Source organism: Lepus europaeus, chromosome X (assembly GCF_033115175.1).
Source record: "Lepus europaeus isolate LE1 chromosome X, mLepTim1.pri, whole genome shotgun sequence".
In the NCBI taxonomy this organism is placed as follows: domain Eukaryota; kingdom Metazoa; phylum Chordata; class Mammalia; order Lagomorpha; family Leporidae; genus Lepus; species Lepus europaeus.
In genome coordinates this window covers 132,533,701-132,605,789 of record NC_084850.1, presented here as the reverse complement: position 1 = coordinate 132,605,789, position 72,089 = coordinate 132,533,701, and the positions used below count along the sequence as shown (strand labels likewise).

General features: G+C 42.1%; 1 protein-coding gene across 1 annotated transcript; it reads left to right on the top strand.

Moving 5' to 3' along the window:
* Positions 1 to 12,343: 12,343 nt before the first annotated feature.
* On the top strand, positions 12,344 to 47,845 carry GRPR (gastrin releasing peptide receptor). The gene is made up of 3 exons (XM_062184296.1): positions 12,344 to 12,756; positions 45,443 to 45,794; positions 47,456 to 47,845. The coding sequence occupies exons 1-3, from the start codon at positions 12,344 to 12,346 to the stop codon at positions 47,843 to 47,845; spliced, it is 1,155 nt and encodes a 384-aa protein (XP_062040280.1).
* The last annotated feature ends 24,244 nt before the right edge of the window (positions 47,846 to 72,089 follow it).

Sequence of the window (72,089 nt, the reverse complement as noted above, 5' to 3'; positions counted from 1 at the left end):
TATGCAGAAATAGACAGATGCATACATGAATCCCCACATAGCCTGCAAGTGTCTTCACCAATGATCAACTCCTGTTTCATTTTTGCCCCTGCCCACTTCTCCACTTTCCATGTAGGTTTTGGAGCATAGCTTGCCTCCCATACCATTTCACCCAGAAGTATTTCAGTTAAGCTTCTCTGAAACAAACTTAGCAAACTCTGGCCTGTGGGCTAACATCCTGTTTTTGTTTTTGTTTTTGTTTTTGACAGGCAGAGTTAGACAGCAAGAGAGAGACAGAGAGAAAGGTCTTCCTTCTGTTGGTTCACTCCCCTAATGGCCACTACGGCCAGCGCATTGCGCAGATCCGAAGCCAGGAGCCAGGTGCTTCTCCTGGTCTCCCATGCGGGTGCAGGGCCCAAGTACTTCGCCATCCTCCCCTGCCTTCCCGGACACAGCAGAGAGCTGGACTGGAAGAGGAGCATCCGGGACAGAATCTGGCACCCCAACTGAGACTAGAACCCAGGGTGCCGGCACCGCAGGCGGAGGATTAGCCTAGTGAGCCGCAGCGGCCAACATCCTGTTTTTTAAATAAAGCTTTTTGGAACAAAGCACCCATTCATCTACCTACTGTTTGTTGGCTGTTTTCCCAGACAGGGACCCTAGGGTTCACAAAGCCTAATATAGCTAATATTTGGTCATTTAAGAAAAAGTAGGCTGACCTTTGCTTTAAAAGATAAGAATTTGGGGGCCAGCACTGTGGTGTAGCGGGTAAAGCTGCGGCCTGCAGTGCTGGCATCCCATATGGGTACCAGTTCCTGATCTGGCTGCTCCACTTCCAATCCAGCTCTCTGCTATGGCCTGGGAAAGCAGTGGGAGATGGCCCAAGTCCTTGGGGCCCTGCACCCATGTGGGAGACCTGGAGGAAACTGCAGGCTCCTGGCTTCGGATCGGCACAGCTCCAGCCGTTGTGGCCAACTGGGCAGTGAACCAGCAGATGGAAGACTTTCTCTCTCTCTCTCTGTCTCTGTCTCTCCTCTCTCCTCTCTCTGTGTAACTGACTTTCAAGTAAATAAATAAATCTTCAAAAAAAGATAAGAATTTTATATAATCATTATATAATCATGCTTTTGTTTATATTTATTTGAAAGGCAGGGACACATAGAGACAGACAGCGATATTCCACCAGGAGATTCAACTCCTTAAATGCCTACAACAGCCATGGCTGGACCATGCTGAAGCCAAGATCCTGGGACTTGGTCCAGGACTCCCACATGAGTGGCAGGGACCCAAGTACTTGAGCCATCACCACTGTGCTTCCCAGGGTGTGCATTAGCAGGAAGCTGGAATAGGAAGCAGAGCTGGGATTGGAATCTAAGCACTCCAGTATGGGATGTAGGCATTCCAAGAGGCATCTTAACCACTGTGCCAAACGCTTGTCCCAAAAGATAAGAATTTTTTCTAAAAAAGTTACAATACCATTATTATATATGAAAAATAATAATTTTCTATATACTCATTTAAAATTGCTTAGGGCCTTACATCTTTAAAATGCCTTCATATTTATCTCTCATTTGAATATTGCAACAACTTACTGTGGCAGGGCAAGGGGAAGCTTGAATTCTATAGTATGTGAGTGATAAATTCTCTGTGTATTTCTCAGCTATTCCATTTCTAGGGTATCTGTCTTGAAGAAGCTGGTATGGGATAAATATTTCAGACATGACTCTGAGTTAATTTAAGGTAAGCCTCCTTCAAGCAGTAAAAATAACAGAGTTCTTACATCGAGTGAGAGTTCCCATGGAACCACTCTGAGTCTGAAGTGCCGTAGTGCCATTTGGAGAAAAATCTATGGGTACACCTGTTTTCTGGCATCTTCCTTACAAAAGAATATGGTGTGCTATTTTATAGGCCAAAGAAAAAATGGTGAAATGTGAGGTTTGGATTCATATTAGTTACATGAACACCAAGAGTCTGGAGATGCATCCCAGCTATTTTGCCCTGTAAACCTGGCTGGAAACAAAATTAAAATCAAATGGTCTTATAAGAAATGGGATGGCATTTTTATTGGTTTTCCCATGAGGTAATACTCTACCTCTGAGAAGAGAATCCAAGAGAGCATATAAAAGAGGAAAAAGTCACAGAAAGTCCAGTCATACTTCAGAAACTGTAAGAACATTCGTTTCCATGTTTATATGACCTGGAACTCTCTATATAATCAAAAGTCAAACATCTAGGTTTTTAAAAAAGAATTTTTTATGTTTATAAAACACTTTCTTTAAAGAAATTTAAAATGTTGTCCTAATTAGGCAACTAGCTCCTTAAAAGCAGGGGCCATTGTTTGCAATATTTTTGTATTTCCAGGACCTAGAACTGGGTCTCACAGGGAGCAGAACTTAATATAAATGGTGCTGAATGGCTACATAATGTCATCAGTATTGTTTATTTAGGTATGAGTAAACGCATATTTCTAGTAATCAAAAGGAACCTATCAGCCCAAATATAAGTTCACAGGACAGAATTCTAGCAGATATCACCTTAAAGAAGTGGTCCAGGCTAATATAACCACGGATAAATCATAATGTTATCATGCACACATTGGAAGGTTGTATAATGGCTTGCAAAGATATCCAAGTCCTAATCCCTGGATGCCTGTGGATATGTTCCCTTACATGGCAAAAAGGATTTATAGGCACAGTTAAATGAATGATCACAGGATGGGCAGATTATTTTGGATTATCCAGGTGGGTCCAGTGTATCTCAAGGATCCTCATACAGGAAGGCAGAGGGAGACTGGACTAAAGAAGAAGAGAAGGCAATGTCATGGCAGAAGCAGCAACTGGAGTGATATGGCCACCAGCCAAGGAATGCTGGAAACTACCAGCTCCTCCAGAAGGATTCTGTCCTGTAAGGCTCATTTCAGACTTCTGGTCTATGGGACTGTAAAAGAATACATTTCTGTTATCTGAAGCCCTAAATTTGTAATAAGTGGTTGTAGTAGCAAGTAACCCACATTTCCTGATAAGATGTGATGAGAACGGCACTTCACCTCTGTGGTTTTTTTCTCCCCAAAACCTGTTATCTCCAGTCGATAATGTAAAGATATCAGGCAGACCCACATTGAGGGACATTCTATAAAACATCTAACCAGTACTCTTCAAAAGTGTCAAGGTCATAAAAATAGAGAAGTCTGAGAACCTATCACAGATGGGAGGAATCTAAGGAATCATGATGAGTAAACTCAGGTTAGCATCTTGGATTGGACCTGGAGCAGAAAATGAGAGCAGTGTTGAAGACTAATAAAGTCTGAATAGAGTCCATGCTCCAGATGACAGTATCGCACCAACGCTAACTTCTTAGTTTTGTTAAAATGTTAACAATAATGGAAGTTGGGTGAAGCATATGTGGAAACTGTTTGCAACTCTTCTGTAAATCTAAAGGTATTTCAAAATACAGTGATTAAAGAAGAATCCATCCTAGCAACATACTACCTTGTCAGAGATCTTTTCATCGCAGGTAGAAATACTATAGAGGTGTGTTTTGTGGTGCCTAGGGCTGTGCTGATTGGATTCTCCCAGGAGAGAGGAAGAGAGCTGGAAAGAGATGGCTGAAGGCACAGGGACAGTGCACTCTCAGTTGCCTTCAGAGCTACTGGGTGGTACTGATACCTCAAGTTGTCCTGGGTCATAGGCAAGGGCAAAATGTCCCTGTGTAGATGTCCCTGTGCTTCCTGGGTGGAGAGTTCACAGCATATCAGACATCAGTAACAAATAATGCTCATTGAATTGATTTGGCTGAGCAGATGCAGAAATGGAATATAAATTGTCTAATTTCTGGGTGTATGGTAGTTGAGCAAGAAACTTCAGCTTATTTATATTTAAAAATACATATATTTTATCCAGATAAGAAACTTATTTGGTGCTATTGGATGACAAATGCATTTCAGTCTGCATAACTTTTCTAGATTTCACCATGTTTTCATTTCCCTCACACTGTGCCTGGCCACTCAAGGTCAATTCAGGTTCAGAGCACCTTTCTGTGCTGGATTTCTCTATTTTCTTTTGACTTTTGGGTGGTTTTCCTTTCTTTCTCTTCTGTATCCATTCTACTGACCAGGTTTGAGCTATTGCTGCAGAATAAATTACCATAAAACAGCGGGTTAAAAATAGCAAACATCTATTAAAACCACAATGAGGTATCATTTCATCCCAGTTAGAATGGTTACTATCAAAAAGACAAAAAATAACAAATGCCAGTGAGGATGTGGAGAAGAAGATGACTCTTATACACTGCTGGTAGGAATGCAAATGAGTATAGTCATTATGGAGAACAGTATGGAGTTTCCTCATAAAATTAAAAATAGATTTACCAAATAACCCAGCTATCCCACTTCTGGGTACGTATCTATGAAATTGAAATCAGCTTATAAAAGAGATACTTGCATTCCCATGTTTATTGTAGCACTGTTCACAATAGTCAATATATGGAATCAACCTAGATGTCCATTGATAGGTGTATGGATAAAAAAAATGTGGTATATACCCACAATGGAATATTACTCATCTATTGAAAAAAGAATAAAATTCTTACATTCACAGCAACATGAATGGAACTGGAGGTTTATTACTTTAGGTGAAATAAGTCAGACGTAGAAAGACAAATACCATATGTTCTGTCTCATATGTTGCAGTTTTTAAAAAAGTTGATCTGAACTTGGAATGGTGATTTCCAGAGGGCTGGGAAAGGTGAGAGGGAGGGAGGGATAGAGACAGAATGGATAATGGGTATCAAAACACAGGCAGGCAGACAGAAGTGGTAGGTTCTAGTGCTCCACAGCACAGTGGGGTGACCGCAGTTCACCATGATGCTTTCTGTACTGTGGGAAGAACTGAAAGAGAGGGAGGGACTGGTAGGCTCCAAACACAAAGGCAGGATAAGGACACGAAAATAAGGACACACTGCCTGATTTGATCACTTGGGTTGAGATATTGTACAGCACTGCGTAAAAATGTGTAAGTATTACATATTAATGAAAATTTAAATAAAAAGAATGTATAAAGTACTTTAAAATGACATTTCTTAACTCACAGTGTCTGTGGGCTAAGGATCTGAGGGTGGTGTAGCAGGGTAGTTCTGGCACAGGGTCTCTCATGGAGCTGCAGTCAGGATGTCAGCGGTGGCTGTGGTTATCCAAAGGCTTGACTGTGGCTGGAGGATCTACTTCCAAAAGGACTCACTCACATAGCTGTGGACAGAGCTCAGGGCTTTACCACGTGGATTTGCCCACAGCATCACTTGAGTGTCCTTGCAACACGACAGCTGACTTCCTTCAGAGCCAAAGTGTGCAAGGAGGCGGTGGCAATACCCTTTACACCTAGCCTTGGAAGTTATGCACTGTCTCTGCTGCCTCATTTTATTTGTTAGAAGCTAGTTACTATGCACAGCTCACACGCAGGGGGAGGGAAATTAATTTCCACCTCTTGAAGGGAAGAACACCAAGAACTGGTGAATATATGTTATACCACCACACCAGATGTTCTCTTAGCCTTAGGTCTGAGAACTCGCTCTTCTTCTCTCTCTGTTCTAGAAGGGGGCTTCCAAAAGTTCATGGAAAATTCATGTATCTTTTAAGTCCATTTGTCCATGAACATTTTTTTCATTTAAAAAGCACACACACAGAGAGAAAGATCTTTCATCTGCTAGTTCACTCCACAAATGCCTGAAATAGCTGGCATTGGGCCAGGCTGAAATCAGGAGCCCAGAACTCCATCTGGGTCTCCTATCTCCCCTGTGGGTGGCAGGGACCCAAGTATTTGAGCCATCACTTGAAAGTGTGCATTAACAAGAAGCTGGATGAGAAACAGAGCCAGGATCTGAACCCTGAACACTGATAAGGGATGCAAGCATCCCAGGTAGTATCTCAACCAAAGGCTCTGCTAAACACTCAGCCCAGCCCATTGTTGTGGAAGCCCTCTTGTACATTTACTCTTGTAGTTTCATGGATTCAAAACGTAACCCGACACTTCCAGGAGACTCTTCATATTTCTCCTGAGTTTCCAAATCCCACGAAAAGGCACAGAATGTTAAGAAAAGAGAAAAGAACTTGAAGTGATCCCAGCATCGCAGAATCTGGATATAAACATCTGCCTCCTTTGTTCTTGCTGCAGCACTAAAATTTGACATCTCTGATTCTTCTCAAGCAAAGGCTGCTGCAGTCTTTTTAGCAGCTTCTTCACGGCGCTGTCACAAAGTGAATACTGAGATCATGCGCAGTACCCACTGACTTTCACCTCATGTCCTTCGCCTCAAAGCCTAACCTCACTCAACTCTCTGAATGTCTCACTATCCATTTAAACAGTGTGGCCTTCAGGGCTTAGTTCTAGGCCAGTCCCTTTAATTATTTACCTCCTTGCCTGCAGACTTCATCTCTCATTTTTGTTAACCTCCTTACTTTCCCTTGTTCCCATGTTGAACTCTATATACCTAAAACCAGATTCAGTGTTTCCTTCTAGAATGGCTTCCCTCTTGTCCTTGCTCTTTATTTTCTAAACCATGAGTCTAAAAGAAAAAAACAACTCCCTGTCCTTGAATTCTTCATCACTTGTATTCTTTATAATTTTGATGGGGTTATTCTCCTTACATTGTGGCATAAACAGCTTACCCGTCATGTAGTCTGGGACAATTCTCAGCCTTGGTCAGGGATATCAAGAAGTCCCAACTCAGTGCTATTTAGTGGAGCTCCAAGCCTGTCTAGTCACTGCTTCCATCCTGAGCTTGAGATGCCAATCTCACATCTGTTCCCCACCCCTGTCCTGGTATCTTAACTTTTTCTACCAGATTTCCCTAGTGCCTAGATGGGCACACTCTAGACTTTAATGTACACATGAATACCCCAGGGATCTTGTTAAATCACTTGCATTTCTAACAAACTCTTGGGTCATGTCCATGCTGCTGGCCCAAGGGCTGCATTTTGGATAGCAGGGGCCCACACCAACAACCTCCTAAATGCGTTTCCTTGCTTGCTGTCTCCCTCAGCAGAAGGGAAAGAACAATCACTGACATATTGCAATGATCTCTGGTGAGGAAACTCCCTGTGTCATTGGTCTCCAACATAGCAGAGTGCTGGAATGTCTTGGGGATTTCATGGATAACATTGATTTTTTGGGGTTCTCTCCCTGAAGATTTCAACTCAGCAGGCCTGGGATAAGGACTCAGAATATGTGCTTTTAACAAGCACCCCAAGAATTGTTGATGATTTGTTTAAAAAATCAGTGTCTTGTAAAGTCAAACCTGAAATCTTAAATGCAAAATTCTCCCCAGCAGATCTAATCTCTTATATGTCTCCCTTTCCCTCCCCTCCAAACCTTTGTTCCAGGTAGACTGTCTCTCAAATAGATTCAGAGAATCCCTTTCTGTTTACCCTGGCTCCACCTACAAATTCTCCCATTCTATAATTGATTTATATGCATTATTGCTCCACTAAGAATGCCAGCTCCTCGAAGACACAGTACCATGCACATAGCTGGAAGGAAGAGATTTTTTTTCTCTTCCTTTCTTTGGTCCCATCAAATCTTCCCACCCTCCCAAATCCTACTAAGTTCCGGTCCCCCTCATACTAAAATCCTATGGAAAATCCACTTAACCTACTTAAATAAAGTCACCCCTGCCCCACCACATAAGAAAGGATGCTAAGGACAGCGACTCTGTTCTATTTTTCCATGTCATTTTCCTAAGTCAAAGGCATCTTGTGCTTACCACTAATAAAAAGCTAGGCAAGGCCAGTGCCGCGGCTCAATAGGCTAATCCTCCGCCTTGCGGCGCCGGCACACCGGGTTCTAGTCCTGGTCGGGGCACCGGATTCTGTCCCGGTTGCCCCTCTTCCAGGCCAGCTCTCTGCTATGGCCAGGGAGTGCAGTGGAGGATGGCCCAAGTGCTTGGGCCCTGCACCCCATGGGAGACCAGGATAAACACCTGGCTCCTGCCATCGGATCAGCGCGGTGCGCCGGCCGCAGCGCGCCAGCCGTGGTGGCCATTGGAGGGTGAACCAACGGCGAAAAGGAAGACCTTTCTCTCTGTCTCTCTCTCTCACTGTCCACTCTGCCTGTCAAACACTAAAAAAAAAAAAAAAAGCTAGGCAAACATCTGGGGATGTTTGGTGTTCTGCTGGTAGGTGACCAAATGGTAGGAATGGGAAGAGTTGTTAATAGCTAATTAGTTGAGATGACATCAAAATCCTCTAATTAGCCTTTTAAAACATCCTTGATCCCAGAAAATGGTGGTTGTCAAACGTCCATATACCTTCACTACTAAAACACCACTGGAACATTTGATAGCCCTGTGCAATGCATAAGGGTAACTCCTGCTGGGGGAAATCAACATGTATCACTTCTCAGTGAACTTACATGAGAAGAAATACATGGCGTCCAATTGGATTTAAGAAGTGAGGCTGTCTCGGCATACGGAAGTGTCTAAAGGAATAAAGAGAAGCAATAACCAGAAGTCCTCTCTGGAACCCAAGTGCTAGACTAAACTTCCCAGCAAGAATATAAGCCCCATCACAATCTCAGCCAAGCCGGCCTCAGGGCATTTCACACTGCCCTTTCCCCATCTCCCCTCTTCCAATCTGGGTCATGTTTCTAGACTTGGCACGGCCCTCTGCTCTTTCCTCGGTGCCACTATTGTAGGTATGTATGGGGGCACTTTGAAAAGGTCATGGATCATGGAATTAAAAGACATTTATTTTGGTACAACAATTTCTTGAAGTCTATGTATACACATAGTCTTCAAAAAGGCCATGGGAAATGAGCATTATGAAAAAACTACACATGGATTTCAACACTTTTGTGTCAAAAATAAACATCTTTTAATTCCATTTTTTTCCAAAAACTTTTGAAGTGCTATCGCACCATTTTCTCTGTTTTAAGGCCTTTCTAAACACTTACTCAACCTTTAAGATCAAATATCACCTTTTCTTGAGAAAAAGTAGTTGCTTCATTATAGAAAGGGCATGGGGTCTGAAGATCTGAGAGCCCATGTGTTTTCATGTCATTTCCCTCAGCCTCTTAGGCAGTGCCTGACAACTCGTAGATGTTCTTTCTATAAATTGCTTTCAAGCCAAGAGAGGAGCTACTGATTCATTTGTATGAATGGAACCCTTTGCCTACTGATCAGAGGTCAATCATTCTTTAATCTTTTGGGACTTTTCCAAAGTTAGTCTTTTCCCCTTAATCCCAAAATAATAACAACAGTAATGACAGCTAATATTAATCAAGCCCTTCCAATGGGCCAAATACTATTTAATCTTAACAGGGATAATTTAACTTCACAAATTATCCCTGTTCTACAGATCAGGAACCTGAAGCTAAGGACACTCACTAACTTGCCTAAGTAAGCTGCTAAGCTAATAAATGAGGGAGCCAGGATTGAAATATGGAGCCCATACCTTATCATTAAGCTCTACTCTTAGCAACTAATCAACACCACTAAGGTCCTGTGGCGAGGCCAAGGCAACTTCAGCTGACTGACAAGGTCACAGCAGAAGGCCTGTCTCAGCAAGGCGTGAGAACGACAGCTGAGGTCCTCGTGGTGGTTTTAGGTTTGTTGGGAACTACACTCTGCATAAGAAAGCCAGAGCTTCCTGGTGGTTCCACTAATGATTGCTGTATTCCTAATTTTAGGGAAGAATGCTTAGTCTCATAATCCCCAAAATGCCAACTGCTTTGTAGAATTTTAATCAAGCCAAATGCTAGTATAGAAGAAGTGGTTAATGCTTTATGCAAGGTTGAACTGTTTGTGGAAAAGAATTAAAAGGCAACAGGCTCCCTGGTATAGACTTCCCACTAGAATAAAGATAAATGTTATTAAAGGTTTAATTCAATATATGCTACAAATATAACAATGGTTAGGATATCAAAACTGTAGAATAGATCTCAGTGAACCTTTAAATGAGTACAATAAAGAAATTATAGAAAGAACTGCAAAGAGGGGATACATTTGAAAAAGGGCCTGCTTTAAACATTGGGGCTCCTAGTAAATATTAGATTAGGAAGGTAATATTCTAGCTTGTGTAGCCAATTTCTGCATAGCTCGGCAGTACCGTGGGCCTTGACTTTTGTGGGCAGCCTGTTATCTTGCACCTGTCTGATTGCAACCCATGCTCTAAATATGCCCTTGAAAATCAGAGAAATTGTAATTAGAAAAAAATGGACAACAGACTTGTTATTGTGAGAAAAAAGAATCATTATTTGACTTGTGATATAAAAATAAAGTCTGGTGCTCGAGAGCCAGAGCCATGCCATCAGCCTTGCTGGGAGTGTCTCTCATTTCTTCGAGTGCCAACACCTCTCACACCTTGGGGCCCCTGGACTGGCTGGAGCTGGTCTCTGGCAGTCCTGGCTGTTTACTTGTCACTGATACTGATCTCCACTGAGAAGCTCTTCCCGCTCCAGACATGTGGCCTGAAGTCTCCCTACAACTGGCAGCAAGGAATATGGCAGCCTGGAAGTGTCCTTAACTACACACTTGGAGGCTTCCTTGGTGGGCCCTGGAATGCTGGTAAGCGGACATTTCTTTATTCCTTACAGTCCTGAACTGCCTATGTCTCCTACCTGGAAGAGCTGACTCTAACTCTTGAAGATATGCTCTTACAACATGTTTTTAAGTTGTTGGCTAAAAGGTCTAAGCCTAATTCTAGTAGTAGTTCCAAAATGAAGACTCTCCTAGCATTCCTTCAACTATAACTTATCTCTTTCCACCCCACCCCAGTTCCTTGGTATTCTATCTGTAACTCTGTTATAGTTCTTTATTTCCCACTCAGGGCTTAAGAGGAAACTTGCTTACAAAATGCAACAAACACTTGATTAAAACATTGCAAATAGCTGCATCAAAGTGCCAATTCATATCATTTTTTAGACCAGATGAGAAAAGACCCATTTTCTAGAAAAAATTATTGATCTTTGAGAGATGAGAATAACAACTGGGGGTGGGGGGAGGGCAGCACTGTGGCGTAGCAGGTAAAGCATCCCATATGGGTGCTGTTTCAAGTCCCAGCTGCTCCACTTCCCATCCAGCTCTCTGCTATGGCCTGGGAAAGCAGTAGAAGTTGGCTCGGGTCCTGGGGCCCCTGCATCCGTGTGGGAGACCCAGAACAAGCTCCTGGCTCCTGGCTTTGGATCAGCGCAGCTCCGGCTGTTTTGCAGCCATCTGGGGAGTGAACCAGCGAATGGAAGACCTCTTCCTTCCTCCCTCCCTCTCTCTCTGCTTCTTATTCTGTAACTCTTTCGTATAAATAAATAAACAAATAAATCTTAAAAAAAAAAAAACAAGGAATAACAGCTGGCTTGTGATTCAATTTCTCTCTGGTAAAGGGGAAAGGAAGGGCTTGGTAAATACACCGGACAAAACACATGAGCACTGTGCTTCTGCTTTTTCCAGATAGTTGTAAAGTTATAAGGTGAGAGTCCTGTGCATGTGCTTCTCAGTAGTAGTCCCCGTTCAAAGGAACATCTCACTTAGGGATGTTGTGTGCACCTGGGTGCATTTACCAAAGATGTGATTTTACAGCAACCCTAACATGTCATTCTAATGTGTTAGAAAAGACGAGAAAATGGAATTATGAGCCCCATCTGGGTTCATGAGGATGGTATCAGAAATACCTGCACTGCCTTTGCAGAGCACTAGCAACATTTAGTAAATATGTACCATAGTGCTGCGTGCAGAAATGAGAAGCCAAAGATAATGTTAAGCCACGTAGGAACTGCAGTCCGCGGGCTGAGTCTGATTTGGAGCAAGCAGGCGACCAGGCAGTGATTGAAGTGTCCAGCAGGGGGCTGGCATTCTCTGTCTATACGTAGCCCGATTCCTCTTCAGAGCCTCAGCTCAGCTGAGCAGCAGTTCGCTGGTGAAGCCGGTGACGTACAAAGCATCCTGCCTATAGGATTTGAGGCTTTCTCAGTGCAATTTTTTTTCTACCCACTTTAAACCTTCAGGTTAAAAATATCAGGAAAGTCAGGAAATGCTGGGTGAAAACAGCAGACCAAAAGTTCTTAGTAAACTGCAGCCAGGGAGACTCAGCCTCGGATGGAGGTGAAAAGAGCTGCTAGAGTCTGCTTACCTCTAAGTCTTTTGGGAGACTGAGTTTTCATTGCTAGTGTATCGAATTCAGAGATGGATTGCACTGGTCACGCAAAGGCCAGAGAAACCCCAGCATCAAAATAGTGACAGACAGTTCTGAAAAAAAAAGTGTTAATATACTCAGAGTACTTTTAATAAAGAAGGGAGAGTCCAGCATAGATCTCATCCTCATCTTCACCTAACTGCAAAATCAAAAGTTAAGAAATAGCATCTAAGGGCACTTTTAGACCCAGAGATGGCTCTAAATGACTGTTTCGCTCTGAACTTGGAAGTGGACTATTGCATACACTACAACGTCTCCAACCACAGTACGGATCTCCCCATGAATGAAGACCGGTTCTACCCTGGGATCCTCTATGTCATCCCTGCAATTTATGGGGTGATCATTCTGATAGGCCTCATTGGCAACATTACTCTGATCAAGATCTTCTGCACAGTCAAGTCCATGCGAAACGTGCCGAACCTGTTCATCTCCAGTCTGGCTTTGGGAGACCTGCTCCTCCTCGTAACGTGTGCTCCCGTGGATGCCAGCAGGTACCTGGCTGACCGATGGTTGTTTGGCAGGATTGGCTGCAAGCTGATCCCCTTCATACAGCTTACCTCGGTGGGGGTGTCTGTCTTCACACTCACAGCGCTCTCGGCCGACAGGTGAGTACTGGATGAAGTTATATGCTGTCTGAAGGTGCCAGATGCCTTGTAAATAAGCCACCTTGTCGTAGCAGACAGAGCTATTTGCACAGGGGCAAGTTTTTCTCAAACTCAGCTTCCTTTACAGGCATGGTTTTTTTTTTTTTGTTCTGGGGCTTACTTCTTGAGTTTAATATATTGATTTATAGTGGGGAAAGTGAGTGAATGCTGAGGACAGGAGAAGACAAATGAGAAAAAAAATCTCTTAGCATAAGACTGAGCTGCATTTTCTGGAGGTGAAATGGATTTAGTGATGCCTTTTCCTAACTTCTCCCTCCTTGTAAAATGAATTGCCTTGTGAGAAAGACAATCACACCCAATAGAGCTTAAGTCTGAGGCAAAGGTTTCTTAGAAGCAGCCCCAAACCTTCAGATATCAGAAAAGTCCCGTTGCATTTCCACAAAATATTCTTTCAGAAACAGCCAAGAGCAGAAAAGAAGGCCCTTTTCTTTGAAATTCATTTTCCTCTGTTTAACTTTTTCTCTCTGTGCCTGAACAGTTATAAGCTGGTTTTCTAAGCCTCCCTTAAATGAAATCAGACATTGTCTGGATTTTTTTTTTCCAGGAGAAAGTTCCATTCAAGATTAACTTTTAATTTCCCTCTCTTTGTTAATGTGCTTTCATACATAATGCCTTTGGGAGTTTTGGGAGTTTTCATATATAATGCCTTTGGGAGGTAGGGGAGAAGGGAATCCCCTACAGGATTTTATTCTGGGAGATACACACATATGTGAATTGCATTTTCTGTATGAATATGTTGTATAGTTCATTAATTCTTATTAATCATTCATATTACTCCTTTGAACATTTATCAAACATCTATCATATAAAAAACACTTGTTTGACTTAACGAGCAAGGAAGTAGTTGGTGGTTGTTCACACAAATTGCTGAGCATATTCTATGTGCTCCTCGTTCTGAAAACTGGACACAATAACGATCCGACTCGGACACAGCACAGACCAAAGTAAGGAAAACTGGCAGAGCGACTCTAGCTTTCTGTCTTAAAAGCAACTGATGTCATGTGCTACAGGTGCCTAGGGCTTGAGAGTGTTTTGGAAAGGGCACCGAAGCAGCTCTTTAAAGTTTAGACTGAAGAAAATGTCCCACGTTTTAATATATGTGGTGGATTCCCATTTTCTAGAGGAACAAACAGTTCTCAGGTGATCTGGCTTTGTTGAGTAATGGGCAAATAAAGATAGTGTTATCAGTACTGGTAGACATGTGTTTATACTTAGCTGCCTGAGTACACTGTGTGGCACACATGTTATTGTCAAAGGTGGAAAAGTAATGGCGCAGAGAGGAGCTATGCCACGAAGGGTCAGGGTCTCTCCATTCCCTCTCCTCCACTTCGGCTTGCTCTTACTGCTCACATCTGCCCACGAGGTCCTAATGACCACAGGCAGTTACAGAGTTGAGTCACGGCCAGCGCCCTCTGGAGCTGGCAGAACCCTCTGGCTCGTTTCCAACGGCCGAAGGCACTTCAGGATGGGATCCTTTTTTCTTGATGGGAAGAGGAGAGATTGGCTTCTGGTGTGATGAGTGCAGTCAGTGGTCCAGATGGTGTTGGCTGTCTTCTTGGGGAGGGAAACTGAGAGGGCAGTGAGGGCACACGATGTAAAGATGCAGCTGCAGGGAACTCTCCTCTGAAGTTTCAAAAACGACCATGTTTGAAAGCTCTTTCCAAATGCAGGCTGCACCCTTTTACAGCTCAGTGTGCCTTCAGTAAGTTTTGCCAAGGCTTCAACAAGCTGATGGGTCCCTCAATCACAGGTAGCATCTAACCCATTCCAATGAGAAAAAATAGGTATCAAGCCAGTTAGATGATGTAAGGTGGTACTCTTCTATTTACCTCAGTTTTTAAAAGCTATGGAATTTTTGTAACAATCCCATGAGGTTGGCAGTGCAAATACTTATATTTTTTTCTCAACAAGATATAATCTATTTTTACAGGAAACTGAAAAAGTACCAGCTCCATGTATTCCCACATGTCTATATAGCCACATAAGCATTACTCAGATGGAGATCTAGAACAACTCCCAGAGTTTCTTATGCTCCTTCCTAGCAAACATCCTCCCTCAGAGAGGCTATCACTGGTCTGATGTCAACCATCAGATTATTTGTCAATGATTTGATTGCCTATAGATGTAATCATAGTACACACTCCTTTGTGTCCGTCTTCTTACGCTTATCATTACTTTTGTGATATTCATCCATGTTAGTGCACATAACAATGATTTGTTCTTTTAAATTGCGTGTAGCCTTCCATTTTTATGAATATGCCTCAGCCAATGCTTATGCACACTGGCTTGTTTCTAGTGTGGGGTTGACAGCCTGCTCTGGACATCCTTATTTATGCCCACAACATAAAGAAGTGTTTTTTCTTCCAAGTGCATATTGGGGATGGAATTACTGGGTCGTTGGGGGCATATATTTAGTAAATATTGTCAAACGGTTATATATTAGATCGATCGGTAAAAGGATGAAGCAGAAGGCCCTCTAAATTGGATAATCATCAGAATCACAGAGTGAACTTTAAAAACATACAGATTCAAAGGCCCCTTCCTAACTCTACTGAATCAGGGTTTCTGAGATGTGAGTTGACTCCATCCCTGCCCCCTTAGGTTGACCAGCAATGCCATTACTCCTCCCAGCATCCTTTCTGCAGTCTTCCCCTTCCCCAGGTAGACTTGAGTCTTTGTCAACACGAAAAAACAATAACATTTCCCCAGAAAAGTTTATATCACTGCCATTATGTCAAATGCAGACTTCAAGGTAGCCCCAGAAACCAGCATTCTGGATTCACATGACTGGCCGATTGCAGGTTTGTATCAAGCCCCTTGCCCTCCCTCGCCTCCCCTCATTTCTACCCATGCACACATTGGTGTCCTCACATGCAGTGGTTATGCTGAGCTGTTCCTGGCTCTTCTTCCTTGCTTATGCTAAGTCTGACCCACTCTCTAGAGCACTTGTTCTTTTTCTAGGGATAAGAATCCTCATCCCTGGTGGTGCACGGGCTTGGAAAGGGCATCAACAGACCTGCATTTTAGACAAATTTTCTGCCATTACTGCCCATATGAGGGAGTTGAATCAAGTCACGTAACTCTGACCTTAATCATCTATAAAATGATGGAATTGAGCTAGATTATTCCTGTGATATCCCCAATTCTTAAAATCTTATTTTTATCTGCCATCTCACTTATTCAGAATATGGCTCAAGCCTCTTCCCTAAATCCCTAAGTCAGGGTCATTCTATCCCTAATATCCTGATGCTCTTCTAAAAATGAGAATTATCTTGTATCACAGGGCTTTGAAGTATTTCACTTGTTTGTCTTTTTTCTAGCCTGTCATACATTCATTGCTTTACAGTTTTAGATAGCTTAGGGTGAATGTTGAGGGCAGAGATTTCTTACTATTTCATTAGAAAATCCCACTGCTTGGTCACACTAGCCACATGTCAAGTGCTCAGGAGCCACAGGAGACTAGTGGCTACTCTGTCGGACAGTGCAGATGCACAATATTTCCATTGCAGAAAATTCTGTTGGACAGTGCAGGAAAGACTGCTCTGTGCCTTGGGGATGCAAGTTTGCTATTCACATAGAGAATATCAGAAATTCCTCAAATATCAGATGCCTCCCAGCTGCACAGGCTCTTCCTGTCTGTGAAATTCCTTCCATTGGAAGACACTCGCTCTTGAAGAGGGGAAAAATCAGTAAGTGCAGCACAATCTCTAGTCACATGGGGAATTTAGGCATCCCACTGGTGAGGCTTTCTTTCCAGATCTGCATTAAGAACTTCCGTCTGGTCTTTCCATTCTCTTTTACAAGCCCTCTTCCATCTGCAAATCAGTCTTCATATCCTCCTGTCCCAAGATGTTCCAGAACAAATACTGCACTACTCAAATTCTTATCATTGATTCCCACAGGCACCACCAGACTTCTTGCCTCCGCAACTTCATTTGCCCTCCCTGATGGCTGGGCCCCAATCTCTACATCTACTCAAATCCTATGCATCCCTCCAGGCACAGTTCAAATCCTTTCTCTTCTATGAAGCAATTACTTTTGCTTTCGCTGATTTTTTATTCCTTCCCTAAAGGATGTTTTTTAAATGCTGAATTAATTACTAAATTAATTCATTACATACTGAACTATCCTGCCTTGTAGTACTAAGTCCTTTTACAGGTGCGTTTTCTACTTCCTTAATCACATGGGAAGCACCATGGGGTCCATGTCTTCTATGACACCGAGGCCCATCCTATTTCTAGTAAGAAGACACTCACTATTTGATTTTTGAGCAGTGGGAAAAAATGATAAAGTCCAATAGCCAGAGACAGAAGTCATCTTAAAGTTCAAACCCTGTTTGACACAGAAACCAAAAGAGGTGGTGGGATATAACCTATTACAACAGAGTACAGTCAGACTGGAGCCCTGCTCACTCCACCTCCCAGTTCCTACAGGGAAACTGGAAAGTTTTCTTCAGAAACCATCGAAACACAGAAAAACCCGGAGTCTGAGTCTATTTCCCTTCTCTGCACAGTGGTTACGACTGCCTCCCAAACAGGAGTCCACGGTGGGCCCCTTGAAAGGAGTCATGCCAGTGCAATCTAAAGCCTTCTCGACTGCTTCACTGGACCCAAGGAGACTGGCCCCTTTGTCACAAGAGAAGACGTGGGTTGATTTCTCGTCAAGTATCCTTCCAGAAAGTTTCTGTTGCAGCAGTTTCCGTGAGCTGCCAGTTCATAACTTCACTCTGGCTTGGCTTTTCGGAAGTCTCTGCTGTCTCTCTGAAATGAAACTCAACGTGTGGCTCCCATGGCAGAGGAGCCACCCCAGCTGCCTGTAGGCTCTGGGAGTGATCAGAGGACAGGTGGTGTGGAACTGGGCCTTCCCAGAAAGGCGCTCTCAACTGGAGCGAGATGCAAGAGAAGGGCGGCAAAGAACTTTGCCCTTGTGTCTCACACATTATCTTTGAAAGTGTCAGGCTCTTATGTGATTAACTGAGCATATTTTCTGGCAACTTAGTGTGCATGGCAGCAAGGAAAGCACAGCCTTGATCATGAAATAAACAGCACAGGCTGAAAGGGCTCCCCAGTGAGGTTTTCCGAACTGTGCCTGTCAATACTATCCTTTGCAAATAGACTTCAATTTGCATTTTGCACCGATAAATCCTAGTGTGTAGAGTTGCATAAATTCTGTCTTAATTAAAACACATGTTTTTCAGAATAAAGTAAAAAACATTTTCTCCATTCTCCTTTTTAACCTCCAAGTAACAGAACAGGGGATTGTGAAGAGGTTCATTTTACATACTAAATATCACCTCCTGTAAGAGGTCTTCTTTGACCACTCAGTCTAATGGAATGACTAAACTATCCTATTGTCCAGTTTGTTTTTTCATATTTATTGAAGTGTAATTTACTCGTAGTACATTTTTAAGTATACGTTTTTTGACTTTTGAAAAACTCATACAGTCATACTAGCCATCACCATCACAACCAGCACTTACCAAAACTCTCTCATGTCCCCTTGTAGTCTCTCTCTTTCCTCCACTCCCAGCTCCTGGCAACCACTGATCTTTTCCAGAATGCCACAAGGATGCTATCATACAGTATGCAGTTGTTCGAGTCTGACATAAACGATATCATACATTACATAGTTGTTTGAATCTGGCTTCTTTCAACTCATGTTGTTGCACATATAAATAATTTGCTCTTTTTTTTGCTGAGTAGTGTTCCATAACATGGATATACTATGATTTGTTTATGAATTCTCTAGTTAATGAACATTAGGGTTGTTTTCACTTTGAGATGATTATAAATAAGCCTGCCACACATTCATGTGCAATTTTACAAGGATATATGTCTTTATTTCTCTTGGGTAAATACTACCCAGTATTACTTTCTTGATAAATATTTCATTCATTTGTTTATTTGTTCACTGTTTCCATTTCTAGAAATTCCAAAAGAATTGGAGGCCATCTCATTCACTGGTGTATTTTCTGATTCTAGAACAGTTCTTAATCTGTAGGAAGTGCTCAATAAAAGCCTGTTTAATAGATAAGTGGATGGATGCATGAAGGCAGGAATAAATAAATGAATGCATTCCGATAGGCCCTATTGGGTGAACCTGGAATACAGGATTATGACCTTTGAATCATGCTGGTAACTTCCTTTGATGGTTCACTGAGTGACTGAAGTAGAACAGTGGTTCCAACTCTACATGACAAAAGCTTATCCAGAACGTATGGGGACTATTTGGGGGCCTTTTAAAGAAAAAACAAATGAAATTATAAATACAAAATTAGGCAGAGAGAGGGATGTTTAAAACATTTCTAAGTCATACATGAAATTTAGAAACTATAACAGCAAACTTAAATAAACTGATAAATCCCACAAGCATCACAAAATCTGGACACTTAACACAATCTGTTAAATAACTGCCTTACATTGCTCTATCATATTTCTTCTCCTGAATATTTTGCCATCATCTTCACTTGTCTCCTCTTAAGATGACGACCATGGTTTGGTAATACTCATTTCCATAGAGAAATTGGAAGGATAAGTCACTACTTTTCCATGACTGATTAAAATTGTTTTTTTTTTTCTTAATGAGAAGTTAGAAAAGATTCTTTCAGCCTCAAATTCCATTATTGGTACTGTCATTTTAATATCTAGGATTACCATCAAACTTGAGGGAGCCACTGTTTTAGTCTGTTTTCTGCTGCTATAACAGAATACCACAGACTGGGTAAATTACAAAGAACGAAAGTTTATTTGGCTCCTGGTTCTGGAGGCTGGGAAATACAAGAGCATGTCATGGCATCTGGAGAGGGTCTTCATGCTGCATGATAACACGGCAGAAGGGCAAGTGAGTATGCATGAGAGAGAGAAACAGAACAACCTGCTTTTACGGTCACTAACCCACTGCTCAGATAAGAGCATTAATCCATTCATGAGGGCAGAGCCCTCATAACCTAGTCACTTCTTTTTTTTTTTTTTTTTTTTTTTTTTTTTTTTTTACAGGCAGAGTGGACAGTGAGAGAGAGACAGAGAGAAAGGTCTTCCTTTGCCGTTGGTTCACCCTCTAATGGCCGCCGCGGTAGCGCGCTGCGGCCGGCTGTTCCGATGGCAGGAGCCAGGTGCTTCTCCTGGTCTCCCATGGGGTGCAGAGCCCAAACACTTGGGCCATCCTCCACTGCACTCCCTGGCCACAGCAGAGAGCTGGCCTGGAAGAGGGGCAACCGGGACAGGATCGGTGCCCCGACCGGGACTAGAACCCGGTGTGCCGGCGCCGCAAGGCGGAGGATTAGCCTGTTGAGCCACGGCGCCGGCCTCTAGTCACTTCTTAAAGGTCTCACTTTTTCAAAATGTAATTACAATGGCATTACATTTCAACATCAGTTTTGGAGGGGACATTCCAACCTCAGCAATAACTATCAAGTATCTTTCCTACATGAACTGTAAAAATTCATAGCATTTCAAGTTTTCTTGTGCTTCAAGTAATCTTAAATATTCAATTAATAACACCTATTAACCTGTTTGCCATAGAATGTGTTCACATCGAGTTTTGTTCTACCTTCATCACTGTTGGTATTTTGTGGTGATCCATGAGTGCTTTTATACAAAAATGTTTGCTGTTTGTAATTGGCCTACAGGTTTCTGCCCTATAAACACAGACATTGATACATTCAATTCAACTCCCATATTTTTATTTATCTCACCTGTTTCATGATTGTTTCCTTCCTTGCTTACCTTCATTTAAATTATCTTAAAATTATTTATATGATCCCTTTAACATTTAATCCTATCTATATGCTCATTTTAACACTTAAAAAGATCACTTTAACACTTAAGATGGCATTTTTACCACCCAGCTTAATGGGATTTGGGGTCCCATGACAAGTTTTTAAACTGTACCCTTAGAAGTAAGTCTGTAGGAATGTATGCAGAACTAAGTGTTTGGCAATAATAATAGATAGAATTAAAAAAGAGAGAATGTTCCAACATGGGAAGCAGTCAACAAAGCAGACTCAGAGAATGACAAGTGCTTTAAATAGCACTCTGAGCTCAGAATCAGCCCTTAAAGCATTCTGGTCTGGCTGAAAAGCACACAAGAGCATTTCAGGCATGGAAGCCAAGACACTGTGACAAAAAATGTTCTATATGAAGGATCTCTGTGAGACCCCAGTGGAAAGCAGTAGCTATCAAAGGAGGATGTACTTTTCTCTGAAGGGAGGAGAGAACTTCCACTTTGCTTATGGCCTTGTCTAAATACTAACAGAGATTGTGGATTCAAAAGGCTTCCATGGCCTAGACAGCTCATGTCAAGAGCCTGGGGTGATCACTGACATCATACATAAGAGTGTTAATTGTTAAATTAACAACAGGAGTCACTGTGCACTTCCCATGCACAGTGACTAAATGAGTTGTATTATGAGAATTAACTGTAAAACTTTTCCTCAGTTTTTTTGTATCTGTGTGTGCACACATGCACACACAAAATGTTGAAATCTTTACTTAGTATAGAAAAGTTGGTATTCTGTGTATAAAGTTCATTGAAAATGAATCTTAATGAAGAATGGGACTGGGAATGGGAGAGGGAAGAGGAGGTGGGGTGGGAGGGTGGGTATGGTGGGAAGAATCACTATATTCCTGAAGTTGTACTTACAAAATTTGTACTCCTTAAATTTCTTTGGGAAAAAATTTTTAAATGTATTTATATGAAAAAAGTAAAAGAAAAAATTATGCTATAAGAAAAGTTCAAAGATTTTACAAATGGATTTGAAAGATAAGCTTAAGGATTGGCGCTATGGCATAGCAAGTAAAGCTGCCACCTGCAGAGCTGGCGTCCCATATGGGCGCCGGTTTGAGTCCTGGCTGCTCCACTTCTGATCCAGCTCTCTGCTCTGTCCTGGGAAAGCAGAAGATGGCCCAGGTCCTTGGGCCTCTGCACCCATGTGGAGGACCCACAGGAAGCTCCGGGCTCCTGGCTTCAGATAGGCACAGCTCTGGCCATTGCAGACATTTGGGGAATGAACCAGCAAATGAAAGACCTCTCTCTCTCTTTCTCTGCTTCTGCCTATCTGTAACTCTGTCTTTCAAATAAATAAATCTTTTATTTATTTATTTATTTTATTTTTTTTGACAGGCAGAGTGGACAGTGAGAGAGAGAGAGAGTCAGAGAGAAAGGTCTTCCTTTTCCGTTGGTTCGCTCCCCAATGGCCGCTGTGGCTGGCGCGCTGCGGCCAGCACACCACGCTGATCCAAAGCCAGGAGCCAGGTGCTTCTCCTGGTCTCCCATGCGGGTGCAGGGCCCAAGCACTTGGGCCATCCTCCACTGCACTCCCGGGCCATATCAGAGAGCTGGATAGGAAGAGGAGCAACCAAGACAGAATCCGGTGCTCCAACCAGAACTAGAACCCGGTGTGCCGGCGCCGCAGGCGGAGGATTAGCCTATTGAGCCATGGCGCCGGCCAAATAAATCTTTCTTTAAAAAAATAAAGATAAGCTTATTTTGTGTAAAAACTCATGCATTTTTCCCCAGAATGAAGAATCCTATAGTCCAGCTTCTCCATGAGTTTGTTAATTACATAAACTCTTCTTAATATTATTTTAGAGGTTACTCCAGAATTTCCCACATTTATCCTTGACTTATTAGAATCTACTATAATTTAGAAACTCTCATTCTACCTGGACAAGGGGAGGATAACAGGACACTTCCACCTTCATTTTGTTGATTCTTGCTTTGAGTTATTATGATTCTATATCGTAATTTTCTCTGTATTTTAAAATCCACATACTTTCATTGCTTGTATAGACTTTACATTTACTCATGTATTTGCCTTTAGATTTAGATTTAGAGTCGCTCACTTATATTTTCTGTTTTTCTTCATTCCATCCTGCATCTCTCTGGCTTCATCTGAGACCACTGTACTTCTGCCCAAAGAACTTGCTTCAATATTTCAGTTAGTGTAAATCAAATAGTGATACATTTTTCTGTTCTTGTTGGTCTGAAAATGTCTTTATTTTATGTAATTTTTGGAGGATATTTTCAGTGGAATTTTAGAGTTCTAGGCTGGCGAATGCTTATCTTTCAACACTTTGAAGTCTCCATTCGTTGTCCATGCTGTGACGTCAGATGTCAGTTTTATTGCTCTTTTAACAATATTGATTTTTTTTCCTCTAGGATGGATTTTAAAATTTTTCTCTTTGGTTTTCAGTGGTATTACTATGATGCACCTAGTTGTACAGATGCAGTTTTCTTTTTATTTTTCCTGTTTTGGATTCATAGCATTTCTTAAATGTGTGACCTGAAGATTTTAGTCAGTTTTGGAATGTTCTCAACCATTACAACATCAAATATTGCTTTCATTCTATTCTTTCGTCTCCTTCTTTATGCTATCTACACAAATAACTACAGGTTAACTTTAAGCTCGTTAAGTTTTTTCCCCCTTTAGTTGTTTTTGCTTTTATTAAGGCAGGCAATTTTACACTAAGGTCAGACTCATGTTACTGAGAACATTTTTTCTCAAATTAATATTTTTAATTTAAAGTCAAAGGCTTAGCTTCTCTACTAAATAAAGAGCTGAAAATTATGTTAAACACAATTTCATTTTGCCATTTCACCATGTTCTATAAATTTCCAACTTCCATTTCTGTATTTTCCATCCTTTTTTTCTTGCTATACTTCAGTCTGGCTATTTTATGTTCATTAATCTTCTCTTCAGCTTTATCTAAACTTCTGAACCTTCCATTTACAAATACTTAATTTTAGTTATTGTACATTCTAATTCTAGAATTTCCATTTGGTTCCATATTATAATCTAATTTCAAAAATTAGTCCTCATGTGTTTTGTTTAATCTATAAATTTTAAATTTATTTTCTTTCTATTTGAAAGGCAGAGAGGTGGGAGGAGAGAGAGAGTTTTAACCATGCAGTGACTGATGAGTTGAAATTTTAGTGGGCAGGTATATTTCTTTCAAATTCATTTCTTTATTACTTTTCCTTTCTTTCTTACTTGCCTTCCTTTCTTCTTATTCTCCTTCCCTTCCTTTTCCTCCTCCCCAGCCTCCTCCTCCTCCTTCTTTTGTATGGTACTCAGGTCAGTTAGAGAGAGAGAGAGAGGGAGAGGGGGAAGGAGTGAGGGATCGAGAGAGAGAGAGAGAGACCTCCCCCATCCACTTATTCACTCCCCAAATGAATACAACTGGCAGTGCTGGGTCTGGCTGAGCCAAGACTCAAATTAGGTCTCCTACATGGATAACAGAGACCCAACTAGTTGAGCCAACTATGTCTGCCTTCCAGGGTAAGCATTAGCAGGAAGCTGGAATTGGGACTGGAGCCAGGACTCAAACCCAGGCACTCCAATACAGGATGTAGTCATCCCAAGTGGCACTTAACCACCAGACCAAATACCTACCCCTCCCAAGATATGTTAAAATTCCTTTCTGGTAACTCTAGCATGTAGAATGGATTCAAATCTATTATATCCTTTTTTTCTGTTGTATTTTGGCCATTTTATTTAGTTTCCTGGTATACAAAATATATTTGAATACCTGATTTTATATATGAAGAATTACAGATAATTTGAGATTCTTAATGATATGATCTTTCAGACAAGATTAGCATTGTTTCTTACGGGCAGTTGGGAGGGGGTAATATATTGGACCCTATCAGAGAGCAGGTTGGAAGCTGGGGTTGGGGCTCTGTGAGAGCAGATCTATTTCTAGTTCTCTATCACCAGGGCTTGCCCCTTTGGGCATCTCAAAAGCCTGGGGTGTTAACCTGGGGAACTCCTTTATGTGGGCCCTGAACCCCACTTATTGTTCCCCCTCATCCTAAAACTGCTAGAAGCTCTGCCCAGGTCTGGGTTTCTCTGCTGCTTCTTGAAATTTGGTAAATGCCTTAAAGGGAAAATGAGACTGAATAACAGCTTTGCCTCTTTGCACTTCCTTTCTCTCCAGGGTTTTGGCTCCTCAAATCCTGATAGCTTGGGTATTTCCCTGATGTTTTCAAAGAGAGTTTTTCTAACTTTTCATTTCTAGAGAGTTGGTCAGCCACAAGCAAGTTTGCCATTATTAGGACAGGAAAATCCTATACCACTTCTCTTAAAGACCTGATCTGTTGCCCTCAAAACTACACAAACACTAGTTCTTTTGAAGAGGAGTTCAGAACTACCTGTGCGGGACACTGGGATCAGCATTCACAGCCTCAAAGTATCTCAGCAATTCAGAGGTGGACAGTGAGCTCTGGCTAACCTCAAAGTGAGAAAGTCAGGACTCTCAGCTGATGCCTGCAGCTGTAGCCACCGCCAAGCACGTAGGTACATCAAAGCCTCTGGGATCTGCAGCCATTAAGCAAGAGCTGGAGCTGGCATTTAATTATGCAGTGATTGATAAGAGTTGAAATTTCATGGTCAGGAAAGAAGCAAAATGTTCCTAAGGTACATTTCTTTCAAATTCATTCCTTTATTACTTTTCCTTTCTTTCCTTCCTTCCTATTCTCCTCCTCCTCCCCCTTCCCCCTTCCTTTTCCTTTTCCCCACCCCCTCTTCCTCCTCCTTTTGTATGGTACTCAAGCCAGTTGGCCAGTGCTGATAACCAATGGTTACCTAGGAAAGAAGGGGAAAATGCAAAATTTAGCACATGAAGAAATTTATTTTGTGGTGTGAGTAGAATTTACTGTGACAATAATATGTCTCTGTGACTTACTTTGTGCTGTCCATATATAAACAGAATAACTAAGTCAACTTTAAGCTTCTCAAGGTTTCTTATTTCCCTGTGGTGGTTGCTTTGTTTTTTTTTTTTTTCTTTGACAGGTAGAGTTAGTGAGAGAGAGAGATGGAGAGAAAGGTCTTCCTTCCACTGGTTCACCTCCCAAATGGCTGCTACAGCCGGCACACTGTGCCAATCCAAAGCCAGGAGCCAGGTGCTTCCTCCTGGTCTCCCATGCGGGTGCAGGGCCCAAGCACTTGGGCCATCCTCCACTGCCCTCCCAGGCCACAGCAGAGAGCTGGACTGGAAGAGGAGCAACCCGGACAGAAACCGGCACCCCGAACAGGACTAGAACCCGGGGTGCTGGCGCCACAGGCGGAGGATTAGCCTAGTTAGCCGCAGCACCAGCCGGTTGCTTTGTTTTTAATTGAGTTGGGCAATTTCATACCAAGACCAGGCCTCTGTTATTAGAACAACTTCAAACACAACTTTAAAAACACTAGAAAATAATTATGAAAAAAACACAATAGTTTCCCCAGAACACATAAGAAATGCTTATTTCATTTTCAGTAAATGATAACCAGAACAGGCCTTCTTTTTGCAAATTTCATTATTTTCTTTTCTCCTCCCCTTCTACTTTAAATCATAGGTAGCACCACAGCAGAGCAGAAAAATCAGAATTGTGCATAATTTCTTTCCTAGCTTGTTAACAGGGGTGGAACTGAAAGTTAAAACAATGGCCTAAAAATACATGCACTACAAGGTAAAGACAGTGTACTCAATACTTAAATATTCTTTATTTGTACTTTCAAAGACCCGCGAATCTAAAATGTCATAGTCAAATGCAAAAACGACTGCTCATTTGGGGCTCCAGAGACCTGGGCTCCAGTCCTGGTTCTCAGCTAACCAGATGTGGACCTCTCTGCCCTCCAGTTTCTTCTTTAAGTTAAAGAAACGGTGCTTGATGACCTCTTTTATATTCCGTGGTTCCATGTCCATCAGGTCTGTAATTAAATGTGTACTCATTTGGCTGGACCATGATAGCAGCACTGCACACACTGACCTGGCATCGTCTGTGCCAGGAATTCTTCACAAAGGCATGGAAAATATCCGAATTATTCATTAAGGGCTTTTCCTGTGCATGTTCTTGCTTCTCCCACCAGATTTTAAATCCTCAGTGGCCAGGGACTTGTATATCCCTAGTGCCAAGCAGAGTCTGAAATACCAACTTGTCCTTAGATGTGCTAATAAACTGATGAAGCCTGCTGAGCAGTGAGTGCTTAGCACTAAAAGACCAATGGCAGGGTTCACCGACCTGTCTTCATTATCCCAGTAAGTGCAATAGGCCATGCTGGGTGAGGTGGAAGATGAGTTGGCCTCCATTCAAAGAAGGCACCAATGGTTTTGGTGGGGACAGGTGTAGAACAACAGAAACATTAGCCGTGTCCACACATTCTGTACGCATGGGCCAGGGTGTGACAAACTTTTTCTGCAAAAGCCCACAAAGTAAACATTTTAGGCTTTGTGGCCCATAAGGTCCCTTTTGCAACCACTTATTTCTGTCCTGGCAGCATGAAAGCAGTCACCAACAACATGTGAACAAATGAATATGGCTGGCCGGCGCCGCGGCTCACTAGGCTAATCCTCCGACTGTGGCACCGGCACCCTGGGTTCTAGTCCCGGTTGGGGTGCCAGATTCTGTCCCGGATGCTCCTCTTCCAGTCCTGCTCTCTGCTGTGGCCCGGGAGTGCAGTGGAGGAGGGCCCAAGTCCTTGGGCCCTGCACCTGCATGGGAGACCAGGAGGAAGTACCTGGCTCCCGGCTTGGGTCGGCGCAGTGCGCGGGCCGTAGCGGCCATCTGGGAGGTGAACCAACGGAAGGAAGAACTTTCTCTAACTCTGCCTGTCCAAAAAAAAAATGAATATGGCTGTGTTCCCATAAAGTTTATATATGGACACTGAACTTTGAATTTCATGTAATTTTGACATGTTACAAAGTATCATTCTTGATTTTTTTCCCCTGATCACTTGAAATGTGAAAGCCATTCATTGCTCCTAGCCCTACAGACACGGGCAGAGGACCAGATTTGGTCAGTGGGTCTTAGTTTGCTGCTACCTGATATGGAGTTGAGTGCAGGATTTCTGGGGTGGTCATTGAGCAGTGAGCGTTTCCTTTCTAAACGGCATGGACCTGTGGGAATCCATGACCCTTTTCTAGTTAGCCAGAACAGACTTCCTAGCAGATATCATAAATAAGAATCCCACAGCTGTTGTGATGCCTTTGGGTTACAGGGCCCTCTCATATCACACAATCAGCTGTCTGGGTCATCAGGAATCCATCGCATTTTCCCTGTTTTCAGATGATGAAACGAAGGTTCTGTATCATATGATTGGAAAACAGTGAAACTAGAATCAAAACCTTTAAGCCAAGTGCCTTTTACAGCATGCTCTGGGCCCTCTGTAAGAATAGCAATTGTTTAAGTGCAGAAAGTGAGATGCTTTTAAATCAAGGCCTAGCTGGAGTCCAACTTCCACGGGTGGTGGACATGAAGGCAGGACCTGCTCTATCGTTCACTGGGAAAATAAAGATGGAAACAGACACTGCACATCTTCCCATCTCCTTCAATGAGCCACCATCATGCATCATGTTGCTTCCTGTAAGGTCTTTTCATACTAGGTTCATTGAGCAAGCTGCCTTCAAACTGTTTAAAAGAGGAATTGGGCCCAAAGAGAATCGCTTCCTTAGTTACCCGAGTGATCCTTCTAGAGTTGAAATGGTTACAAATAGGAAATGTTTCAGCTGGAGAAGATCTCTTGGAAAAAGGCTGATAAGATGGTGTACAGAGTGACTTGGGTTAAGAGGGATACAGAAAAGTGTTTGCCAAAAAAGCAGAGTGGATTGGTCATATTGAGCATCCTTACTGTTTCCTTACAGGCCAAACTGGATGAAGAGTTCTAGATTTTTAATCCAAGTTTTTGAAAATTTATTCAATAAATAAAGCAGGCATAAAGTGATTAAGACATAGACCCTAACCTTAAGAAGCTCCTACTCCTGTGAACCAGGGTACATCAATCTTAATTTCCAGAATGGAATGAATGAAAATGTCACTGAGTATCCACAGCATACATTTTTTGCCCTCTTTAGTATCTGGTACAGGACCATGCAGAAGTAAATGTTTAGGATATGCTTTGTATTGCTAGATGTATTATTTTGGGGTTGGGGAGTAGGAGGAGCTTCACGCATGATATGTTGCCCTGGAGCCAATTGTAGGAAGAATCTGTGAAAGCGTGGACTTTGCCCTCTAGTGACCACCAGGTGCCAGAGTCATGCTGGCTTGCTGGCACCTGTAGAGCACCACCTGCTGGCTAAAGGGGTCACGAGTATATGTGTGTGTGTGGGGGGGAGGGGGTGCTTATGTACAGACTGTGAAACAATGAAACAAAATTATATGTTCTCAATTTTGTACAAAAGACTAAGGAAAAATGAAAACATGATGTGCAAGACTTACAGGTGATTTTTTTAAGAATTCTTGCCTACATTTTTACAACCAGCTCTTGAGATTTCTATAATAACTTTTTTTAACTGAAAAAATCCTTCAAATTAGCCAATGACTTCTCAACTACCTTCTCTTCGTTGACTCAAAGCAACTCTTGCAGTTGCTTCTTAACATATCCCCAGAATTGCACAGTGACACACTTATAAACTATTTCTTCTTTCTTCCTTCTTTCCTCCCTCTTCTTCATCCCCCTCTCTCTCTTCCCCCTTTCTTCCTTCTTAAATGTTATTGAGGTGAAAGACACATAACTAAATTTATTATTGTAACCATTTCTAAGTTTATAGTCCAGCAGCAGTAAGTATATCCACAGTCTGTGCACTATCACCACCATCCATCTCCAGGAGGTTTTTCGTTTTTCTAAACTGAAGGTCTATGGCCATTACATTGTACTTCTACTTCTTTCTTTCATTTTATTTTTTTCTCTTAGGTTTGCTTTCTTTTATTTGTTATGGTGGGGGGCAGGTCACAGTTAGTAGAGCATTATTCACAGTGGGATAAAATCAAAAGCTTTGAAGACATGCCTGAGTTTGAGCCCTGGGTTTTCTGATCGTCCACAACGTAACTTTGGGCAAGTCACTCTACAAGCCTCAGGTTTATTATCTTTAAAGTGGGCATAAGTGGGGCTGGCGATGTGGTGCACCAGATTAAGCTACAGCCTGCTGCACTAGCATCCCATATGGGCATGGGTTTGAGTCCTGGCTGCTCCACTTCTGATTCAACTCCTTCCTAATGTGCCTGGGAAAGCAGTGGAAGATGGCCCAAGTCCCAGGGCCTCTGTACCCACATGGGAGAACTGAAAGCAGCTCCTGGCTCTTGGCTTCAGCCTGGCCCAGCCCCAGCTGTTGTGGCCATTTGAGGAGTGAACCAGTGGATGGAAGATATCTCTCTCTCTCTCTCTAGCTCTGCCTTTCAAATAACTAAATAAATCTAAAAAATGTGAGCATAAGAGTATTTTTAATATATCACAGGACAGTTGCAATTGTTGTAATGATGAAATGAAATAATACATACTGACTTTTTGTGAAGTGTCAGAATTCCTAGTCAAAAGAGTAAGTGCACCATTAGCATGACTGCTTTTTATGCTCATTAGGGAGCCAAAGGCTGTTGTCAAGACCTCCACCAGCTGACACTACAGTGGACAGTTTTTTCGTTTCAGAAAATATAATCATAATGCTTCCTATTTTTCAAATTGTTTTAGAAGCATCTCATCACAGCAAGTAAGCTTGGTATTATTCGTTCCATTCCACAGATGAAGACAATGGAGACATTAAAATCTGATTTGAGGCCTAGACTCAGAGCCAAATGGTCTTTGTTTAAACCTTACCTCTGCCTCCTGCTAGTTATGTGACCTTGGGCAAGTTATTTAGCCTCTCTGTGCCTCAGTTTCATAATCTATAAACAAACAAACAAACCAAAAAATTAAAATAGCAATATCTATCTTCTAGTATTAAGGATTCCAAGTTAATTCTTAAAAAGTATTGAGTACTGTGCCAGGAAGGCAATAAGTACTGTATAAGCTTTCTTTTTAAATTAAAAAATATTTTCTGGTTTGGGACCTGATTGCTCCACTTCTGACTCAGTTCTCTGCTAATGCGCCTGGGAAAGAAGTAGATCATGGCCCAAGGGCTTGGGTTCCTGCCCTGGTGTGGGAAACCTGGAAGAAGCTCTTGGTTCCTGGCTTCGGATTGGCCCAGCTCTGACCATTGTGGCCATTTGGGGAGTGAATCAGCAGAAGGAAGATATCTCTGTCTCTTCCCTCTAACTCTGCCTTTCAAATAAATAAAAAATCTTAATTTTTTTTAAATTGACAGTTATAGGTTTATATGGATATATGCAGTATCATGTGATTTTTGTTTTAATACATTTATACTATATGTATTGTACAATGTTCAGATCAGGGTAAGTGTATCTAGCTCCTCACAGTTTTATTTAAGTTTTTGCTAAATAATAATAATAACAACAACAACAACAACAAAAAACCCTGAGACAACGTGCTTTCACAAGAAGATCTGATTACAGCAGAAGCAGAATGCTGGGCTCCCAGTCTTCATCCAGTCCCTCTCTCTTCCTGTCTTGGGCTCTTTCACCACATGGCAGTGCCTCCCAGGATGGCCAGGGTCAGCATTTTGGGCCAGTGCACCCAATCAGCTACAAAGTTGGGTTACCATTTCACCATTTATAAAACCTCTCACAAAAGTTTACTGAAATATAGTGCTGTTAAATTTTCATAGTTAGATACCATGATAGGGGGAAAAATGATAATGCATTTTATTAAGGTAGTTTAGAAATTCTATTTTTATCCCCAATAATTTGAAATATATTTGAAGGTAAAAATAGTTTCTGTTAGATTTTATATATATATATATATATATACACACACACACACACATATACTTATATTCATACACACACGTGCACACCCACACACAACTATATATTTGATAAAATAATTGGAGCAGAAGACTTTAGGTCATGGGTGGTGTCACTGTCCCCTGAAGGCATACCCTGAAGGTCACCTACTGACCCAGCCTTCCCATGTCTCTCTGGCTAAGGGAAGGCTTGGAGTAGGCTGGAGTGCCCCTAAACTAACACACCAGCACAATTCCCAACCAAAGAGGGATGAGAGTTGCTGGATAATAGCCCAACCTCCTTATCTCTTGGTGGCACAGTTTCTGGAATGTGCTCACAACAGTTTGTCCAGGTTTCCCAGCCTGGGTGTGCCTCAGTTGCCCAGAGTGGCGCCCTTCACTGGTTTCCATTCTTTCCCTATCTTACTTCCTAGCTCCCTTCCCATGCTTCACCTCCCAGATAAACTACTTGCACCTAAATCCTTGCCTCAGGGCCTGTTTGGAGATGACCAATAATTTCTGAAGGTAATTTGGACTCAGAATCTGTGATATCTTTTACCCTAGAGCATAAGTCATTTTCCTCTTGGTGCTATTTTCTCATTCTATGGGTAATCTACGCTATGCAGTAGGGTAACTGCAGATCATGTCTAACTACAAACTGGAAATGGAATTTACAAATGTTTTTGAATTTTTTTGACTCATAAATTGCTGAAAAGGTCTACTAAAATATAAATATATATATTTCCCTCTATAACATTTTTGAAGAATGACTTACACAAAACTTGTTCCAGGATGTTTGCATACCTACCAAAATGCAGCCAGGGTACTGCTTTCTTTAGTCATTTGAAACATATCTGCTGGCAACTGTAATATTTCATCCTGCTTAAACCCATTTCTGACAGCCTCCCTTACAGGATTAGCATTGAGTTTTGGAATAAGATCATCCTGTTGAAACTCATTTTGGGCACAAGAGTCAGTAGTTGCTCAACTCCTCATGTGAAAGTACCAGAAAATGTCCAACAATTGATTGCATCTCTCTTTCCCCTAAGCTTTTACATCCCTCAGATATCAGAATCAGTAGCTTCACTTCTGAAACCTTTCCAATGTTAGTGACTCTTTCTCTAGCCTCATTCCAGCCTGTGGTCCCTAGTTCTTCCTTGATGCCACTTTTCACCTTCACTCCAAATGTCTCCCTCTGATGGCCCTGAGACCTCTCAGATCACACTCTAAGCCACAGGATATAGGGAACTACAGTGTGTGTGTACCTGGGGAAGCAAAGTATAGTATGTTCAGTGTAACAGTTTCAAGAACAGGAATTTAGGTCTGCCTTGGAATAAAATTTTTTATTGTGGCTGGAACAAGTGGAGACAGACATTCTGATAAATTTTTTTGTTTTCTTCCTTAATTCCAATACCAGGAAGCCAAGGTTGCCTGGTTAATTATGAGACTCTCATGCTAGGAAGCTATATGGCCATGGACTCAAGCCTGATAGCCTTAGATAAGTTACTTAGCCTCAGTTCCCTTATCTGTAAAAGAGCAATACTAACAGCACCATGTAAGATTGCTGTGAGTATACAAAGTGATCATTTAAACAAAGCCCATTATCATGTCAAATGGGGAGAAATTTGGTTTTGGGCTACAGACTGCACATGAAATTGCAAGCTCCAGAGAACAATACGAATATAATATCCCTCACTCCTGGTACAGGCAACAATCAGATATGACACATTGGTATTATGTAGAAGAGTATCCTCGTTCTTAGAAATACACACTGAGGGGCCAGCGCTGTGGCATAGTGGGTAAAGCCACCACCTGCAGTGTCAGCATCCCATATGGGTGCCAGTTCAAGTCCCAGCTGCTCCACTTCTGATGTAGCTCTCAGCTATTGCCTGGGAAAGCAGTAGAAGATGGCCCAAGTGCTTGGGCCCCTGCACCCGTGTGGGAGACCCGGAAGAAGCTCCAGGTTCCTAGCTTCGGATTGGCCCAGCTCTGGCCATCGCAGCCATTTGTGGAGTGAACCAGCGGATGGAAAATCTCTCCATCTGCCTCTGCCTCTCTGTAACTCTGCCTTTCAAATAATATGTATATATATTTTTTAAAAAAGAAATATACACTGAAATACTTAGAGGGCAAAAGATCAGGCTGTTTGGCATCTGTTTCCACCACAGAGAAGACTCAACAATGGCTGTTGAAGGCTCTTTACTACATTTGCAGCTTCCAGAAAGGTTTTGTAGACCAATGTGTGTTTGCGCACAATCTACTTTTAATTAAATGACCTCCACAAATTGAAGTGGCTTAAAAATTTTCCTGCTGAAACAAAACAAACTCTACAGATTGTAGAATATGTTGAAATTGGCCAGCGCTGTGGCTTAACAGGCTAATCCTCCGCCTTGTGGCACCGGCACACTGGGTTCTAGTCCCGGTTGGGGCGCCAGATTGTATCCCGGTTGCCCCTCTTCCAGGCCAGCTCTCTGCTATGGCCCAGGAAGGCAGTGGAGGATGGCCCAAGTGCTTGGGCCCTACACCCGCATGGGAGACCAGGAGAAGCACCTGGCTCCTGGCTTCGGATCGGCGAGATGCGCCGGCCGCAGCGGCCATTGGAGGGTGAACCAACGGCAAAAAGGAAGACCTTTCTCTTTGTCTCTCTCTCTCACTATCCACTCTGCCTGTCAAAAAAAAAATAATAATATGTTGAAATTGCAAGCTCAAGAGAACCACATGAATATAACAGAAGACACAAGCCTCATTCCTGGCACATGCACCAATCACATTAAATCACATTAACATTATAGAATTTTTCTAGTGACAAAAGTGTTTACTATTAATAGAGAAACGTATAAAATTATTTAAAATGCTTATTTTCCTGTTAACTTATCTTTTAAAATGCTACATTTTAGAAACTCACCCACATTCAACAGTTACCATTTCCTGTATTTTGTTGTATGTGTGTGGGTGTGCCATGTTTTGTTTTGATGAACTTTGGAAAGCAAGGTGTCAATATCCTGACCTTTAACCCTAAGTAGTTCAATGTATATCTCTAAGAACAAGGATATTCTTCTGCATAACCCCAATGTATCACAGCAAATGATATTAATAATTCTTCAGTATCATTTAATATGTAATCCACAAATTTCTCCCATTACCCCACTAACGTCTTTTGTAGATTCTTTTCAAAAATTCAGGATCGTATCAAGACATACATATTGCGTGTGGTTGTCATAGCGCTTAAATCTTCAAAGCAGAACAGTAGTTCCTCTACATTTTTTTTAAAGATTTTATTCGTTTACTTGAAAGAGTTACAGAGAAGCAGAGGCAGAGAGAGAGAGAGGTCTTCCATCCACTGGGTCACTCCCCAGATGGCTGCAATGGCCGGAGCTGTGCCGATCTGAAGCCAGGAGCTTCTCCTGGGTCTCCCACGTGGGTGCAGGGGCCCAAGGACCTGGGCCATCTTCCATTGCTTTCCCAGGCCATAGCAGGGAGCTGGATTGGAAGTGAGGCAGCCAGGACCCAAACTGGCGCCCATCTGGGACGCTGGCACGGCAGGCGGCGGCTCTATCCGCTACACCACAGCGCCAGTCCCTACATTTTTCTTTAAAAGAATAACATTGATGTTTTTGATGAATCTCAGCCAGTCATCTTTCAGAATGTGTCAGATTCCAGGTATGTCTGATTGTTTGCTCATGTTTAGTTCCAGATTAAATGCGTTTGACAAGAATATTGCACTGTATCAGGAGGCACAAGATGTCAGATTGCTCCCATATTGGTGATGCTAAATTTGACCAGGTTGGGTGGCGTGGTGTGGGAATGCATTATGGCTTAGTCGGTAAAGCCATTGCCTGCAGTGCTGGCATCCCATATGGGCACCATTTCATCCTGGCTGCTCTACTTGTGATCCAGCTCCCTGCTAATGTACCTGGGAAAGCAGTGGAGGATGGTCAAAGTGCTTGGACACCTGCACCCATGTGGGAGACTCAAAAGAAGCCCCTGGCTCTTGGCTTCAACCTGGCCCAGCCCCTGCTGTTGTGACCATTTGGGGAATGAACCAGCAGATGGAAGATCTTTCTCTCCCTCCCTCTCAACCTCCCCCCCGCCCCATCTCTCTGTCTCTCTCTCTCTCTAGTTCTGCCTTTCAAATAAATAAAAACAGATAAAAGAACATACAGTTTAAAAATAATTTGTTGGGGGGGGGCATAAATTTCCTGAGCCCTTGTCACTTAAAAGCATCACAGGACCCTTTATCCATTAAAAAGTATACTAAGAATTATATTTTAAGATTGTGTTGGTGTAAAGACAAATGTAATATGAATTACATTATTTTTGCTCTGACTTTAAAAGAAAATATTTTTCCTGGGTTCCTAAAAATATTGTATGTCTCAGGCCTTGTGCTTAGTTTGCCCAATGAAGAACCCTGGGTTTGATCATTTAATTAAGGGGTAACCTCCAGAGGTTCCCACTACAAATATGTATTTTCCCTTTTGCACTTAAATAGTAATTTGTGATAAGGCTCTTGTGTGATTATCCTATTTGCCAAAACTTCTCATCCAATGATTTTATCACTTTTACCTGAATCAATAATCACATTGAAGGTTACAAACCGAGTTTTTATAATTTTATGATTTCTGTATTTATTAGCTGGCTCTTTTCTTTTTTTAAAAAAATCAATATGGTTGTATGGATTATTTTAAAGTCAGTGAGTTACCCATTACAACTATTATAATGTAGATGCTTAACTGTCCTAAGTTTTATAAGGAAGTTCCTTCAATATAGTTCCTATATTTTGTGCTATGAACTTTATACTATAAGCATATCATTTCGGCCAGCGCCATGGCTTAACAGGCTAATCCTCCACCTTGCGGCGCCGGCACACTGGGTTCTAGTCCTGGTTGGGGCGTCAGATTGTATCCCGGTTGCCCCTCTTCCAGGCCAGCTCTCTGCTATGGCCCGGGAAGGCAGTGGAGGATGGCCCAAGTGCTTGGGCCCTGCACCCGCATGGGAGACCAGGAGAAGCACCTGGATCCTGCCATAGGATCAGCACAATGCGCTGGCCGCAGCGGCCATTGGAGGGTGAACCAACGGCAAAAAGGAAGACCTTTCTCTCTGTCTCTCTCTCTCACTGTCCACTCTGCCTGTCAAAAAAAAAAGCATATAATTTCCATATGGCACAATAAGATGTTTGAGGCTCGTCATGTACATTTTCTTCTCCAGATGCAAGATCAACTATTTTTACAAAGACCGTTGTCTTCTTCTTTTTTCCATTTTATTTTAAATGGCATGGGGTGTGGGTTAGAGTCTGGTCTTCCATCTTCACTTCCAGAACAGCCAGGGATAGGGCAGGCCAAAGCCAGGAGCCTGGAACTCCATCTGGGTCTCCCGTATGTGTGGTAGGGACCAAGTACTTAAACTGTCATCTGCTGGATTGTAAGTAGAGGAGCTGAGGCTCAAACTAGGCATTCCGATATGGGATGCACACATCCCAAGCAGTGATTTAACTGTTGCAAATACCAACTTCCTTGTTTTCTTATAGTGAGTAATAAATTTAGGATGCTTTTTAATGTACATAATATATTAGTATACTAGTACATGTATATAATTTATTCATTGATGTACAGACTCTGTAGGTATATGTTCATTTTCATTTTATTGAGTGGTGTGCCCTTGGTGAAGGGGGACCACCAATTTAGTGCAACGTGTACCAAAGGAGTGCAACTGGGGAGGAGGGTCTCTGCCCTGAACTTGAGGCTGATAGGTAGCTTCCTGGATCATTTTGCTCATCTTATTTTTTTCGCTGTTGTTTTTCAATAGCAAGGAAGACTTTATTCAAGACTGTTGCAATAGGGATCAAGACATTTGCAATAGAGGATAGACATTGAATTAAACGCCTTGAGCATTGACTTTACCAAGTTTAACATGGATATATACTTGTCCTTGTTCACAACAGTTTCACTGAACTCTGGATAGGGAAACGAGGGCTACAGTGGTGTCAACTCTGCAAGCCTCCAAGGGTCTGTGTCCAACCACTGTTCATGTCTGTTCTGCTCCCCACACCTGAGAAGCATGCTTATTGCATGGGGAGCTCATCCTTCTCTAAGATAGTCAGTCCTCTCTTAGCTAAAGCTCTGATTATTCCTAAAGGATTCTTAAAGAAAAGGTGACAAAACACTTCCTTAAATGCACTACTCCCCTACCCCACCTGGAAACCACCTATCACCCTTACTCCAGCTTCCTCCCCTTGGACACGGAAAAGGTGCAGATGAATATGTTGGCTGGGAAATGGCCCATTTACAATACAGCTACACTGCTATATGAGACATAACTTTTCGTTCTTTCTTTTCTTCCGTCCTCCTGTCCTCTTTCCTCTCCTCCCATCTCCTCTTCTCTCCGTCTCCTCTCTCCTCCCCTCACCTCTCCTCTCCTCCTATTTTCTTTCTCTTTCTCTTCTTCCTTTTCTTTTTTTCTCCTCCCCTCCTTCCATCCCACTGTCTCCCCAGGGATTATGTTCTCTTCCATTCAATTCCCCCTTAGGAATCTCCCTGACCCCAAGATTACATTAGAGCCCAAAGGAAACTCGAGTATATTTAAGAAGAAGTAAAAGAGAGCATTGGGGGGCCGGTGCTGTGGCACAGCGGGTTAACGCCCTGACCTGAAGCGCCAGCATCCCATATGGGCGCTGGTTCGAGACCCGACTGCTCCACTTCTGATCCAACTCTCTGCTATGGCATGGGAATGCAGTAGAGGATGGCCCAAGTCCTTGGGCCCCTGCACCCACGTGGGAGACCTGGAGGAAGCTCCTGGCTCCTGGCTTCAGATCAGCGCAGCTTCGGCCGTTGTGGCTAATTGGGGAGTGAAGCAGCAGATGGAAGACCTCTCTCTCTCTGCCTCTCCTCTCTCTGTAACTCTGACTTTCAAATAAATAAATAAATCTTTTTTAAAAAAAACAGAGCATTGGAGTTATTTAGCCTAGAGAAAACAGCAAAAGATGACTGTAATCTGTAATATGCTTAAAGATAATGGTTGGATGTGCACTGAATGCCATAAGTTCTCCATTTTCAGAGCAATAGCTCAAAGAGAGATAAGATTCCATTGCTCTGGATTATATTCATATTATAAGCCAGCTAATAGCTGCCTCACATTTCTTCAGAAAAATTCATAGTGTTATTCTCAGGAGAAAATAAATCTGATGTCTAATATTATGGTCAAATCTTATTAGGTAGGATTCTAATTTAAATGCAGACAATGTGCCAGGTACCCTAGAGACCATTTAGTTCACTTAGTTTTCTGGTTCACCTCACTCTTATTCCTTTAATGCACATTCAGATTTTAATGGAGGTTTAAAAATATTGTTTTTCAACAATTCCTGTGGACTTCAGTAGAGGATTATGGACAAATAAAAGCTGAAATGTTGAACCCTTAAAAATAAACAAAGTGCCTATATTTTAATAAAAGACATATATTTTTGTGGGCAAAGACTTCCCATTGAGTGTTGCAGCTAGCTCCTTCTACTTACCAATGGTCTCTTTGACATACTAATATTGTTACGGGGAATGTCTTTTGACCTTTCCAATATTTACATAAGAAAAATGAAGTACATATGCTTTTCAAAGAAGTGGGAAATAACTGTCTTGAGTCCAGTATTATCAGAGGAGTGAATTTGTTGGTCTATGGAAGGATGATTCGTACTAAGTATATAAAAGGGAATCTTCCCTCTCTCATTCATGAGAAATTGGAAATAAGAGACACATATGCAAGTAACTTATTAATAATCAATTAGCACTAACTGATAGAAATAAAAAGGAGAGAACGATCCAACATGGGAAGTGGGATACACAGCAGACTCATAGAATGGCAGATGTCCTAAACAGCACTCTGGCCTCTGAATCAGCCCTTAAGGCATTTGGATCTGGCTGAAGAGCCCATGAGAGTACTTCAGGAATGGAAAGCCAAGACACTCTGGCAAAAAAAAAAAAAAAAAAAATGACCTAAATGAAAGATCTCTGTGAGATCCCAGCAGAAAGAATGGGCCATCAAGGAAGGAGGTACCTTTCTCTGAAGGGAGGAGAGAACTTCCACTTTGATTATGGCCTTGTCTAAATAAGATCGGAGTTGGCGAACTCAAAAGGCTTCCATAGCCTTGGCAACTCATGACAAGAGCCTCGGGTGATTACTGATGCCATAAACAAGAGTGTCAATTGTAAAATCAACAACAGGAGTCACTGTGCACTTACTCCCCATGTAGGATCTCTGTCCTTAATGTGTTGTACTATGTGAATTAACAGTATAACTGGTACTCAAACAGTACTTTATACTTTGTGTCTGTGTGGGTGAAAACTGTTGAAATCTTTGCTTAGTATATACTACATTGATCTTCTGTATATAAAGATAATTGAAAATGAATCTTGATGTGAATGGAATGGGAGAGGGAGTGGGAGATGGGATGGTTTTGGGGGAGGGAGGTTAAGGGGGGAAAAGGCCACTGTAATCCAAAAGTTGTACTTTGGAAATTTATATTTATTAAATAAAAGTTTAAAAAATAATCAATTAGCAAGTATTTGCTGAGCCTCTCCTTTAAAATAAAGGGTATGCAGAACAAGGGACTTGGGGCAGTTTTAGTGATACCAAAAGAAAAGACAAGGATATAAGTGTCTGACCTCAGAAAACTTATGAAAAATGCAGATAGAAAAGATATACCCATACAAAGCTAGCAAAGAATTCAAGATAGTAAGCATAAAATGAGAAGAGTTGCTAACTGCCATAAAAGTCAGGTTGGAAGAAAGAACAGGAATATCCAAAACCTAGTAGATTGGTCAGCAAAAGCTTTGCCAAGGTGATAATTCAGTTGGAATTTGGAAGGACTGGATTCAGACGAATGGAGATTCTGGCATTAGGCACGAAGAAAGGAGGAAAATAGGAAAGGAATGGAAAATTTAGGAATGGAGCGCAGATGAGTCTATCTCTTGAGTACAACTGAGAGTCGACAGCTTGTTCTTCCAGAAGGCAGTAAGTGGGGCTGATCTATGCAAAATGAGCCTGACAATAAATCTGGTGATAGCTTCAAATGGTCATCATATGTAATGTTCTAGATAATGTTCTTTTGTGGGCAAAGAACAGTAGCCACTTAGACTAACTAAAGTGAAAAGGGGATGAGAGAACTTCAGATTTTTATAACAGGAGATCTCTTGTACATTTAAATGTAGTTCCTGGGCCAGAAGCCAAGGACTTTCTTAGGATCTGAGGCTGCCTCATCTCAGCTTTTCCTCTCTCGGTTGCCTCATTCTCTTTCTCTCAATTCATCTACTCTGCTTTTTCATCTCAGACATGATTAAAATGTGGCCTCCTTGATCACTTCCTTGACATCCAAATCTTTTATTTCCAACATAAGTTATTGAATAACTACACTCGCTCTGTTTCCAGGCTAAACGCTGAAGAGGATTATTTAGTAGCTTGCAGGCCATTCATTTAAATGGTTTATGTTGCATACTGACTCCTGTCCAATCAACCATCACTCCTAAACAGGAACCACCTAGTGCTGGCTGCCTGCATTGGGAGCTTTTGGCAGAGCACTGTAAGTCAAAAGAAGAAACAGGCTAGGGAGCCAGTGCTGCTGTAGCAGAAAAAGCCACCACCTGCGGTGCCAGCATCCCATATGAGCACCAGTTTGAGTCCCAGATGCTCTACTTCCAGTTCAGCCCCATGCTAATAAGCAGTGGAACATGGCCCAAGTACTTGAGCCCCTGCACCCATATGGGAGACCTGGAAGAAGCTTCCGGTTCCTGGCTCCTGGTTTCAGATTGGCCCAGCTCTGGTCATTGCAGCCATTTGGAGAGTGAACCAGTGGATGGAAGATCTCCCTCCCTCCCTCCCTCCCTCTCTCTCTCTCTCTCTCCACCCCCCCCTCCAATTCTGCATTCCAAATAAATAAATCCTTACAAAAAGAAGGAAGAAGGGAGAAGAAGAAGAAAGGAAGGGACGGAGGGAGGGAGGGAGGGAGGGAAGAAAGTAGGAAGGAAGAGAGGGAGGGAGCAAGAGGCTAATATGTTTCATGCTCTATAAAACCATTAGACTGGTGGCAAGGAACATCTGATATGTTCTAAATATGTCTAAAAATCCTCTTGGAAAGATTTATACAAACTTTATTTTAAAAAGAGACAAAGAGAGAGCTGTGCTATCCTGAAAAGCATTGGTTGTAAACTTATTTTTTTACTCTATCACCTCTTAAAATCTCTGAGCTTCAGTTTTTTACTTATAGAACAAAGATGATCATGTCTACCTGTTGGGGTTGTTTGGAACATAAATGATATCATCTAGATATCGATTCTCTGCCTGGCACAAAAAAAAGAGCTTAGTACACAGGATTTCTTTGATTTGTAATGAATAGTTCATATCAGAAAATTATTTGTAATGTAATTTTAATTGTGCAAATGATATATGAATATATCAATATTTCAATGCAAATCCTAGATGTATTATTTCACTGGCAAATATTTTAGCATGTCTTTAATAAAGTATCTTAAGGAACACATAACCACAATATCATTATCATAGACAATACATTAATTCCTGGATATTACCAATTTTCTTCAACAGTCTTGAAAATTTTTTTATGGTTGTTGGAGTTAGATTAAAAATTCTAAAGGGGTCCACATATTGCATTGGGTTTATATGTCTTATACATCTCAGACTGTAACTATTCTTCCTTGTTATTCTGTGAGTATTTGTTGAAAAAAATGGAGTCATAATTCCTGTAGAATTTTCTAATTTAGAATATGGCAGGTTGCGTCCTTAAAGTATCATATAACTGGTTCCTCTATCCTCACATTTTCTGAAAACTGGTACATAAATCTAGAAGCTTAATTAGATTTACATTCAAATAATTTTTTAGTGAAACTAAAGAAGAAATGTTCCTATACTATTTCCTATGTTTTAAAAGCTATGAATTTGGAATAGTTCCCACAGCATTTTGCACACAGGAACACAAGATTCCCTAAAGGGGTGGAGGTAAGCATTCACTCCAGTTTTTGACTCATACATGAGGGAATCATCTTTATTCGGAGACTCTGTGGTACTTATAACTGTTATCTGCCAAAAAATACAGATAGAAGTTATAATTACTATTTTTTTTTTGACAGGCAGAGTGGACAGTGAGAGAGAGAGAGAAAGGTCTTCCTTTTGCCATTGGTTCACCCTCCATTATCTCTAATAAATTTATTAGCAGTACGTTTAGCTATATGCATCCTTTGTGGAGGGTGTTCACATATATCAATTAAGAATATAAATTTGTTGCCTTCATTCTAAGCTAGTAATAAAAATGTTTGAAATGGCTAATGAATAGAGAAAAAACTAGAGGAAAATAGAACTTTCTTTAAAATTTTTGTTTTTTATAATTGCTTAAAATGAAAGCAAACCTGAGTACATTGAAGCAGGACTGTGGTGTTTTTCAGGAGTGTTAGGGTTTGGGTGTGTTCAATAAACTATAGCTTCTCTTCCTTACCTGAGTTGAGAACAGAGAGTATGTGACAAAAATCAGATAATAGCAAAAACAATCGCTCTCGGGGTCCACTTCCGCTTTTAAGCTGTGGTCGTGCTCTCTCCTGTGCAGTTCCTGCCCATTGAGTGAGCCAGGTAAGAACTGAAGTCACACTACTCTTGGGGCAGCCCTGGCCAATAACTAAGCAAGGCGGCGGGACAAGTGGCTGATTATGTCCATCTCTCCCACTGGTCAATCTTTGATCCCAGGCTTCCCGTTGGGCTGGTGTAAAGTGACCAGCCGTCCTGCTTTGCTGAGAGTGAGGGTTTTCCTGAGATATAGGACTTTCAGTGCTAAAACTAGACAATTTCTAGGCAAACTAGGGTGGTTGGTAACCCAAGCTATTGTATAGCTCGGCAAGTCTGCGTGGAGGCCAGAGCGCTTCCTCTGGCTTATCCTGCTTCCTTGCCCTTTTTCCTTTCACAAGCATTACCTCTGACTGCATCTCAGTGCCTGCTTCCCAGAGCCTGCAACCCAAGACAGGGGCATGAATAGTTCATAAACCAAGAAAGACCCTAAGTCTTCAGGAGAAGACAAGACTGAACGAATGTTGCAGGGTAAGGGAAAGATTAATTTGACAACTATAGGGAACCTCCTGGGTATAACTTTTCAGTGGACCTCTCATTTTGCATTCTTTGAAAGAGAGAAGAGGCATATTTAAAATACTCAATGACTTAGGATCCTTATACTATATTTTTTTTAAAAAAATTTTTAAATTTTTGGATTAATATGAACTATTTTTCTATATATTTTTCTGGGTTGCAGTACAATATTTCAACAAAGATATAGGACATTAACCAATCATATCAGGCAGTTAGCCCTTCCATTTCCTTGACTGTGGGCCCTGGTTACCCTGCTATTCTGTGGAACACCAGAACCCATTACCTTCACCCAGCTGTTTTGGCTCCCACTACCCAACGTCCCTCATCTCCTCACCCTTCCCAGCCTCTAGTAATCATTATTCTAGCTTCATATTGACTACACACACACACACAAACTTCCACATATGAGAAAAATCATGTGTTTTTTTAATATGTGACATTTATCTTCCTGTATCTGGCTTATTTCATTTAACACAGTGGTCTCCTCAATGTTATTCAGTCATTAAAAAGAGAATTAAACCTTGACATCTGCAGCAAAATGAATGGAATTGAACTATATTTGAATGCTCAAAATGAAGATTTTGCCTCAAAATAGCACGTTTTCATGTCCCTCTTTAAACAGCAACATGCTTTGTTATTAATTTCTATAATTTAAGAAGAAAAATTAAAGGAGCTTTAGCTTTTCTGAGAAATATTCTTTTTTTTTTTTGCCAGGCAGAGTTAGACAGTAAGAGAGAGAGAGAGAGAGAGAAAGGTCTTCCTTCCGTTGGTTCACTCCCCTAATGGCTGCTACAGCCGGCGCTGCGCCGATCCAAAGCCAGGAGCCAGGTGCTTCTTCCTGGTCTCCCGTGCAGGTGCAGGGGCCCAAGCACTTGGGCCATCCTCCACTGCGCTCCCGGGCTACAGCAGAGAGCTAGACTGGAAGAGGAGCAACTGGGACTAGTACTTGGTGCCCCAACTGGGACTAGAACCCGGGGTGCCGGTGCCGCAGGCGGAGGATTAGCCAAGTGAGCCACGGTGCCGGCCCTCTGAGATATATTCTTAAAAGCAGGGGCCGGTGCTGTAGCATAGCAGGTAAAACCACCTCCTGCAATGCCAGCATCCCACATGGACGTCAGTTTGAGTCCCGGCTGCTCCACTTCCAATCCAGCTCTCTGCTATGGCCTGGGTAAGCAGTAGAAGATGGCTCAAGTCCTTGGGCCCCTGCACCCACATGGGAAACCTGGAGGAAGGTGCTGGCTCCTGGCTTCGGATGGGTGCAGCTCCAGCTGTTGCGGCCAATTGGGGAGTGAACCATCGGATGGAAGACCTCTATCTCTCTCTGTCTCTCTCTCTCTGCCTCTCAAATAAATAAATTTTAAAGAAAAATAATGAGATTTTGAATTGTACAACATGGTGACTATGGCTAATAACAATGTTTTATACTGTTGAAAATGACTAGGAGGGTAGATTAAGATTTTTATTTATAAGATTGATTTTTTAAGTGTTCTCACCGCCCCCAAAAATAGCAGGTTCATATGTGAGATAATACATATGCTAATTAACCCAATACATATCTATTTGAAAACATCATGCTATATGCAATAAATATAATTTTGTTGATTTAAAAAATAAATTTCTTTAAAAATGCATCTGAATTGATGAACATGAGCAGAATGTTATTGCTGGAGAGAAGGGAAGGCATCCTTGAGAGTCCAGCTGGGGGAAGGCTAGCAACATGGTTGGGGTGTGAAATTTAAGGAGGCATTCACTGTCACGATAGTGAGTTCAGAGTCTGCTTACATGACCTGAGAGTGAGCACCTCTTTAAATATTGCACTCCAGTTGCTTGACTCGCCTCACTCCAGTCCTGGCCCTGGCATCCATAATAAAATTAGGCAACTGACGTAGAATATTCTCTCTTTCCTGTCCCAGGTACAAAGCCATTGTCCGGCCGATGGATATCCAGGCATCTCACGCCTTGATGAAGATCTGCCTCAAAGCCGCCTTGATATGGGTGGTGTCTATGCTGCTGGCCATCCCAGAGGCTGTGTTTTCCGACCTCCATCCCTTCCATGAGGAAAGCACCAACCAGACCTTCATTAGCTGTGCCCCATATCCACACTCGAATGAGCTGCACCCCAAAATCCACTCCATGGCCTCTTTCTTGGTATTCTACATCATCCCACTGTCAATCATCTCTGTCTATTACTACTTCATTGCCAAAAATTTGATCCAGAGTGCGTACAATCTTCCTGTGGAAGGGAATATCCATGTCAGGAAGCAGGTAGGTGCTTAGGGTTGAATTAATTTCCTCGCTCAGGGTTTGGTCTCTTGCATTTCTGTTGGATTCCACTGACGAGTACAGTATTTAGGTGCCCATGTTACTTGATTCTGCAAGTAAAGGAGGTAGGTGAACCGTGGCCAGGTACTAAATGCAAACTCCTACCCATGGCAGCCTGAGAATTCAGATGTTCTTTATAATTTTATTCCCTTGTTAAAGGCCTATGCTAGGAAGGTATTGAAAACCCAAAGGTTTGCAGTGTGGGTTTCTTTCTGAGAAATATCTCAGAGAGTATGGTTGCTATTTTAATTTAAAAAAATTAAGCACTGATGCTCATAGGGATGTGACTTCTTTAAATTCCAAACAGATTGGTTAGCAAAAAGAGGGTTACCACATGGAGACAATGCAGAAGGGGTGGAAAAACAATGCCAGATGAAGAAAAAGAAGCAGTTTGACTAAGAGGCTTACACTAATCGGAGCTCAAGTCCAGGCTTCATGACTTATTCACTTGCCCTCTCTGAGCCCCCATTTTCTATGATATAAGTTAAAAGCCCCCACGTTGTAAGGCTAGTAGAGGATTACAGGAGAGAGAGCAGGAGAGGAGAGGAGAGGAAAGAGTGAGCGAGCGAGTGAGCGAAACACACATATGTAAAGTTTGGACTTCCCGGCATGTAAAATGCCCTCTACAGATGTTAGACTCCCTCTCCCACCTTCGATAAGCCCCCATAATTGCATCCTGGAGGTACAAATGGTAGAAACTGGCAGCTCTGGCATTCCCATCTTTGCCAGTTCTTCTTGCTTTCTAGCCTAGATGTAGATCGAGTGGTATTTATGATGAGAAAGGCAGAAAGACTCCCCCCCCATCTCATTTAAACTCATCCTTTAAAGTTGTCCCTTCCTGCCTTAATCATTGGGGAAGAATGGCAGTCCTCAGTGAAACTGTCTTCATACTTGGAAGAATTCTCAGTGCCAAACATCTACAGCACTCCAAATTCTTTAATGAAAAACATGTTTCCCCTTAGGGTAGCAGAAGAAATTGGGAGCCAAAGGAGATGCTTATCCTACGCTTATCCTATTTCATCAAAGAACCTTAGATTCTATTTGTACAATACAGTCAAGAAATAACTTTTGATTAACACAAAATAATCATAACTATAATAAGTTGTCCCGGTTTGGCCAATGAAGAAAAACCAAGCTGGCTGCTTTGTTGAGTATCAGAAGGAATCAGCCATTCTTAACGTGGTGCAGAGAAAGCCATGAAGTTGCCTGGCTGATAAACTGCACCGATGCTCTCCTGAGGAAAAAGAGGGCACTTACTAGAATTTCATTGTGCAATCCATTCAAGCATGTAATCAACTTTGTTTAAAGATCTATTCTCAGCAGCATTTTCTAACTCTATTCTACCCCGTGGGTTTCTGCTTCCTGGCTCGTCCATCTCTATGTTTCTCACTCTTCTTTCTCTCCTTTCCTGTGTTTCTGTTGCTCCTCGCTCATTTTATTGCAATCTCTCTTATCCTCTCTTACTTTCTTTTTCTGTGCTGTTGTGAACTCATCTATTTCCCTAATTGTTTTCCCCTGCCTCTTGCTGTCTGACTCTGTCTCTCTCTCTGTCTTCTGTGACACCGACCCTTGGTCTGTCTGTCTCCGTGTGACTCTCTCCTTAGATCGAATCCCGGAAACGACTTGCCAAGACGGTCCTGGTGTTTGTGGGCCTCTTTGCCTTCTGCTGGCTTCCCAACCATGTCATCTACCTGTACCGCTCCTACCACTACTCTAAGGTGGATACCTCCATGCTCCACTTTGTCACCAGCATCTGTGCCCGCCTCTTGGCCTTCACCAACTCCTGTGTGAACCCCTTTGCCCTCTACCTGCTGAGCAAGAGTTTCAGGAAACAGTTCAACACCCAGCTCCTCTGTTGCCGGCCTGGCCTGATGACCCGATCCCACAGCACGGGCAGAAGTACCACTTGCATGACCTCCTTCAAGAGCACCAACCCCTCCGTGGCCACCTTCAGCCTTATCAATGGGAACATCTGCCATGAGGGGTATGTTTAGACTGACCCTTGACCTTGACCCCTTTGGGACTCCTGGTTTTGCCTTATTGCTGGTCAGGACCCCTCAAGTCTGTTTAAGTGTACCTTCCAAAGATGCTTAGGGAGGCTTATGAGTGGTGTAGGTAGCTGGGGGAGAGGCCCAAATGGATTGTTATTAGTTTCGAACTAAAGCCATTGAGGTTTAGTTTTCCATTTCAACCTGTGACTGTTTCTTCTGATGTAAAGAAAACCTTTTGTTTTCTAGAAAAGGTAAGAAACAGGAAACTATTATTTTAAGTATCAAGCCCTGATATACAGGTAAGACCAATTAAATCACAGAAACTATATGAAGCGCCAGATTTAGATAGCAGAGAAATCATACACTGAGTGTCCACCTTGTGAAACACTTGACCTTGTCCTTTGCCTTCTTTAAGCAGAAGCTAGTACTTTAAATATATGCCTTGACTCCTTTTCTCGAGAACATCTATAAAACACATGCCAAGGAGCAAGTTTTCTTGACACTCTTAACATGAAAACTTAATCCTCCATGTATGAGGGACAGTCTCCAAACTGATAAGGCTGAAAGCCAGTTTAAAATAAAACAAATGCCTCAAATTACTTTTTTTTTGACAGGCAGAGTGTATAGTGAGAGAGAGAGAGAGAGAGAGAGAGAGAGAAAGGTCTTCCTTTTTGCCGTTGGTTCACCCTCCAATGGCCGCTGCGGCCGGCGCATCATGCTGATCCGAAGCCAGGAGCCAGGTGCTTCTCCTGGTCTCCCATGCGGGTGCAGGGCCCAAGCACTTGGGCCATCCTCCACTGCCTTCCCGGGCCATAGCAGAGAGCTGGCCTGGAAGAGGGGCAACAGGGATAGAATCCGGCACCCTAACCGGGACTAGAACCCGGTGTGCCGGCGCCACAAGGTGGAGGATTAGCCTGTTAAGCCACGGCGCCGGCCCTCAAATTACTTTTTAGAAGATGTTACTGAGGGCATAGGGGGAACACTCAATACATACTTTTAAGGTCAAATACAAGCAAAAATTAAGATCCTTGTGTGGCTATGGAATAGTATCTCTCCCTTTGAACTCTCACTGGATGGAAATCCTGATTGCTGTTATACAATTTTAATTGTCCATGGTGCAATTTTACCATAGAGAACTCTTGGGGAGAAAAAAAATCATACTATCAATTTGTGAAATGTTTATACATGCTCAATATGAGTATACCATACATAAGTATTTATACATGCTCAATACTCATTGAGTATTCAATAGTTTCAATAATTTCAATAGTATTCATAGCTTCAATACTCATTGAGCAGGTATAAATATTTCTATATGTATGGTAGTTGTTTTGGTATACAGATTTTGCACCAAGTGCTTTTACTTTAACTTGGCTGTCTTTGTCTCAACATTCCTGCAGTTGTTTCAGTATAAGAAGGAATCATATCTGTTTACATTTAACATGTGTTTCCCCGAAAGTTTGTGGGAGGGAATGAATACAATTTCAGTAACACATATTTCTGTCCCAATTACTCAGAGAATTTGCAAAGGGCTTAACGTTATGAACTGATAGAAAAACACCCACACAGAATTTAAAAAATATCCCACAGAGCGAAAGAGACTGTACTGAAATCATTTCCTTACTTCAAGTGAGTAAAATTGGCTTTGAAAAGATTTGACCATCTTATTTTAAAAACCTTGAACCCGGTTTTTCTTTTTTCTTTTTTTTTTTTGACAGGTAGAGTTAGACAGTGAGAGAGAGAGAGAGAGAGAGAGAGAGACAGAAAGGTCTTCCTTTTTCCATTGGTTCACCCCCCAAATGGCCGCTACGGCCCGGCGTGCTGCGCCAATCCGAAGCCAGGAGCCAGGAGCTTCCTCCTGGTCTCCCATGCGGGTGTAGGGCCCAAGCACTTGGGCCATCCTCCACTGCCTTCCTGGGCCACAGCAGAGAGCTGGACTGGAAGAGGAGCAACCGGGACAGAATCCGGTGCCCCAGCTGGGACTAGAACCTGGTGTGCCGGCGCCACAGGCTGAGGATTAGTCAAGTAAGCCACGGCGCAGGCCCAAACCCAGTTTTTCCTGACTTGAAGGCCAATTCTGACAGACTGCAAGCATGTTAACCCACTCCAATAAACCTGAATGCTACAAATGTGCCCTAATGTGTATCCCTTTTAGCCTAAGACCATTTTAAGTCAATTTTTCTCCAGGTGAAACAGAAAAAGTCAGCTCTCTGTTGCACATGGCACATATGAAAAGATTTTTGTCTCTTGATTCCAGGAAGTGCTGTCTACAGAGCTTCAGGAGTTAGGGGCAAAGCAGTTGTAAAGATGTGTTTACTGTTGTATTAGCTGGAGCTAAGCCTCTTTGCTTCTGCTTGCTACACACTCTTCTGTATGCTGCACACCTGCTTTCCTGGTAGTCCATATTACATTGCACAGTCTGAAAAGCGAGGCAAATAGTGTAGTCAAAGGAACCAAGGTTCCTCACTTGACATCCCAACTTTGCCTTTTGCTTTATTACTTTGGCTATCAATGTCCCTTCTCTAGACTCGCTTTTTTCATCTCCAGGATGAGAAGACAGCACTAACAGCCCCTTGAGTGCTAAAATTCCCTGAGTTTCATCCCTAAAGCATTTATGTGGCCCATTTTCTCAGCTACCCACTTTTGCTACCTTTGCAACAACTTCTGCTGCCTTTGAAAACCTTTCACCCACTTTTCTATACTCATGTTCCTATGTGCGGCATGAAGTGACATTAATTCTTCTGTTGCTTCTCTTGGAATAATTTTCGTGAATGATATTCCATGAGCTTGCTATGTTTGGGAATTACAGCCACAAGAGACATAGGAAAACATATTGCTCCATTTCCTCATTATACAAACAGTGCTCTCCCTATTTACCCTTCTTCAAACTCCAGACCCCTGTTATCTTGAGCTACTGTCCCACAAATTTGCCCTTGTTGTTCTTCAAAAGCCCTGAATGTAAATCACTGTGTCTAGTTAGTTGTTAAGGCGTACAGACTTGTGGGTACCTAGAATTCTGCATACTCTTCCTTGAGCAGTTTGGGAGTAGGACTTTCAGGTCTGTTTCAGTTAACACTGTGGCATAGAGTGTGCAGGGTCTGCTTCCAAGCTTCTGGACAAAGAGCCTGAGGTCTAGGTGGAGCTGTGTGTTCTTATGCAAATCTTGCTAGCTCTTTGAGATTCTAAATAGAAGAGCTGGAGGAGGCCTCAGCCAGGCCTTACTCTAACACCGGTGAAACTAGCTTGCAAATCAACTAATGGGTTGACTCAGGCCTCCTTACTAGAAAGGACTTGGGGCCCTGTTCTAGAAAAGTCAAATTTTTATTCCACCTCAGTAACCCAAAATCACGTGAGAGAGATGCAAGCCCCCTTGTGGGGTTGGAGCTGAGACATCTTACGCCTGGCTTCTAAAGATAATCACGTTTAGCGCTTATGTCTTTGGCAAGGGAAAAAAAATCAATTTTTTGCTGTGGAAAACCATCTGTGTTTATTCAATTGACAGACACTACCTTTCAATCTATCTTAAATTGAGCCTCCCTGAGGCAGGCAGCTCAACAGTGATAGATTAAGCAATAAACAAAGCAGTCTTCCCACCAACGACTGCTGCTGGCAAGGAAGGTGCAGCTGCTGTTGGGAGCAATATTCCACAGCAAGATGATCCTCCTGCAAAGCACAAGGCCCCTCCCTGTTGTCGATTTTATGATTCCCCATAAATGCAGGGGCAAATCCTGCTCCTCCGGCGGCTCTCACTTGCCCACTGAACCTGGCCTTCTGCCTCATTAACAAGCCCTGGATTTCCCTCCTCACCCCACAAACAATTTGGTTTCATCTTGGAGGATGGAGAACCCTTAGGTAAATAAACTGTTTCAAGGCTGCTGCAGATGACAAGCTCATGTTGTTATGAAAATGCACACTGAATAGAAATAAATGGACTTGACTGTAGCACATGGACACACTCGGGTTGTAAAGTCCTCCTTTATGCCAAAAGAAGCAGTTGGTTATGGGTTTCAGCCTCTTTTTGCAAATCAAATGGCCTCTGGCAATAGAGATTAGCTTTGTTTGGGGACTACACATTGAATGGCATCCTTATCTGTGGACTAAAGGCTGGCTAAATCACTTTTTTCCAGAAGTGAGACAGAAACAGTTGCCCTGGGAAGCTGACTATATGAGAGTTGAACAACATCCCTGTGTATCCCGGGGAGATGGGAGGGCTGTAAACTTGCCTGCCATTTCTGCCCTTCGCACCCACACTAGGAGGGAGCTGTTGTTAGAGAGTAGATGATTAGTCCTGGGCTTCTGGGAGGAATGGAGCACATTTTGCAAATGTGTCTAATTTTCGGTTGCATTTTTATGAAGTGGATTAACAGCTGAAAACAAAGGAATTCTTCACTCCCGTGGAATCAAGCTTTGGGTGCGCTAATCAACGAAATGAAGGCTTCACAAGCTCAACTTTATTCTGTACCTAAATGGTCATTTCTCTCAGCCCCTACCTGGAACCCTTCCAACGACTTTATATCGAGTATTCTCTTTCTATAATATTGACCTTCAAAGACATCCTTTGTTAGGTGAGGGGGGACGGGGACAAGCATTACCTGCAGCTGAATAAACCCAGAGCAATCAACAAACAGCACACTGACAACAGACTTCTCTTCTGTGAAACCTCATATTAGAAGTGTATTCAGTGTAATCATCTACATTTTTTAAAAATTCAGTGTTGCACATATATTAAATTTAAGAGCCCTTGGATTAGAGTATTGCATGGCCATGATTAATTTTTAAAGTACTTTGCATTTACCAAGTGTTCATGGTTAATAAAGCACTTTTATACTCATTACCTCATCTAATCCAAGCCTATCCTGCTGGCCAAAGAGCTTTATATCCTCTGTTATGGAAATTTAAAAATACTAAATTCACTTAACTAGTGGCCATCTACCATTAGATTAAAAGGTCCATGGCACCATGAGGCTGAAACATGAAACTGTCAATATTGGATCATATTTGACTTACACAAAGGCGATTTCATCTGGTTCAACTTAATCTGATTTCATTTTGTTCTGACATGAATTAACCATGGTTCATTCTCATGGCCTGTTCTGTGACACTGAAGAACAATGCCAATCATCACTTCCCCGGTTTGTAGGATATCCTGTTACCCCCAAAGTGAGTGTTTAACTTGGCCCAAGGGAGTAAACAGGATCACTGAGCCCCAGGAGAGCCATATTAGAGAGGACAACATTCCATGTCACAATGAAGGGGAAGGCTAAGACAAGAAGGGCATGATTGTGGGGAGCAAATCACAGGCCATGAATACACTGTTTTTGTCTAAAACCTGAATGTAGTCTTGTGGCCCTGGCAGTGCTGGGTAGGAAAGGCTGGGCTTCACCAATGATGTGCCAAGTGCAGTGCTAAGCACATAGAGCCTTGGCTCAGACAATTACTTAGTGATCCTAAGATCACATAAGACAGCTGAATAGCAGAATGTAAATATGGACCTGGATCTCTCTTAAGTCCACGCCCATTTCACTGCTAAGCATGCCTTCCCAAATCCAACCTGTGTTGAGAAACAAAGTTCATAGCACCCAATAGAAAGCTTCATTCCTTTCTCTAGAACTTGTCCAAAATCTGAACTAGTGATGACGTCAAACAATTTTCCCCAAGAACATCAAAGCACACGAGTTAAGGACCCATTGAGGGCAGAGGCTAAAATGCAGCACAGTTAGTGAGCAGGGAAGTCCCTTAGTTCCAGTTGCTTGCACCCGTATTCCTACCCCCATGCACAGACACAATTTAGCTGGAGTTAGAAGCCCCAGGAAGAATTTCCCACTTGGTTCTGTAACTCATTGAAGAGAGAAAAACCTTAGTGAAAGACCAAGTCAGGTTTGGAAATTTATATTCATTAAATAAAAGTTTAAAAAAATAGAAAAAGAAAGACCAAGTCAGGGAGACAACCCAAGTGAGAACAGTCAATCTATGCATCCTCCTTTGAATCAAGATTAGTCAGGGAAAAAAGTGCCAGGAAGAAATGGAACCATGTACACCTCCCACTTCTCTCACAAAAAGGTAAGATATGATCATGGATGATTTCCTGGGGTCCTGGGGTCCAGGCTGCATGGGTAGACTCAAGTGGAAAAACATTTCCTGGACTAAGGGGTCAGGGAAGGAGCTAAAGTACAGGCTTGGAGATCTGAGTGCACGGTCCTAGGCGCTCTGTTAAACACAGACATCACCGACTCTCTGCCCTCTCGGAACTCACACATTTCTAGAAAATAGTATTTACCCCCCATTTAAAATTCACTCTCACAGTCATATAATGACATGAAAGGACTCTCATAATTTTATGATCTTTTAACAGAAACATTTTACACACAGCAAAGCCTCATTCATCCAAGACCTCATTAGTTCCCAGACAAGCTGGACAATTTTGGTAGAACTCAGGACTTTCAACGTTTAAGGCACATTATATAATCTGGGCCTGTTGCAATTCCAAATTTGTATCACTTTGTTTTGATTTTAGCTACTGACATTGACAATACATGTACAATATTAAGAAAGGAAGACTGGTTTTCTTTAAAGTTTTTTTTCCGTAATCTGAATTTTATTGATTCAAGCATGATCATTTTTTTTTGCATTCAGGTCAGCAGGGTTTGGGTAATGAAATTTGTTGAAACAGTCAATTCAGGGAGTTGTAAAAAAGTACAAGGCACAAACTTTCATGTCATTTTATGTTTCATTTTAAATATTACTCATACTTTGTAAATTGTAATTGTACTTGTTACTATTAACTATAAATATTTATTGCATTGAAAAATGTACTCTGTGTTAAATAACTCAGAACAAATTCCAGATTTGGTATTTAGAGTAAATAATGTCACGGCTTGACTCTGCCTAGACTTCTTGGACCAATGAATTATTTACTAGAAATTCACAATATTAATATGAATGATTTAGAACCTCTTAAAAGTTGAGACTCAACTCTGTGACCATGTGAAGCTCTATAAAGTGTGCTCTTTGATTGAATTTTATTTTTTCAAGAACTGCTTTCACTGCTTTTATCACATTGTATGTGATCTGTATGACATTAAGTCAAATCCAGTGTAATAAGCTGAATGTTCAAGTTGTAGAAGAGGTCAGTTTCATTCCTTAATATAATAAAGCATAACATATGAAATGGACAGATGCATGTGTCCAATGTTCAATAAAAAATCACTGTTGCACAAATGCAGTCTGTGGCTGTGCGCCCCTCAGTTCCCAAATTCCTTGAACCACCTACCACAGAGTCAGCCAGGCTGCTTGTTGCAAAATGCAGATTCCTTATTGACTTGGAACATCTAGAGGTGTGGCCTAAAAATCTGTGCTTTACAATAAGTACCCCAGGTGATTCCTCAGAACTAGAGTTTTATTAAAATTTTAAAACTGTGTATGTTTTACCTTTTGAATAAACCATTCTCATGGTTCAAAAATCAAAAGCACAAAAGTATCTGGTGAAAAGTTACTCCAGTTGTCAGACCCATGCACTTTCCACGTTCAATGGGTGACTACTGTTACACTGCTTTTACTTTCTTACATGCATATACCACAACGTTCAACATTTTTACACACACAAAAAGAAACTCAAATATGTGGATTCCTGCATCCCACCACCCTTTTACGAAATGGTAACACGTATTGTTTTGTCCCTCATTTACCTCACTACACACTGTATCTTGGAGATCTTTCCATATCAGGATATAAAGTGCTTCCCCATTCTTTCTTATACCTGCACACTATCCTGTAATTTGTTTACCCAGTGCCCCTTTGATAATCATTTCAGTTTCTAAAAATTTGCTATTATCACCCATGATGCAATGAACAACACATATAATTTCATGCATCAACAAGTACTGCTATAGGCAAAGTTCTTTTTTTTCTTTTCTTTTTTTTTTTTTTTGACAGGCAGAGTGGACACTGAGAGAGACAGACAGGGAGAAAGGTCTTCCTTTACCATTGGTTCACCCCCCAGTGGCCACTGCGGCCAGTGCACTGCACTGATCCAAAGCCAGGAGCCAGGTGCTTCTCCTTGTCTCCCATGCGGGTGCAGGGCCCCAGGACTTGGGCCATCCTCCACTGCCTTCCTGGGCCACAGCAGAGGGCTGGACTGGAAGAGGAGCAACCGAGACAGAATCCGGCACCCCGACCGGGACTAGAACCCGGGGTGCTGGCACCGCAAGAGGAGGACAAGCCTAGTGAGCTACAGCGCTGGCCAGCAAAGTTCTTAAATATAGGATCTGACACAAAGAATATATGCCCTTATAATTTTTATAAAAATTACTTGAGAGAGAAAGAGGGGTAAATAGAGAACGCCCATCCTCTCAGTTCACTCCCCAAATGTCTACAACAGCAGGGTGGTGGGGGCAGGTCTCCCACATGGGTGATAGGAATCCAAGTACTTGAGCTGTCACTGCCTCCCAGGGTCCACATTAACAAGAAGCTGATCAGGAGCCAGAGTTGAGAATCAATGGAGCCCAGTTACTCAGAATGGGATGCAGAAGTTTTAATCTAGGCTAAATGTTCCTGCCCTTATAATTTTGATGGATATTTTTTAAAAGATTTATTTATTTATTTGAAAGTCAAGAGTAACACAGAGAGAGAGGGAGAGAGGCAGAGAGGGAGAGAGAGGTGTCTTCCATCTGCTGGTTCACTCCCTAACTGGCTGCAACAGCTGGAGCTGCGCTGATCCAAAGCCAGGCGCTTTCTTTAAGTCTCCCATGCACGTGCAGGGGCCCAAGGACCTAGGCCATCTTCCACTGCTTTCCCAGGCCACAGCAGAGAGCTGGATCGGAATTGGAGTAACCGGCAGTGCCCACATGGGATGCCTGCACTGCAGGCGGCAGCTTCACACGCTACACCACAGAGCCGGCCCCTTGATGGTTATTTTAAATTGTACTCCTTAGGACTCAAATACTAAAGCTTGAGAATCCTTGATTTCAGGATTATCTTAGGCATCACAGGGCAGGAACGCTCTAAAAAGTTATGAATCAAAGTGAGGAAATCTAGCTGAAAGTTCCAGAAGTTTAGCCTATAGACTTCCTGAAGTCTACTTTTCTTTCTTCCCATCTAGGAGACTGCTTACTGTGAAGAAAAAAAGTAATAGATTCTAAGGTCAGATTTCTAAAAAGACTGAGGACAGTTGGCATTTAGCTCACGAATTGTTTTATTCATCCCTGCAGGGTCAATGGTTAGGAAGCAAATTCTTTTTTTGTCGTCATTCCCACTTACATGCACTTTGTGCAATAACTGAGTGGATGATCAAGTCTTTTAGAACATTTACAATTTTTTTTTGAGATTAAACAGGTGAGTTTTATTATCAAATGTAACAATTCTACAAAAACTCAGTAGTATTGTGGTTTTACTGCCTACCTTAAAGTCAGAGTTTGGGCAAAGAGCATCTTAAGGCTTTAAGTATAAAGAACTTTATTTCTGATCTTAAGTGCCAGTTATCACCAATTTTCACACATACAAAAAATGGTTATCTTCTTTAACCCTCACTGCAAGCAAGGTCCACTGCTGGCCAGGTAGAGGGGTAATGTTTGGCTGTCTGTTCAAGGTGTTCATCAAATTAATGTTAAGCAAATAAAAATAGCATCCAAGCAAAGGACAATATGAGTAACTTAAAGAAATATGTGCACTTAATCAAATCCTGTCTTCCTCTTTGGAGTACATGAGGCAGCAGTCCTACCTAGCTAGTGTCTAATATTGCACTTTTGTAGCATAAACACAGCTAAACTCACAGTGCTAAACACTGACAACATCAGCAGCTGCGCTAACGGCATAGTGTTTACCTCTCAGTCTGGCAGGCTACCTATCGCTCTACACTTTTAAAAGTTGTAATTGTTTGACAGTTAAGGCATTAGAGAAAGAGGTTTAAGGCTATCTTAATATATACAAGCATTCACTTCAGTTAGTATATTGCTTTCTAGAATACACTGTTCAAATAGTCTTATTTCTTGTGACATTAAAATCTATGGAATTTGTTATTAAAGTCCAAACGATCAATAATGAAAAAAGTACAATATAAAATAATACATACGAAGCCACAATATTCAGTTACAGTTCAAACTAGAAATTACTAACGACATGTAGCTGCTTCATTTTTGGTTTTCGTTTTGGCCCCTACTTCTTATTTACAACTGGTACCTGCTGAGAGAAAGACCCAAACTTAACTACGTGTGTTTCGTTCGTGAAGGGTACACTATTCTGATTTGTCCACAGGTTTTAAAAAAATCATTTTGTTTTTTACTATAAGATATCATCATGGCCAAGAGACTGGGCAAATATTAGTTTTATTCCCTTTCTTGAGTTGGCAATTTAAGTATTCCAAGACCATATGCTTGAAATATTTAGCAAGACAAAAGGAGATGGAGAGCAAAGAGTGGGAATGCACAGAAAGGAAGCTTCTATAACAAGAGTTCATGGTGCAGGTGGCAGGCACTAGTGGAGTATTTTTGTATCCAAGAATTAAAACTTAGGAAACACCTATGGTTCCATCTTAGCTGGAAGTAATGGAGACGTCTGAGTTCAGATTCACATTTTAAATGCCTGTTTGCAATCAGCAAGGGTCCAGATGGGCTGAAAGCTGCTTGCTACAAGGATTTGGCTTCACTGGCTCAAATTTTTCACTCCACCAAAAGATAAGGTACAGGCCCGCTGTCCAATCATGTTTGCTGAAAATACTGCAGCCTGAGGGTAGACAAACATCTCCTGAAGTTGCAGAAGTTCTCTTGTGTCTGATGGCTTCAGGATCACCATATATCTTTCAAACACTTCTTTTCTGAGGATGGTCTAACTGCTGGGACCCTTAAATACAAACCCATTCTTTGGGCAGAGCTCTGGCCTGGTCATTTGTGTGTACAAGTCCATCCTCAGTTGCATACTGGTAACCTTGGAAGAAGTTAAGAATTTCCTTAACTCCAGTATTGTAGGCCAGGCCCTGCATTCTGACCACCATGCCAGGCTGTGGAGGGACACTGCTAAGATTAGCAGCTGTAGGGAAGTAGCCAAGACTATTAGGCCAACCTGGGGGGCTGGGATAGTACGCAGTGTAGTTCATGAAGAGCTGAGTGCCCGCTGGGGAGTAGGCCGTGGAGGGCTGCAGCGCACGTGGATTCAAAAGCACAGAGGGCTGATAAATGGCAGCTTCAGTAGGAATCACCGCTGCAGGGGCTGGAAATGTGTAGGAAGGAGGAGACAGGCATGGTAACTTACATGGCAGTGGGGATAAGCCATTTCGATTTAAAGTGCCCCCCATTAACACAAAGTTCATCTCCTCAGCTGAACACTGAAAGACTTCAACATATCTGTCCTTCATGTTTTTTTTTTTTTTTTTTTTTTTTTTTTTTTTTAACTTTTATTTAATGAATATAAATTTCCAGTGTACAGCTTATGGATTACAATGGCTTCCCCCCCCCCCAATAACTTCCCTCCCACCCGCAACCCTCCCCCCTCCCGCTCCCTCTCCCCTTCCATTTGCATCAAGATTCATTTTCAATTCTCTTTATATACAGAAGATCAATTTAGTATAAAGATTTCAACAGTTTGCACCCACATAGAAACACAAAGTGAAACATACTGTTTGAGTACTAGTTATAGCATTAAATCACAATGTACAGCACATTAAGGACAGAGATCCCACATGAGGAGCAAGTGCACAGTGGCTCCTGTTGTTGACCCAACAAATTGACACTCTAGTTTATGGCGCCAGTAACCATCCTAGGCTGTCGTCATGAGTTGCCAAGGCTATGGAAGCCTTCCAAGTTTGCCGATTCTGATCATATTTAGACAAGGTCATAAAAGACAGAGTGAGGATAGTAACCAATGATCCTAAGAGTGGCATTTACCAGGTTTGAACAATTATACAGCATTAAGTGGGGAAGAGGACCATCAGTACACACAGGTTGGGAGTAGAGCCATTGGTGGTAGAGTAGAGGTTATGATTACAAAGGAATGAGGCCCAAGTGCACTAGATAGGGCCTAGAACAAAGGACAGAGTCATTATTAGAGGAGCTAAGAAAGGTGCTGTCTAAGCTACAATTAAGTTTTCTGATTGAGAGGCAAATAGAACCTGATAGAAGGGGCTTGATAATAATCTGGTGGGCTTTAGGCCTTGTAAATTCAGAGGCCCAGACCTATCTATCTCTTCACATGGGGTATATCCTAAGGGAGGTGTGAACCTCCTAGGGGAAGGCACTCTGTTGACTTTCATTACTTGGCTGGCCTGGGAGGAGAGCTGGCCAGGTAAAGGCAGGTGGCTGCCTGCAATGTTGCTGACCCTACTTGACCATCCCCTCAGCTGCAGTGGTCACTTTGGAAGTTGGGCTGAGTGAAGGGCTTTTCAGCTTAGAGCCAATAAGATCTGTGGCTCTGACCTGGGCATCCTTCGACTCCAGGGCAGGTCCATTACCAGTGATCCAACTCTTGGCAGAGCTGCCAGGGCTCTTCACAAGCTGACTTCTGCTGAAGCCCAGGCTTACCACATTGAAAGCCACTGCAGTGGACTGGCCTGTTGGGTCTCCTTGAGGGCAGATCACTGTACAGATCAGCCATTAATAGGCCTGCCACCCATTGCTTCTGATGCCGAGCTTTCTTTTCCTCCTGGTTTGTGTTAAAGCAGACCAGAGGATGCAAGTCAAGGGAGTGCCCGTTTCCCATCTCTAATCTTCGGTGGCCTGAACTACAAGTCTATAGTCACAGGCATGTTCTGTAGTAGTTTTTCTAAGGTAGACAATGCCCATGAGGAAAATTATATTCTCACTTTAAAACTTTCTTTCCCTTTGGTCTGAAAGGGAGGTTTTTTCTACTTACTGTATACTTCGCTGATGGCGAAGTGAATCTAGCTATGAGATTATTATTTGAGTTCTTATTTTGGCTATGCTATTGCAGAAAAATGTTAGCCATCTCTTTTATAAGGTCTAAAGATTAAATTGTGCATCCTACAGATTCCTTCATAATAGAATTAGTTTCCTACCTTGAAGAGAATAGAGACATGAAAGAACAAGTTGGGCTTAGAATAGAGAAATGAGGGAGCAAGTCCTAGATCGCTTGCTGACAATAGCAATATCACATGAATACTTAGCAAACCATTTCAACCATTAGATAACAACTTAAGAAAACATTTACCAGAAGGTCCAATGCCTTCTATACATTTTAAGAATCATGTATTTGAAAACACCTCTTAAATATCTAACATGGTGTAGTTTGTTTAGCCAGTAAACTTAAGCACAACCATCTAAAATGTTTTTAGTTTCTTTCTACCAACAAGTCTAAAACATATGATACACAGATTCAGGTCCCACAAATTAAAATGTATCTTTGATTGATTTTAGCAGCTTAAATTTATGGACAATCTTATCTATAAGCCATTTAAAATAAAACTCTTAATAAAATTTCCCCATGTGGACATACAATATGTACACACATATAATATAGCATAATAGACCAATACATCAATTTTAATAATAGCTTTTAAAATCTTTAACTCTTTTTGTAGATTGCCAATTGATTTGAATTGCTTTTTCTTTTTAGTAACCTCAGTTAACCATACTTTCTCTCAGTTGGTACTGTTAATACATTATTGGCTTCATCTGTTTACAGAGCCATCCCAAAGTACTGAATACAATAAAAGTGGCTGGAAAAAGTCCATAGGAACCTATAGGAGGACAGCTAAACACAGAACCAACAACGCTTTAGTTTTATGAGCAGCAGATATTCAAATTTTTGAAAAAAGCACATATTTAAATAACCCATTGCTCTTAATAAAAATTCAGCTGTTTTTGAACAATTAGAATTTAACAGACATCAAGAGAACATAATAGATTACTTTAACACATTGCTTTAACAGAGCATCAGAGTTTAATTCTATGTCAAAGAGAAATTGAGCTTCCTGTGATCTTTTGCTGTGAGGTTTCCTTCCTTTACCTTCTTTCATATTGGTGACCATGTTTCTGTGTTTCTGTGTGTAACACATCTTTAAGCATCTTTTGCAGGGCAGGATGAGTGGCAACAAATTCTTTCAGTTTCTGTTTGCTGTGAAAAGTCTTAATTTCACCTTCATTCACAAATGAGAGCTTTGCAGGATATAGTATTCTGGGCTGGCAGTTTTTCTCTCTTAGTACCTGGGCTATGTCTCGCCATTCCCTTCTAGCTTGTAGGGTTTCTGATGAGAAGTCTGCTGTGAGTCTAATTGGAGATCCTCTAAGAGTGATCCGACGTTTCTCTCTTGCACCTTTTAGGATCTTTTCTTTATGTTTCACTGTGGTGAGTTTGATTACAACATGTCGTGGTGAGGATCTCTTTTGGTCATGTTTATTAGGGGTTCTATAAGCTTCCTGTACTAAGATGCCTCTGTCCTTCTCCAAACCTGGGAAATTTTCTGCTAGTATCTCACTGAAAATGCCTTCTAATCCTTTCTCCCTCTCCATGCCTTCAGGAACTCCTAGAACCCGAATGTTGGGTTTTTTAATAGTATCCTGTAAATTCCTGACAATATTTTTTAGATTTCTAATTTCTTCTTCTTTTCTTTGGTTTGCCTGTTTCCTTTCCTGTTCTCTGTCTTCTAAGTCTGATATTCTCTCTTCTGCTTCGCCCATTCTGTTTTTAAGGCTCTCTAATGTGTTTGTCATTTGATCTATTGAACTCTTCATTTCATTATGATTTCTACTCACTATCAGAGTTTCTTGTTCCACTAGTTGTTTCATTTCATTTTGATTCCTCCTTAATATTTCACTTTCACGAGAGAGATTTTCTATCTTGTCCATGAAGGATTTCTGTAGTTCAAGAATTTGTTTTTGAGAACTTCTTAATGTTCTTATCAATTTTTTGAGATCTGCTTCTTGCATTTCTTCGATCTTATCATCTTCATAATCTTGAATTGGGGTGTCTTTTTCATTTGGGGGCGTCATAGTTTCTTCCTTGTTCTTGTTAGCTTGGTTTTTGCGTTTGTTGTTTGGCATGTTGGAGATATTTGGTTTCTTCACTGTGGTGTTTTTTCTTGTTACACTATGGCTCTATATTAAGTGGACTGTCTGCTTTCAGTGGAGCCTTAGAGGCTTGAGATGAGTGTGGACTGAGAGCTGTGTTTGGTTCCTCAGGGTTGAGGGTGTGTCAAGGATGACACTCCCAGGTTAGGTGTGGTAAATCTCTCTTTCTTTTTTTGATTTAAAAGGGAAGTAATTCCGCACAGCTGAACGGAATTGGAGGTAGTTAGCAGGCAAATGATATACCCACAGGAGCCAGAGATCCGAAGCTCTTTCCCAAGGACCACACAGGGAATCTCTGCTGCCCTCAGTGTGGGCTCCAATTCTCCTGCAGTCTCCCACTGGGTTGCCAAGTTAGATGCTAATCTCCTGTTATTTCACCCCTCCCCACAGAGTCAGGTTTTTCTGCTAGGCTCAGGGCTGGTGCAGACCTGAGGTCGCCCTGCTTATGACGTATGTCCAAAATGGCGCCTGCTCTGTCTTGCTCGCCTGTGAGAGGTGAGCGGAGAGAGAGAAACTTGTGTCCGTATCAGTCACTTTTTTTATTTTTATTTTCTCTCTCTTCTAGTTAGCCTGGTGAACTTTTCCCCACGGAGTTTCAAGCCTCGTTCCCTCTAGCCTCCTCTTTCCGCTTGCCTGCTGGTATCTCGGGCTATGGAGGTTCGGCTCACCTCGCGTTCCAGCGCTGGCGCGTTGAGTCTGCTGCTGGTGTCCCGAACTTGGGCTCCCACGCTCTCCACGCAGGTCCACTGTGAATCACTAGTTCCGGAAGAGTTTCCTCTGCTGTTTCATCCCCTACTCTTCCTTGACACTGCAGTATCTCCACTTATATTAAACTTTCTCTCCCCCCGGACTAAGTGTGCTTCCTGCCTATTCCGCCATCTTGCCGCCTCTCCCCTTCATGGTTTTTTTATGACACTTCTGTGCAGCCATAAATGCTCTGTCTGCAGACTTCATCTGGATAAAGGCATCTCCTGACGGGCGGCCCTGGTGATTCAATACCATGTGAACCCCGTGTGTACGAATATCTGTAGAGAACTCCCCCAGGAAGTCCAGGATATCCTCTATCGTGGCGGTGTAGGGAAGACCTCGAAGGCGTACACAGTCTCTAACATTTGTAGGAGGCACAAAGAACATTTACAATATTAAAGCAGCATGAGAAATATCACCTAGTTGTGCATAAAGGAAACTGATGGCAAAGAAATGACACAGCTACAGTGGATGCAGATAGGCGTTGTCCAGCCTCCCTGTACCCTATGTGAGAAGAGGTAACACCAGGGATGTCTATGAAGTGCACTCAACAAATTCCTTGAGGTACACGCTGACAGCCATGGCAAGGGGGCCTCTGAGTGTGAGGCTATATACACCCATGATCTTGGGGGAAGGCCTTCTGCTCCCCAGATTTCTACTACTTCCCCAACCATGCACCCCTCCCTGTTGATGTGTAGCATGTGGCATCCGTGACTGAGTTGTAAATGCTTTCTAAAAGTGTCAACCCTTTAAATCACTGAAGGTGTTCATTCCTAATTGTGCCTTAAGTAGACCCTTATCTAGTTTTCCTGGACTAGATATGGAGGTAGATAGTCTAAAATCTTTGAGATACCCAGGCCATAAAAGGCCAATCCACGGGGCCAGCACTGTGGCACAGTGGGTTAAAGCCCTAGTCTGCAGCAGTGGCATCCCATATTGCTGCCGATCCAAGTCCTGGCTGCTCCACTTCCAATCCAGCTCTCTTCTATGGCCTGGGAAAGCAGTAGAAGATGGCCCAAGTCCTTAGGCCCCTGAACCTACGTGGGAGACCCAGAAGAAGTTCCTGGCTCCTGGTTCCATATCAGCTCAGCTCTGGCCATTGTGGTCATTTGGGGAGTTAACCAGTGGGTAGAAGATCTCTCTCTCTCTCTCTCTCTCTCTCTCTCTCTCTCTCTCTGGCTCTACCTCTCTCTGTAACTCTGTATTTCAAATAAATAACATAAATCTTTTTTTAAAAAGAAGGCCAATCTGACATTTAAGTTTGGTCCATGTTAATTGTTCAGAGCTCCTGAAAGCCCAGGTGATTTTCCCTATTAGAAAGTCGGGACTCTCTCTGTTAGCATGCTTCCTACCATGTCAGAAAAGAAAGAATCATTGATGCACACACTGTAATACAGAAAACTTACTATTCTCTTAGAGGCATGGATTATTGGAACTGGAAGATACTCCACAGAATTCCCACATATCTTCATTTCACAAATGAGGAAGTTAACAGAAAAGTCATGATTTATGTCTACTCTCAGTTATCACATGTAGGAAAATGAAAACTAATCGGCTTGGAGATGGCCTGGATGAAGTGAGCAGGGACAGATCAGTCCCTTATGCTAGAGATAAGGCAAATCCATGCAAGACTGTTACACCACACCAGGCAGAGAACCTTCGTGTTCACTGAGCTCAACGCTGATAAACAATGGATTCTAATGTAAGAGAGATGGATTAAGATCCTTTTTTCACTTAAAAAATATTTATTAGAAAGGCACAGTGGCAGAGTGAGGGGGGGGGGAGAGAGATGGAGAGAAAGAGAGAAATATCTTCCATCTCCTGGTTACTCTCCAAATGCCTGCAACAACTAAGGCTGCGCCAGGAGCCAAGAACCCCACATGGGAGTTATTAACTCAAGTATTTGGGCCACTACCCCATTGCTCATAGGCACATTAACAGGAAGCTGGTTCGGAAGCAGAGGAGCCAGGACTGGATCCCAGGCACTCCAATGTAGGATGCAGATGTCCCAAGCAGCAGCTAAGATCGCTGCACCACAACACCTGCCCCTTAGACAGACAACATCTCATCAATAAAATGACACAAAAAAGAAGGACTTCAGTCCCTTGAATATGGACTCAATCATGTTATGTTATCAAACCAGACTTCTAAAAGCACATTTCCCTTCCTAGAGCTGAGGTCAGGGAAGTCAAACACTTTGCTCCAGATCACACGTTAACTTTGAGTTCTCTGCAGTGTGTTTCCAAGTGTCCCTTCCTACCTTCCCATGGTAGACCTACACCTGCTGTGCCACTCAGAGGGATGGGATTATGTGTGATTCACCAGTATGTTCTTTGCTAGAGCAGTGCATGTTGGTGTGTCCACTCCTGTAACATGATCCAGGACATTACTACTTAAACTATGGTCTGTGAACCAGCAGCACTTAGCATCACCTAGGAGATGCTAAACATGTAGATTGTTATGCCCCACCTCAGACCTACTGCATCAGAGTAAGATTTATAACAGATCCTCAAGTGGTTCTTCTGCCTATTGAATTTGTGAGGTCATCATTTGCAATGAAGAAATCCATAATGGTCCTAGTACTTTATACCATCTACTGGTTTCAACATATTTCCCAACCTATTCTCAGTTGAGCACCCTCAACTTCCTTCTCTGATGTGATCTTGTTCACTACCTTCACCATTTGGACCGGACTGAGTGGCAAGGTCCCCCAATGTCCCTTCTCTTTAAGAACTGTCAGTACATGAGTTCAGGACATCAGCCCCGCAGAACTGCTCACCCTGACCTGCTCAGAGTCATTTAAGACTCACCACTCAATTGATTACTCTTCCTTTCTTGTGGGATATAAATGAGGCCCATTAACAATGGCTGTTGTCTGTTTTACTCAAGGCATGACTTGCCGAAAAATGCTCATTTTACTTGGACATCTCATGCTTCCCAAGTTCCCCCAAGAAAACTGTCTCAAATCAAACAAAACCCTTGTTATCTTCTTCTTGCTTAATGACTTTTGTTGAAGAATGTAGAGTTACCTGCCCGTGAAAGATACCTCAAAGGAGGTATTGAAGATTCACTAGAATGTTGTTGCCTCAATTTTATCTCAGTCAGAAGAGGCTGTTAGAAGGTCCAGTGCACCTGGTCTCTCAGAAGCAGAATTCTGAAGAAGGCAAAATCTTCTTTTCTGTCCCTTCATTATCCATTTGATTATTTGAAATAGAGGGGGAGGGAGGGAGGGAGGGAGGGGAACTCCTCCATTCACTGGTTCACTCCACAAATGCCTGCAATAGCCAGTGCTGTGCTAGGCCAAAGCCAGGAGCTGGGAACTCAAATTGGTCTCCCACACGGGTGGCAGGGACACAGTTCTTGAGTCCCATTGCTGCCTCCCAGGGTGCACATTAGCAGGAAGCTGGATGGGAAGCAGAGGCAAGACTTGAGCCCAGGCACTGTGATATGGGATGCTGGTATTCCAAGTAGTGGCCTAACTGCTGTGCCACAAGGCCTTGCTCCAATTTGCTGTCCCCTTTAAAGCAAGAGGGTGCTGTTCGGTTTGGACAAAGCAAAATATCTCACAGGCCCAGTGCTAAAACCATTCAGGTCTTGTGCAGATGCTGTGAACAGAACAAAGGGGCATGAAGCCCCTTACTGATCTCTAGGTCAGTAATTTCTGCCTGCCTGCATATTGTAAGGAAACACAGAAAAGGAGTCACTCCAAATAGTTTATGTGCCTAATAATAAAGGCCAGTCCTGCTTTGATGTCAGCTGTTTATATTCAAAACCAAAATCACTTTCTCTGAAGATCTTTTACCTCATTTTACTTCCCGTTGGCCTCCTAACAGCTATCAAAATTCCCCCAGTCTAAACTCAAAACCTCAGTATCCCTGACTCCCTCCAATCAGATTACTCACATCCAACTAGTCCTAGGTCTGCAAACACACCTGCAAAATATTTCGGGTATAAGAGTCCCTCTCCCAAGGGCTACATATTCACCTCCAGGAGCCCGTATTTCTCCATCATACCAGAAACTAAAACTTTCAACTCCCTGAGCAATGGCCTCAGGGATTGGACAACAGAAGCCATTCTGATGGACTGCTGATCATGCCACACCCAAATTGTTCTAATTTTGATCTCCACTCCTCAATCTGCCCAGCCATATGTCATTGCCCCGGATAAGATATGCTCCTGGTTTTCCTTAAACTCTTGCTTAATAACCCCTAATTAGCTCTTGTTTTAATTGATTTCTTACATTTGCTTTAAATTATGCTTCATTATGAACACTTCTGATCATGCTGCTCTCATGCTCACATTCTGTTATTGGTCTCTTATTCTAAGACAAAATCCAATTTTTCTGGCTTGGATACTGACTCTCTACTTCCCATCCTCTCTCCCACTGCACTATCCCTGCCACCTGCACCCAGAGACTCCCTCCAATCACACTTTGCTCCTAATTCTTCCCCAACACTTTCTGGGTCCAGTGTTTCTCTACTTGAGCAGCCCTTAAAATCACCAGGGGAGCTTAAAACACCAGGGGCCCTGCCCCTGAACAGTTAAGTCACAACCCTTTCAGAGGGGGCACACACATCCCTATTTCAAAGCTTCCCAAGTGATTGCAATGGGCAGGCAGGATTGTGGATCACCACACCTGAAATGTCCTATTGTGTCTCTTCTGGCCTGAATCTAACCCCTCCCCTCAGCTCCAATGTTCTCTCTCCCAGAAGCCCTTCCACTCTCTTGTGGTTTCACGGCACTTGCTGTTTAGGTCCTATCCTTTTGCACAGCCTGCTTTGTCTTAAATTTTATTTGTCTGATTGCAAGAGGGAAAGCACACTCTCATTCACTGGTTCCCTTCCCAAATGCCTACAGTGGACGGCTTCTCTCTCATTAGACCAAAAATTGGCAAACATTTTCTGAAAAGGGTTAGTAAGTATTTTAGGCATTGCAGTACATGACCACTCAACTCTGCCACTGCAACATGAAAACAGCCATAGATAATATATAAGTGAATGCATGTAGCTGTGTTCTAACAAATTCATATTTGTAATAAAAAAAAAATGGTGGGCTAGATTGGGCTTAAAAGTCATAGCTTGCTGATCCCTGCATGACAAGAAACTTTGATGTTTGGTCTTTCTGGGACTCTATACTATCACTTATGTTTTAGGGTGTGGGTCCCTTTCCCAAAATACTCCATGCTACAGGTTAATTTTGTGATGATCTCCCCAAATTTTAAATCTCCATGTTTTTACAGTAGCTCATCCCAAGTCATTGTTAGAAGAGCAGCAAATTAAGTCAAAATTAATCAGGGTGGCAGAATTTGGAGGGACTTACTGTTCTAGCCTAGGAATAGTTTTTAAAAAGTGGAGAGAGTACAATCTCAGGGAAGAGTTACGGAGAAAATGGCAGAGGAAACTCCACACAAATTAGAGGGACACTGGATCTCATGGAGGGTGTGGACGTGCATAACTCAGGGTCCCAGCAGCTGAGAGCCTCAGCACCAGCTTTGGAGTGAGATGAGACCAGACTGCAATAGCCCAAGCCATTGGTAATGAAGCTGTGAGAAGAGCCTGGTGTGAGTCTGGCTTGGAGCCTTGTGGGAGACAGTGCACATGCCAACCTAGAGGAAAAAAGGGGAGGCATGTTTCTTTCTCCCCGACCACCCGGCACTGGCATCCTGTAACTAGCAGAGAGGGCAGGCGCCATTTTGGACATACATAAAAGCTGCATCAGCTCAAGTCAGCGTGCCAAGCAACAAGCCAAGAGGAGATATCTGAGGCTGGCTGGGAGAATTGACAAGGGGCTGGGAGCTTGTGACTGTGGGAGCCCTGTGTGCCAGGACTGTGGGAGCCCTTTGTGCCAGTGAAAACACTGTGGCTGTATAGGAGGGCACAGGGTGTGGCTGGGACTTTGGGCAGTTACTGTGGGCAGCTCCAAATGCTCAGGCTCCCTGATTCCCTGGTGAGGGTCATTGCTGCAGGATCTGTGTTCACACCAAGGACTGCATGGGTCCCTTGTGTGGTTCTTGCGACAGCACAGATGAAAACTGTACCCACTGGGACTAGCACCCAGGCATTGGTCTCCTTTGAGGAGAAGGGGAGAGCATGAGACTATGCCAATAGAACTGAACAAACCTCCCTTCTGATAAAAAACAGAGATTTACCACACCCAACTTGGGTTTCACCTAAGACATTCCCCATACCCTAGAGCACTGAACAGAGCTCCCTGGCCACATCCAGCACACACTTCTGGGAATTTATTGAACGAGCGAACACTATACTAAGCAACAGAGGCATAGTCCAAAGATAAAAGTCATCATGGAAAAAACAAGTATCAACACAAATACCTAACAATAAGTGCAGTAATTCAAGAAACAAGAATAAGGAAGACAACATGATGCCCCAAAAGAACACAACACTTCAATACTAGAATGTGAAGATGAAGAGACTGATGAAATGCCCAAAACAGAATTCAAAAAATTGATCATAGGGATACTTAGAAGTAATAAGAAGCAAACTCATAAACTAAAAAAATCCATACATAACATGAATGAAAAATTTTCCCAAGAAATTGAGATTTTAAAGAGAAATCAAAACAAAATAATGGAAGTGAAGAATTCAATAGAACAAATAAAAAATATGGTTAGAAAACCTTAAGAACAGACTCAGTAAAGCAAAAGAAAGGATATCCAAGTTAGAAGACAAATCTCAGGAAATTTTACAGTCAGATAAAAAAAGAATTAGAAAATTAAAAAACAGTGTTGGAGATTTAAGGGATACTATCAAACAACCCAACATACGGATCTTAGGAGTTCCTGAAGGTGTGGAAAGAGAGAATGTATTAGAAGGCCTTTTTGGTGAAATAATTACAGAAAACTTCCCTAATTTGGAGAAAGAAAGGGATGTCCAAGTACAGGAAGCAAATGACCTAATAGATATGACCAGAAAAGATCTTCAACATAACACATTATAGTCAAACTCTCCACAGTAAAACAAGGAAAAGATCCTAAAATATGCATGAGAGAAACATCAGATTAGTTTCAGAGGATCTCATCAGAAACCCTACAGGTTAGGAGAGAATGGAGAGATATATTCCAAGTCTCAAGAAAAAAAAAATTGTCAAACCAGAATACTGTAACCTGCGAAGCTCTCATTTATGAATGAAGGTAAAATAAAGACATTCCATAACAAAGAGAAATTGAATTTGTCACCACTCATCCAGCCTTACAAAAGATGCTTAAGGATGTGCTACACACAGAAAAACAGAAAAATGGTCATCACCATGAAAGAAGGTAAAGGCAGAAAATCTCCCAGTAAAAGCACAAAGGAAAATCAAAGTAAAAAAATAGGAATATTTATGGAAAAATTGCAGCACCAATTCATTACTTATCAATAGTCACCTTGAATGTAAATGGTCTCAACTCTCCAGTTAAGATACAGACTGGCTGAATGGTTTAAAAAACAAATCCCAACTATTTGCTGCCTACAAGAAACATATCTCACCAACAATGATGCATACAGACTGAACGTGAAAGGATGGAAGAGGATATTCCATGCTAACAGAAACCAAAAAAGAGCTGGTGTGGCCATCCTAATATCAGACAAAATAGACTTTAACACAAAAACTGTTAAAAGAGACAAAGAAGGGCACTATGGAATTATTAAGGGATCAATTCATCAGGAAGATGTGACTATTGTAATGTAAATGCGACTAAATACAGGGCACCTGGCGACTTAAAAGAAATGTTAAGGAATCTAAAGGGAGGTACAGACGCCAAAACAACAGTAATGGGAGATTTCAATACCCTACTTTCAGCAATGGACAGATCAACCAGACAGAAAATCAGCAAGGGAATACAGTTAATCAACACTATAGACCAAATGGACCTAATATCTACAGAACTTTTCATCCTACTGTTGCAGAATACACGTTCTTCTCACCAGTGCATGGAACTTTCTCTAGGATAGACCACAGGCCAGGCCATAAAGCAAGTCTCAGCAAATTCAAAAAATTGAAATCATACCATGCATTTTCTCAGACCACAATGGAATGAAGTTGGAAATCAGCAACTCAGAAATTTCTAGAACATATGCAAACACATGGAGACTGAACAACATGCTCCTGAATGAACAGTGGGTCATACAATAAAAGAGAAATCTAAAAATCTCTGCAACCCAATAAAGATGACAATACAACATATCAAAACTTATGGGATACATCAAAAGCAGTATTAAGAGGGAAGTTTACAGTAATTGGTGCCTATATCAAGAAATTGGAAAAGTACCAAATAAATGAGCTAGAAATGCATTGCAAGGACCTAGAAAAAACAACAGCAAATCAAAACCAGAACTAGTAGGAGAAAAGAAATAATTAAAATTAGAGAAGAAATTAAAACAAAAAAATACAAAAGATCAGTGAAACGAAAAGCTGGTTTTTTTTGAAAAAATAATAAAAATTGACACACCATTGGCCCAACTAACCAAAAAAAAGAGGGAATGCAGAGA

What these genes read in the sequence shown, in the direction of transcription:
- GRPR (XM_062184296.1), top strand. Translation starts at nt 12,344, where the DNA reads ATGGCTCTAAATGACTGTTTCGCTCTGAACTTGGAAGTGGACTATTGC. An exon ending in ACAGCGCTCTCGGCCGACAG is followed by an intron (nt 12,757 to 45,442) that starts GTGAGTACTGGA and finishes TTCCTGTCCCAG; the next exon opens with GTACAAAGCCATTGTCCGGC. An exon ending in ATATCCATGTCAGGAAGCAG is followed by an intron (nt 45,795 to 47,455) that starts GTAGGTGCTTAG and finishes CTCTCTCCTTAG; the next exon opens with ATCGAATCCCGGAAACGACT.